The 72,089-nt window shown below is 39.8% G+C and overlaps 1 protein-coding gene across 1 annotated transcript; it reads left to right on the forward strand.

Moving 5' to 3' along the window:
- The first annotated feature begins 30,176 nt into the window (after positions 1–30,176).
- On the forward strand, positions 30,177–58,408 carry CPSF6 (cleavage and polyadenylation specific factor 6). The gene is made up of 10 exons (XM_082498729.1): positions 30,177–30,307; positions 38,687–38,896; positions 40,795–40,898; positions 43,796–43,941; positions 44,651–44,824; positions 45,923–46,427; positions 48,708–48,823; positions 49,137–49,290; positions 50,309–50,500; positions 57,992–58,408. Exons 1-9 carry the CDS (start codon positions 30,248–30,250, stop codon positions 50,493–50,495), a joined length of 1,656 nt encoding a protein of 551 aa, XP_082354855.1. The 5' UTR covers positions 30,177–30,247; the 3' UTR covers positions 50,496–50,500; positions 57,992–58,408.
- The last annotated feature ends 13,681 nt before the right edge of the window (positions 58,409–72,089 follow it).

Genomic DNA, 72,089 nt, shown 5'->3' on the forward strand with positions numbered 1-72,089 from the left:
TTGCCCGTAAGCCACTAACATGGTATTATTTTCTGGTACAGGCTGTTACTGTGTTAAGTCCTCTGTAGTCACAGAAATAAGCTACAGTAGGGCTGTTGTCCTGCCTTTCTGGGATGCACATCACTCTGAGCCAATCTTGTCCTTTCACTGATGGTATCTGGACTGTTCGGAGGTCTGGGACACTGCAGTTTTGTTTCCATTTCTCTGACTATATGCTTTGTAATGCCATTTCCTACCAGCATGCCCTTTCCATTCTGGTACACAGGAATTTGGCCTCAAAATCTTGTTCTTCAGTTGAAGGCAAATTTCTACAAAATTTGTCCTGTTGCGTCACAAACTTATTACTCTGAAAAGCACGGAAGCTCAGAGAAGTGCTCTGTGATTTCAGCAGAAACTACTGCAGGGCCAGCCCATGAAATCTGGTTCGCTGTCACCCGTCCCACTGCAGGTATTATTTCTGATATTACATACACAGTGTTACTATGGGCAAGCGAAACTTCCTCTTCTGATAGTCTGCAAACTGCAGACTACATCACTCACAAGAACAGAAACAACATTGCAAACTCCCTTTGAGCTAAAAGCTCCTGATCGGGACTGAGCAAGGGCTCTTCAAGGAGTCATCTCCTATTTCCTACATGATCCTGCCTCATAATGACTGTTACAGGCCTGTGGATGGCCTGTAATTCACAGCTTTGGTGTATTGCCACTACTCATTTTACTAAGCATTTAATTTTTATAGCCAAAACAATTTGCGCAGTAAACAAAATCATTATAGTAATTAAAATGACAACTGTAAAAGCGAAAGCCCCATTTGAAAGTGCCTGTAACTGAAGGAAGCCACCATTAGGAGGGATTCGCACCACGGCTGCAATATGAGTAATCTTGTTATTCTAACAGGTTGTAATTTCTGGAAAGCAACCTAGCTGATGAATCCAGTAAAGGCAGGGTGGTTTAGCATGCACCACAGTTGTTTAGCAGGTACCTAAAGGCACCAGTGTAAAGATATCAAACAATTGCCTTTATGTGATGGAGTTTGATGGTCATTTCTATGCATGTCATGTAACTGTAACCATGTCCCTTCATGGATATTACACTACAAATACACATATTTTTGTCACTTTATGCACTGAAAAGATTTACATATACATCTGACCCATTTCTAACCAATCTCTAAGGTCACATATGATTAAGTTAAAATATCAGCAATCATCTGATGGCTGTAGGTGCAAGTCGTCACCGATGTTTTCACAGGCTGATTTGCAATTTATTCTAGCAATATCTGGACAGTAAAACCACCCACAAAGTTTTATCTTGCTCTAATCTATCTTGACTGATAAATAGCAAGGTTAAAACAGAACATATTTGGGGTTACCACACTCTGAGTGAGCAGGTGGATTTTCAATTATATGACCCCAGTGAAAACATGTTTTTCTTTTAACGTTGTTGTAAATTTCTAACATGACCTGGTCAGCTCTTTTAGCAAAAAAAAACCAAAACAAACAACCACAAACCATTTCATTAAATTGGAATGCTTGCATATTGTACATATACAGAAAGATTTGATTATCAGTCTCCACAAATGACAAACCTCTGGTTTTGACCATATATTGCCTTTCCATCAGTTTCCTCCCATAAGCATTAAAAAATATCCCCAATATAGCCCTGCACAAGGTGACTTTTTTGCAACCTCAATGCCACAAATCTACACATGATGCTACACAATCTTTCAAAGTACTTTTTACCATAGTAAGCGTTTCTATACTTGACCGATTCACCTTGTCTTTTTTCATAGTGCTCAACATTTTACAGACATGAAGTCACATCTACCTGTATGTACTTTGTTACATGCACAGACATTGTTCGTTTATGTATTGGTGATCTGTTAGTCATGACTCCTATTAATAACAGAAGTACATTTGTCCTCCCCGAGAGAAACAGTTTAATGTGTTTGGAGACAGAGGCATGGTTAAAGTGGGATCTGTTTCCTCAACTTGTTAATGTTTTTCTCTTGTTTTTAAGTTCAGCTATAGCGATCAATCTATAATAATACTATATATTTTCCCTTTCACTGGCACAAATGTGATAATAAAACCAGAAAAAAAAACAGTTAAAACAAAGTTAAGGAACCTCCCCCTCCACTGCTAAGTTTCTGGTGATCTGTTTATCAGTCTTTACTTTGTGTATGTTATCCATTGCTTCTATCTCTTCTCTATAACAAAAGATGAACTTTATGGCTTAACTTAAATCAACATTCCCTCTTTACATAATCAGAAAAATTGGCTTTAACACATCAGCTAGAAAAACACACTTACAGAGCTGACTTCTGACTTTCAAAGCCAACAGTATCCCTCTTCAATAAGAATATAATTAATTCTCTCCATCTCAAATCTTCAAATACACATGCTAAAACCACAATTCTTTCAGCTCTTAACCACTTCAGTACCAACAACAGTTATTCAGGTTCTCATTTTAAACTTCTCCTTTTTCCTTTCTTTCCACTGCTTACTGTGCAGCTGATGTACACACTCCTCCAGGATTTCATTCATGCACATACTCATGTATTTATTTGGGAAAAATTTACTGATTTTCATAAGAGTACTGTAATGAAGCTTGAACTATTAATTTTTATCTTGCTATCTCTGGAACTATTCATTTTTATCTTGATACTTCTTAGATTTGCTTATCTTGAATCCCTCATTTTAGTTGCCTTAAGATTTCTAACAATTGGGAACTTTTTTGTGTGTAGCTCTCTTTTACTTCCAAAACTTTTTGGAAGCCATGTTAGAGAGCACATGACTGTAAAAAACCAGCAGCAAATGAAAAGATTAAAAAACAAACAAACAAACAAAAACCAACAAGAAAAGCAAATGGTTCTCTTTTTTTCTTCTATCTCTTTTTTTTTCCCATTAGAGTAGATATCTTGTATCTAGCCTTCTTCATTATGCTGCTGGATATCATAGAATGCCAATATCTGGCAGCTATTATCAAGCAATATCCCAATATCCAGCAACCTTCAAGGACTCCTTGTTCCCTTTTCACCCCTTAATTGCATCAGAATGTTGAGCCTTTCACAGTGGTCAAATTGTAACTTTGCTATGAAGCCCCAGGAAGACCTTTTGTATAGACTCCAAATCATTCCTTTCTCTGGAGGTTTTCACGGGATCACAGAATCACAGAGTTTCAGAGTTGGAAGGGACCTCTACAGTTCATCTAGTCCAACTCCCCTGCGAAAGCAGGATTGGCTAGAGCACATTACTCAGGACTGCATCCAGGCGGGTCTTGAAAATCTCCAGAGAAGGGGACTCCACAACCCCCCTGGGCAGCCTGTGCCAGTGCTCTGTCACCCTCACCGTAAAGAAGTGTTTCCGTGTATTTGAACGGAACTTCCTATGTTCTAACTTGTGCCCATTGCCCCTCATACTGTCACTGGGAACCATTGAAAAGAGCCTGGCTCCATCCTCCTTCAACCCACCCTTTAGATACTTGTAAGCATTAATAAGGTCTCCCCTCAGCCTTCACTTCTCCAGGCTAAAGAGTCCCAGCTCTCTCAGCCTTTCCTCATAAGGGAGATGCTCCAAGCCCTTAATCATCTTAGTTGCCCTTCGCTGGACTCGCTCCAGCAGTTCCCTGTCCCTCTTGAACTGGGGAGCCCAAAACTGGACACAGTATTCCAGTTGTGGCCTCACCAGTGCAGAGTAGAGGGGGAGAATGACCTCCTTCCACCTACTGGCCACACTCTTCCCTATGCAGCCCAGGATTCCGTTGGCCTTTTTGGCAACAAGGGAACATTGCTTGCTCATGGATAATTTACTGTCTACTAGGACCCCCAGATCCTTCTCCTCAGAGCTACTTCCCAGCAGGTCCGCACCTATACTGGTGCTTTGCATTCTTCCTCCCCAAGTGCACTTGTTTTTGTTGAACCTCATTAGGTTCTTCTCTGCTGAGCTCTGCAGCCTGTCCAGGTCACGCTGGATGGCAGCACGGCCCTCTGGGGTGTCACCAGTTTGGTATCATCAGTGAACTTGCTGAGGATACACTCTGTCCCCTCATCCAGGTCATTAATGAATATATTAAACAAAATTGGACCAAGTATTGACCCCTGGGGGACACCACTGGTTACAGGCCTCCAACTAGACTCTGTGCCGCTGATCACAACCCTCTGAGTTCTGTCCTGCAGCCAACTCTCAATCCACCTCGCTGTCACCTCATCTAGCCCATACTTCCTCAGCTTCCTAATGAGGATGTTACGGGAGACAGTGTCAAAAGCCTTGCTAAAGTCAAGGAATCTATGACTCTCCCCTCCGCCAGCCAACCAGTTATAACATCATAGAAAGCTATCAGATCCATGTTGACCACTTCCAATAACTTCCTGTTCCTCAATGTGTTTGGAGATGACATCCAGAATGAGTCGCTCCATTACCTTCCCAGGGACAGAGGTGAGACTAACTGGTCCGTAGTTCCCTGGGTCCTCCTTCTTGCCTTTTTTGAAGATCGGCGTGATGTCTGCCTTCCTCCAGTCCTCAGGCACCTCTCCTGTTCTCCATGACCTTTCAAAGACGATGGAGAGTGGTCTATCAATAACATCTGCCAGATCTCTCAGCACTCGCGGGTGCATCCCGTCAGGGCCCATGGACTTATGAATGTCCAGCTTGGCCAAGTGGTCTCTGACACAGTCCTCCTCAACTGAGGGAAAACCTTCCTCTCTCCAGACCTTCCCCCTTGCCTCCAGGGTATGGGATTCATGAGGGACAGCTTTAGCAGTGAAGACTGAAGAAAAGAAGGCATTCAGTAACTCTGCCTTCTCTGTGTCTTCCACCACTAGGGCACCCATTTTCTTTTACTTGATCATCTTTCTCCAGACTGGTACAGCTTTTCTTATTCCTGTTGCTAGTTTCTCCCATGGTTTCTTGTGCCTTTTACTCTAGGAATAGGGAGTAGAACATTTATTTCCTTCTCTTGGAAGACCTGTGTGTTTAGTGGGAGACAGAAACCTGGTCAGCACAGGAACAAACCTGGTATTTCATATGAACTACTTTTACCAATCACTAGCTGATTGCTACTTACCTGTTATCTTGGAAGCCAGAGTTTGTAGTTTATTCCATCAGCAGCGGCAAGGAGGACAAACAGGGGAAACAGCTTTCTAAAACTCCTGGTCTCCATAAATTACAAAAGACTCATATTTTTAATAGATAATTGGAATGTTCAAGATTATTTTTTTATCTCTCTATATATGGACATGTGCTTTAATTTGGACATCTGCAAAAAAACCCCTGTGTTGTGGCTCTCAAAGCTAACTCTATCTCCATTCAATTAGGATATTATATTATTCATGGTCTCCATCTCAAACCTTCAAATACACATGCAGCATTTGTTGCAGTGCCAGGACTTTACTGGCTTGGTAAGGAACAAGCACTCAGCCTAGTTCAGAGCTAAAGACCTCCTCTACTCTCTGGACAGCATCTGGCAATCTTCTCCCAATAAATCTTCCTCTGCTATCTTGTTGTCACAAAGCACACAATTCACAAGAATGAGGAACATATGATATCATTTTTGTTGATACATCTCCAGTTTGAAAAGTTCTGACAGCAGGCATAGATTAAACTGTTCCCCGTGTCACATTCAAAATAAAGTATGATTGATCAATTAATTAAGATTTCCAGTCTTACTGGAATGTTGAGCATCCTTTCAAGAAAAAAAAAATTATATGGGATTTGCAACCAGGATTAAAACCCCAAAACAAAGCGAGGGCCTATTTTTGTTTAGCGAACAGTTCCAGGTCTGGATCACAGCAGTTCCACATGTTGATGTTGGAGTTATGGGAAGACCTGCCCATGCAATATTATCTAGTCATGACTATAGGTTAGTTACTCTTTTTAATGAGATACAGATAAAATGCAGCTTCAGACAAACCAACTTGATGAAGAAGACATAAATAATTTAAACTCTCTAACATGATGATTCTTCTGCTTTTATTTGGAAATATGCCACGAACTGCGCGTCTATGATCACACGTCCTTTTGGTTTCCAGAGCTCTTCATTCCAAAGTCATGGAGGTAAATCTAACATGCCAAGACACGAAGGTTGTTTCTGCTGTGTCTTACCAGCAGTACCTGGGTGGGCTTATCTTGTTTTTGTTTGTTCAGGAGCCTTGCCATGCACATTCTGGGTGTGCTGAAAAACAGGGAACCAATATTCCTTGCCTTTATTTACAGATCTTGGCTGCTAGATGACCTCCCTATGGTGTATATACATAGCTCCTTCTAACGTATAGCAGGATATAGTCATGGTGATCTAGTTGATGGGGTTTTGCCTCTCTAATGCCTGACATGACACTGGTGGTTCATCAGCAAAACTGTGGCCAAGAGAACCTCATCTAATTGATAATATATAGGAAATTATACACTCAGATAGTAAAAACTGCCCTTAGGCTGCCACTACACGTGGCAGCAGAAGCAAGATAAAGCCACCTTCTGTCCAATTTGTCATCCACCCTGGGGAGCACAGCTGGAGGGACTCCAGGTGGGCCATGTGGCCCAGAGGGATGTACTCTGCTGGGGCCAGACGTCTCTGGATACCCACTTACCTCCAGACCTTCCATCCAAGACCTCCAGAATAAAACAGTGGGTGCCTCAAAACTTTTAAAAATACCATCAAGAAAGTATCTGGTGGCAGAAGACTCTGCTGAAAGGCGAGAAGAATGGAGAGTCATCCTCTCAAACAAGATGGCTGCCAACACGAGCACTGAGGCCCAGCTGAAAAAAATTACTGTAGTCATTTTGGAAATTAAAATCACAGTGTCCAACAATACTGTTAGATGCTACTTCAATTAGTTCTTCTTGGCAACGCTACGGGGACAGACGAATAAACCTCAAGGGGGATATTTGTGGTGGAAGATGAAGTACAAGACATCCCTGCCCATATCCAGAAAAGTCTTCAAGAGAGATATATCCCCTGTACAACTGAACTAGCCAAATCCTGCAGCCCACAAGGAAAGACAAACCCTAAAAGCTTGTCTTTCTGTTCCTTACAAAAATGCTCAGATGTCTGGTAGATGGTGAGTTTAACTCAGGAAAAGCTCTGCAACTGACTCCAGTTGCAAATATCATGTACTGATATTTACACATCTCAAATCGATTACGAGAGGGGAAAAAAACAATTCAGTGAAAAGGATTCTTTTGGGGATGTTGCATTAAAAATGAATAATTTCCCACAATTTAGCAAAACACATTATTGGACTGTAATCACCCCTTTAAACAGTAGGAAATCTGCCAGGTGGCAAGGACTTAAACTTTTTAATGAAGTTTCCAGTTCAGCTCTATTTTCAGATCTCTGAGGAGCTGCATCTCTTCCAAAAGCTACTGGTTTCTAGTCTTTAACAGTTCACCTTCTGCTCACTGGAAACATGAGAGTTACTTCTATTCTCCATAAGACATCATGAAAAAATGTCAAGTCTCCAGCAGCCAACAGAGTGGAAGAAGAGATCAGCACAGGATGATTCACATCATCTCTATGATCACCCACTAACCCGTTCCCATTCTTCAACTGCCTGTACCCGTCCTATCTCCCCTCCCTTCCTCCCTTCTTTCTTCCCACTCGTTCTCCCCTCCCACGGTTTCCATCACCCTTTGATTTACTCCCTTTTTCTCTATGCCCCTTTGCTCAGCTTCACGCACCGCATGAATCCAGACCTCCCATGCATGAACCTGGAGTGAAAAGCCTGTAATAAAGAACCAGCCACTGGACTTAATTGTCTGTGCTTTTTGCTGCAGGAGTTTACAATTTGTCCCAGCAGTTAGATTTTTCCCCTGATAGCTGAATGTTTGCTTTGCATGGGGGAAGCAAAGAGACTACCCGCTTATGAAGAATGGGGAAGGAGGACTCTGCTGGACCCTCCCACTCCCCCAGCGCATAACATCTCACTGAGAACACAAGGCTGTTGATGAGGGTATGCAGTCTGGCAAGCGATAAATCACGGAGACGGCATAATAGGCAGACACATGCCCCATTAAGGAGCGCGCCTGCAGAGTGTGAATCTGCTTGCACAGCATGCTCACCACCCAAGTGCTTAGCTCCTAATGGTGCACGCGATGTCCAAGGGCAGCAAAAATGCCAGGGAAAGGGTGAATGCAGCCCAGGTGGCAGGTCAGACACCTCAGCTCCAGCGTCTGCTCCCAGAATAGAGGGTTTTGTTTTATTCAGTGCCAGAATAAGTGGCTTTCATTGATTCTGCCTTTGCTGAAATGCAAGTCTGTAATGTCCTTCTGCCCTAGCCAGCACCTCCCCAGCCACACTGCTGTCCATGCCAGGAAGGCTGCAAGGAGCAGGGGGACAGGGAGGAAGGTGGGAACACTCATCCCTCAGATATGCCTTTAGTCTCCTTATAGACAGTTCCTGTTGCTGCTGGTGGGCCCCTCCCCAGTGTCCTCCTTCCCAGCTTCCTCCATCTGTCCTGTTGCTGCCACTGTCTGGAGAATCAGCAGCTGGTGGGAACTGGTCTCTCTCCAGTATCACAGGAGCCGCCTAGGGCAGGTTAAGCATCCTGCCCACCAGTGAGAAGGCTGCAGTCACACGGCCAGGCTCTGTATGGGTACTCCCTCTGGCCTCAGGAGTTTTTAATTCTTTTCTTCATGGGGGCACAGATTCAACTGGAAGGTGGAGTAACTCACAGATTAGTGGTTAGACCAGTCTCTGAAAGAAACCAGAGATGTGAAATAGTTGTTAATGCTCCCTGACAAAGGAGAGAACTGCAACTCTGGGGCAGCCCTGTGAAAAAGGAGCAACGGTGACGCACCAACCACACCATGATTTAAGTGGAATCTGTAGCCTCTGAGAATGTCCCAGCTGGTGCATGAGAGAAAGACACTTTGACACCTCCTGGAGCAGACCATCAAAGACGCTTTGGCAGAGAAACTCTTGTTTCTGAATTCTGGTGAGGTACATGCAGTACATGCATGAGACAGAAAACAATTTGCAGAGACCTGTCAAAACGGAAGTGCTTCTGTGCATGTCCAGAGACTGAATCTTCAGGACCTTTGAAAAGCCAAGGATGTTAGATGCCTCCCAGCTGACGTCATATCTGAGCACCAGTCTGAAGGGTAACAGTTTTGGGTCCCGATGTTCACGGTCAACTATGGGTACCAAAGTCCTTCACATGATCTGGTCTTTCATCCTTAGGAACAGATGTGATCATCAATATATGATGTTTCTGATTTGAGAAATCCAGGCCAAAGTACAATAGCACATTTGAACCCATCTCAATTACCATTGAAAGAATACGTTACTGCCACAGAAATTAGGTACAATTTTGAACATATTTTGGCTTTGCTGATGGTCCTATCTTGCAACTCTGCTTCTGTAAAGAATTCTGGAGTTGCTTAAGACTTTTTGATACTTTTTGGAGCGTATCGCATTTAGCAACCTACATCAGCTGCAAACTTTGTGTTTGCTTTTTAAACTATTATTCAAAAATAAGCAATACTAATAATAGCAATTACAGAATCACAGAATCACAGAATGGTCAGGGTTGGAAGGGACCTCTGGAGATCATCTAGTCCAACCCCCCTGCCTGAGCAGGGTCACCTACAACAGGTTGCACAGGACAGCGTCCAGGCAGGTTTTGAACGTCTCCAGAGTGGGAGACTCCACAACCTCTCTGGGCAGCCTCTTCCAGTGCTCTGCCACCCTCACAGTAAAGAAGTTCCTCCTCATGTTAAGATGGAACTTCCTATGTTCAAGTTTGTGCCCGTTACCTCTTGTCCTATCACTGGGCACCACTGAAAAAAGGACTGTTCCTATCCCCCTGGCACCCTCCCTTTAAGTATTTGAAAGCATTAATAAGATCCCCCATCATTCTTCTTCTCTCTAGACTAAAGAGACCCAAGTTCCCCAGTCTTTCCTCATAAGAGAGATGTTCTAATCCCCTAATCATCACACAGTACTCCAGATGCGGCCTCACCAGGGCAGAGTAGAGGGGAAGGATGACCTCCCTCCACCTGCTGGCCACACTCTTCCTGATGCACCCCAGGATGCCATTGGCCTTCTTGGCCACCAGGGCACATTGCTGGCTCATGGTCATCCTGTTGTCCACCAGGACTCCCAGGTCCCTTTCCACAGAGCTGCTCTCCAGGACCTCAGCCCCCAACCTGTTCTGATGCATGGGGTTATTCGTCCCCAGATGCAGTACCCTACACTTCCCCTTGTTGAAGGTTTCTCTCTGCCCAACTCTCCAGCCTGTCCAGGTCACGCTGTATGGCGGCACAGCCTTCTGGCGTGTCAGCCACCCCTCCCAGTTTTGTGTCATCAGCAAACTTGCTGATGGTACACTCTATCCCTTCATCCAGGTCATTGATGAATATATTGAACAGGACTGGACCCAGTACTGACCCCTGAGGGACACCACTCGTTACTGACCTCCAACTAGACTCTGCACCACTAACCACAACCCTCTGAGCTCTATCTGCCAGCCACTGTTCAATCCACTGCACTGTCCATTCATCTAACCCACACTTCCTAAGGCTAGGTTATATGTAGCATATGCTTATTGGCACCTAGGGGTGTACATGCCAGTGAGAAATTTGGCACAATTATTTAAATACCTACTTATTAATATATGACAATGTAGTTTGTTCCTCACACAAGGCCAAGCCTATACCTAGCTTCAGTTTCACATTTGTAGCTCACCTGGAGAAAGATGAGGTTAGTCCTGACAAAAAGTCCACTCACTCCCCACCGTCATGACATTTTGTGGCTCCTCCTCATTGCAAAATCATAGCTGTACCTTCACTATGTGATCCTCACCAAAGTCCTGAAACTCATTATAGCTTCTGCCTTTTAAAAATCACCTTTTGTAGGGGATAATTGCTAATACATTATTTCAATGACTTCATATCTGTATTCTCTATTGAATGTCAAGAAATTTGTTAAAAGACACATTCAGCATTCCCAGCATTCACTTGGTTTTACAAGGACTGCAAGCAGCAATCCCTAAATTTTCACGTTAGATATAATTCCTATCTATTCTTTGCTTATTTTAAACACTAAGCCACAAGACTGTATTTGTGATTTTTGTGGAATCCTCAAGTGTGATGCTAACAATCTGGGAAGTATGCAAAGATTTGTGTTCTGCTCCATTATGTATACATACTAGTGTTGCAATTCCATCTTTCTTTCATAAAATATGAACTTTGGAGGGAACACAGGAAGAAGACATGGGTCAGGGCAATCCCAAGCACAAATACAGGCTCGGCAGGGAATGGCTGGAGAGCAGCCCCGAGGAGAAGGACCTGGGGGTGCTGATTGACGAGAAGCTCAACATGAGCCAGCAATGTGCGATCGCAGCCCAGAAGGCCAACCATATCCTTGGCTGCATCAGAAGAAGTGTGGCCAACAGGTCAAAAGAGGTGATTCTGCCCCTCTACTCCACTCTCGTGAGACCCCACCTGGAGTACTGCATCCAGCTCTGGAGTCCCCAGCACAAGAAGGACATGGACCTGCTGGACCGAGTCCAGAGGAGACCCATAAGGATGATCCAAGGGCTGGAGCACCTCTCCTATGAAGACAGGCTGAGAGAGTCGGGATTGTTGAGCCTGGAGAAGAGAAGGCTCCAGGGAGACCTTATAGCAGCCTTCCAGTACCTAAAGGGGGCCTACAGGAAAGATGGGAATGGACTTTTTACAAGGGCATGTAGCGATAGGACAAGGGGGAATGGCTACAAACTGCAAGAGGGCAGACTCAGATTGAACATTAGGAAGAAGTTTTTCACTCTGAGGGTGGTGAGGCACTGGAACAGGTTGCCCAGAGAGGTTGTTGAGGCCCCATCCCTGGAGGTGTTCAAGGCCAAGCTGGATGTGGCCTTGGGCAACCTAGTCTAGTGGGAGTGTCCCTGCCTATGGCAGGGGGGGGTGGAACTTGATGATCTTCAAGGTCCTTTCCAATCTAAACCATTCTATGATTCTATGATTCTATAATCCTTAAAAATTGTACTGGATCAGATAACAGACAAAGAGACATGACCACTGAAGACTTACCTACCTGGGCAAGTTCAGTACAAGACAAGCTATGCATTTGAATAAATTTAGTACATGGATATAATAACTTTTCTTCAAAAATTACTGTGTATGTGTTGGAGTCATACTAACGTCAGCTTAAATACATCTCCTTGTCTATTCAGGGGCTATTACACCGGTGTGATCAGTAACATTTTTACACTTTAACACAGCCTAGTATTGTCCAAAGGTTTAACATATTAAGAGGAAGACTTGAACTATAGTTGCCTGGGCTCTATATTTAGGATTAATATATTTACAAGTAAATGGGACTTTCTGATTTCTTGCATATAATCATTACAAACACAATGAACATAGAAGTGTAAGTGAAAAAACCCATGTATTTCTAGTAAAATCAAGTGTTAAAAATTGGAGTGTTTGGGTGTGAGATTCAATTATGATTATTATTTCCCACATCTATACAGCATAGTCACATATATATATATATTTGGAGTTTACAAAAATAATAAAAAAAAAAAAAAAACACAAAAATTTGGAGTTCCATTTTCAGCACAGGCAGCCAAAGTTGCCACAGTTTCCACGGCTTAAATGCAGTATCCATAGTGTTAAGACCTCTCTAAGAGTCTTTCAAAAAGTTGCCAATCACCAAATCACTTCATGTTTTTTGAAAACATGGTCAGAAAATAAAGAGCCACAGGAGTTGGCTATTGCATGGAGGTTTAGTGAGAAACGGCAAGTTAAGGAGTGTGGAAATGAAGGGTGAATACTGCTCTTTTGGGAGTAATGCAGTGCACTTGGAAATCAATGCGATTTTTCCAATTACTTTCCTTCACTCTTAGCTGCCCTTAAGAAGGAGTTTAGAAAGGACTGCACCTTCTGAACTGCTGAGAATGGCACCAGCAGAATCGTGCTTTTAAGCATGAGGTTGTTGACTCTGTTTTACTCCTCTTTCACCGGGATAGTCCTATCAGTAAGAGCAAAATGCAATCTTAATTTTGTTGTCAGTTGCTTTCTTTAAACAAAAGACACTAAGAAATATAGCTGAAAACTGGGCTGAACTTTTGCTCCCTCAGAAAAAATAAGATGCACACATGGATGGATGGATGGATGGATAGACAGATGCACTAAACATTTCACCCTGTACTTGAAAGCTAATGGAAAACACATTTTGTGGGTTTGACAAATTAACAGAGCAGAGCAACCTAGTTTTACATATCACAATCTTATTATTTCCTGTTTTTCTAGTAAGTTTTGGCTTGGAAAGCAAACAGACTTGTGCACAGATGAGTAATGTGTTTAGCTTTAGATTTGGCCAGAAAAGAAAATCCCGGAAGATCTTTTAACTTGGATGGAAATAATGTATGTTCCTCTGATGTTACTCTTCGGGATTCAGTTCTGTTGCTGCTTTTATAGCTGATTGCAATGTGCTAATGGGATACGGCCAAATCTCAAAAGTGAAGTCAGTGGGAGTTTTGACTGAGTAAAATCTAAATGATAACTGAGGAAGGATGTTAGGACTTGGTTTATCCTCAGATTTTTCATTGTCACCCTAAAACCTTTATGCCCAGAAAAAAAAAAAAAAAAAAAAAAGAATTATTTTGGAATTACAGTTACAGTATTCTGTAACTGAGATGGCTTCTGGACTGTGGGCAGGCGCTAAGGAAAACAGCTGTAGGACTGTCTTCAGTAACCCCACCAAGCCACTGTGCAAAAGGCATTGCAAGGACAGAGCAGAGCACGGTATGTCAGAAATACAGTTGTAGCACACAGCACTGAAGTCAGGCGAGCTCTTAGGGCAAGCAGGGTAGCATGCAGACGACAGTCGATATCAGACCCATCCATCTTCTCTTGCTGGCTCCCTCTACATTACTTAGGAAAGAGGGATGATCTATAGAGCAGGATCAGAAGTTCAGCGTTTCAGAAGGAAGCACCAGCTTTCTTCTCTCTTGCGCTGAGATTCCTGTTAATAAAAAGCAAAAACTCATGCCTTAGATTTTGTGGGTTTAATTATCATCCTGCTAGAAGGTATTGATCTGGCTGGACTAAAACTCTTGGGCTTACTTACACTAAAGCTCTTTTGCAGTGTAAAGGCCCTGTTTGTCAGTATAAAGCCAAGCTCGTAGTTTCACACAATGGTCTCAGTTGCTATTTGTTTGCTTTTTAAGGAGTTGCATTTTTCAATAGATTTCAGGCCTGTGTAGCCAGAAAATGTGAATTATATGGATTTAAAACGAGCATACCAACAAAAAGAACAATTTACTATTTTTAACCCCCCCTATTTTTAAACTAATCACATGAATCACTAGGTTCTGTCTCTGGGGTTTTGAAGGGTTGCAATTCACATCACTTCCCAGCTCCAGAGGGTGAGAACTGCTCAGTGTTCTCCTCTCCTTGAAATTTCCATTAAGTATATAGATTAGCGTATGCTGCTATGACAGCTTTGTAATCAGAACTTCCTTTCATGAGAAGCTGGCTGTAGCCACAGATGTTTCTTGTACTACATATCATAAAGTACTCACCTGAATGTACAAATTCTAGCCTATTAGACATTAATCTGGTTTGGGTGTTAGCCAGCCGGGCGTTTTTGAGGCTCTCTGTTTAATCAGCAGTCCTCTGCATTCTCATCAGCATCCCACAAATATATATGCTTACACACATACAGCACGGTTAAAAGACTTAATTCAGGAATCCTGGTATGAATATTTTGGAGTATCGACATGAAGCCCTTGTATGCTTCTGACCTGTACAATATTGGCTCACCGGCATACACCAGTAGATACACAAACATTTTTCACATTGAGGAGAGCCAAACGCTGGAACGGGTTTTCCAGGGATGCTGTGCAGTCTCCATCTTTGGAGGTTTTCAAGACCTGACTGCAAAAAGCCCTGAGTAACCTGTTCTGATCTCATGGCTGGTGCTGCTTGGAGCAGGAGGCAGGGCTGCAGACTTCCTGACATCCCTTCCAGTTTCAGTTATCATGTAATCCTGGGATTTTAGGACTATGCAGTGGATATATAGAGAGATATATAAATAATACTTTTTTTCAGTAGGTTTGGGGACTTTTGCTATCAAATATTAGATAAGCTTCACACTGCCACATTATAAGTCTTGGTTGTGTAAACTAATTAAATCAATACAATATCCCATTTTTCCTTGAAGTTACAGTGTTTGTGACAATTTTAGCTATTCAAACTAACAATGAATAGAGTTGTTTTTTTGTTTTTTTTTTTTTACAATATATTTTTAAAAATACACACTAAGGTTATCTTTCCACTCCCCTGAAATGCATAGGGAAAATATTTCAGTATTTCCAGTTGCCATAACTGCATGTTCACACTATATATGACTAAGGATGCTTTCAGAGTGGAGGTGTACTTGTTCACACGCAGAAGGGTAAAGGTAGAGGGTATAAGCCAGAGACAAATCAGAAAAGGCAAAAGAATGATGAATGCAAGAGAGCAGAAACAACATCTGGTGATGTCTTTCCTCAGTTAAATAGTGTTCATTGCTGTCCTGAGAGTCTCTGTTGCCAGCTTTAGGCACCGATAGCATACAACTTTCACTGATTCCCTTACAGAAGACATTTCATGCCGCTTGTAACATTTTTGCTGTATTCCCCACTGGTCTTGGGTTCACCTTCCTTCCTTCTTTTGTTCCTTTCCACGGCCCTACAAGGACAGGATTCTTCTCCCCTCTCAGTTTACAACTTTTCAGAGTTCACACCCTTTTTATCCTCTCTCTCAAGAGCTCTCACAGTGACCTTTCCAGAAAAAATAAACTTTCAGATTGCACAGTGATTAGAGAGATTATCCACATTAAGCATTCCCCTTGTGAGCATGGACATAACAAAAGCTCATTTAAGATACTCAAGCACTCTGCTCTAACTGGGAGAAGTATTGCCTACCTCTTGAAAAAATGGCCCTTTTATTCTTCTGCTAGTTTTAATCAAGCATTTGTTTCTGTCATCTCAGCAAGAAGCCCTTTTGCTTCCTCAAGTTTTTATGAGTTACAAAAGCTGCTGCTAATCACCAGAACAATTATATTAGTTTCTAGTTTTTCTTTAGAATTCCTATCTGCTTACCCTGTGCTTAGCTTGTTTTGAGATCCAACTAATAATTAAAAGATCACAGCTATTCTTCTAAGGTGGAAAAGCATGAACCAAAATGTCTGAAAGCAAACAGAAGTGTCTGCTGTTTCTTCAGAATATTTCTCCCTGATGTTCTTCCCACCTCCATCACCGCAGGCAGTAAAATAACACAGCATAAGACAGAACCAGAAGAAAAGTTCATTTACTAGGAGATTTGACTCCAGTGCAGAGAACTGTGTAAGTCATAAATCTTTTTAACATAATCACCCCCTTTTTCCAACCAAGTATCCTGTTGTCCCAACAAATTATCTACAGGGCACCATTTGTCCAATAATTTGTTTCTAAGGTAAATATTTTGACATTTTTCCTCCTTTCAGAAAACACAGGCAATGAGGTGTTTTCAATTAAGGCTAAAGAGTTTGCAGAGGATTTGGGAGATGCTTTTGAAGTTGGGAAAAAATCAGATGACAACTCTGTTCACTCTGGCTCGGCACCAAGAATTACAAATGCAAGAAACCATGTGATTGCCTGTTACTGCCGTCTCCAAATGCAAGTGTCACACTGAAGCCTTCCCTCTGTTCCTGTTCAGTTCTTAAGCTTTTCTGCTAAGTGAATGTGTTTCATTTGGCTTATGGTTGTTAAATTCATCATAAGAGGTGCATATCAACATGTCTACAAGAAAACTGTCATCCACTGAGGACTCAAATGTTGAATTTCCCTTGAAAATTAAAGAAAAACAAAAAATGTCAGTAACTCCACATCAGTCATGGTCAATATGGTCATGCATCAGGTAATATGTGGAATCAAAAAATTATTATAAACTTACTGTTTCTGATAAGTGCACTAAAATACAATATAAAACATTTATAATTACTTTTTTAAAGAAAAAAAAAAGTAATTCTAGGTAAAGAAACACCTTTGATTGTATGAGCAAATGTGTTTGCTCTCCATAATAGGAATTATTTTCATTTTGATCTGTGGGCCACATTTCCTGAATCACATAGGTAGAAAATTTCACCTATTGTCAGATTAAAACTGAGAGTGTATAGCAGCTCAGTACACAATTTCAGCTTTTTAGCCAACGTTTTAAATCATAAGGCCTCCATTTAATACCAATTTTGCATAGGTGTTGAATTCTTGAAAAAGAAGTATAAAGTACAAATTTTTCCAGCCCCAGATGTTGAGAAAGCTGAAGACCTGGAAAAGAAGCAAGGGAAGATCAGGGATAGGCACTGTCTACATGACAGTTTCTTTTTTAGGAAACTGCAATGCAAGTTTTGAGGAGTTAGAAAAGATAGACATAAACAATGTGTTTAAAAATTAATATAAGCATTTTAAAATGAACCTTCCCAAAAGTAAAGTTGCTAGTCTGAGTCATCCCAGATTGTTCAGGGGGTCAAAACTAGGGCAGTTCCCCTGCCTACTGGTACAGAGTTAGTAGTGAATAATTTTTTTCAAGTACTTTCATAACCTCACAGTACCTGTGGAAGAGATGAAGAAATTTAGATAATTCTGGCAAAGTAGAATCAAACAGTAGGTTGGGTACATCCATGGTGAGCTTGTTTTCATTTGTAAAGTTGTTATGGGCAGATGAAAAGAATCATTCTGACCATAAAATCAATTGCAACCACTATCATAAAAACAGATTTTCAAGATTATTCTTTCACTTATATATAAAAGTGGCTTATATCAAACCATACACTTTTCAGAGACATATTCCTTAAATCTATTAATCTTAAATTAATCTATTAATCTTAAATTCCTTAAATCCTTAAATCCTAGATCTAAGGATTCTGACCCTTTTATTTCGTATTTGTAGTTTAATGATGTAATTGTAACATCCAATAAGTGAGTTATTAGCATAGCGTGCAATGTTTCAGGGAAATATAGCAAAAAATTATAGTGGCCCGAGAAGGACGCTAACGCTGTTTGAATTAAGGCAGTTAGTTTTGGATCCCCTTGTTAAAGGAGTGAGCGAGGCTCCTCTACAACTTAACTCAGGGAACCTAGCATAGAAGCTTATTTCCAACAATCATACAAAGACCTTAAACACGAGGTATATGAAAACCACCAACAAGTTCATTTTCAAGACAGGTTCCATAGAAAGAAGAGGCCTGTGAAACTAAAGATGAGCTTTCTCTCCTGTATTTCATGGATATAATTTCCTTCAAAATTTGTATTGTAAATTTGTATTTTAAAATAGCCCTTGGTAACTGCTCTTTTTTGAATAAAAAAAGTCCCTGGAGTTTGCACTTACTTATTTAGATTCACTCTTTTATGGTTTCAATTATTTGTCTCACCCAGGCCCAGTTATTTACTGTTTCAAGTTATGTCTTGAATAGTTGCTTTTTTGAGGTTTCCTATATGATTGTTTATGTGTCAAGGTAAGAAAAAAATCAATCTCATGAAAAATGTACACTATGAATAACAGTTCTGAGGATTTTCCTTGTTTGCATAAAAGTGTGCTCTCTGCTTTTATTCTGGCAATCTAGCGTACCCTAGTGCAAAGTTAAATGACAGAAGATTTACCTTTTGGAAAGGCTTTGTGAGCTCTTTACCAAACTAATAATATTCCTAAGGCAGCAATAGCTTGTTCTCCCTGACTTTCAGATTCAGCTCTTGTTTTTAAATCCCCTTTTTATAAACTAGAAAAACATGTCCTTGCATTATAGGAAGTACTACCAGCAGCATAATTGGTCTGATGAACAGAGTCATACACATGCCAATGAAATATAATAAAAAATAACAGAGTTCTTGCTGCAATTCTTCTTGAACACATTCAAAGAAAACCTTACACCTCAAGGTCTGATTTTATTTCAACTGTATATTACTGAAGAAACAAAGGTCCATACATATCCAAAATTATCTTGAAGAAAGCAATGACCCTGATGGAATGCAGTATCTGCCACAGCTGTATTTCAATATACACAGAACAATAAAACGATACATCATGGAAAGGTTTACATCTCTCATACTTTCTTGTGGAATTACTTCTTTCTCTGCTTCTTGGAGAGATTCAACTTGTCTTTTAAAAAAATCCATGCAGAGAATTAATTTATTTACAGCTCTGTGTTTTTTTTCAATACACTGGAAAGAGTTTTACTAACAGGAAAGAGGTTTAGTAACAGCTACAAATGCCTTAGGGTTGTTTAAAGCAAACATCTTTATTTCAGACCTCCAGCATTTAGTATTAGACCTCCAGTATACAGGGTTTAACAGCAAGACCAGACTTGGTCACTTCAGACCAAGCCTTCATTCTGCAAAACACCAGAACAACCTAAATAGCAGTGTAGAGGAATGTAGACTTTTTTGTTCAAATGGGAAACACAGAACAAAAATGTGCTCTATGTATACCTGAGATATAGATATATTCCATAGATAATGCAATGCAGGTCTCTATTCTAACACACTCCCTCTGTGAACAAGGCAAAGCCATTTGGCCTATCTGTTCTTTGATTTTCTATTTGGAAATAAGTTTGTCACCTTACATCCTGGGAGGTTATGAGAGCACAAGTAAATAATTTTGGGGTCTACCCAATATTGTGGGTAAAAGGGTCAGATACACCTTCTAGCTCAGACAGATCAAATTAATGGGCAGATCCAGAGTATGTGCGGTATCATTCCAGGATGCGATCCTCCCAACTTACAGCAAGGCAGAATTGTTTTAGTTAGTAATGATAGCAAGACTAGATCATTATGTTGTATGCTGCTGATAGCAATCCGAAGATTTTCACAGAATTTAATAAAAAAACCAGGATGTCTGTGTTTTCAGGTGAAATATTAAAAGGAACAAAAATGTCTCTGAGTGGAGAGATGCAAGCAGATGGAAAAACTATTATGCAAATGCATGATTCACAGTTTTCCTAAGGAAATAATTTGACCTGTAAAACCTAAAACTGGAATTTGGCCACAACACAGATGCATGCCAAAGGCCTGATCCTCACTTTGTTGGAATGTTCTTTAAAATTGCACAAAGAATCCCATTATTTAGAGGTTTGTAAGATCCCAGTTCAGCTGACTTGCTTACTTGACTTAAGTTAGAGTGCCATCTACTGTGGTAGATAGTCTCGATATATTATAAAATTTCCCTGTCCTGAGCTTTTTTTCTAATTATTTTCCACTGTAGCTGTAATCAAATCAAGCTATGAATTTGGAAGCACTCAAAATAGTATCAGATATGAATATAAATAGAAGGGATATCCAGAGCTGCAACAACATAGTTACAACACACTATTAGGAAACCAGACTGATGTACAAACCACAATGAAGACTTTCTGAGGGTGTATAATTTGCTTTGGAGTTCAGGATGGCCAAAAAAGCCAGTCTTTAAATACTAAAATTAGAAGGAACATTTACTGCTGTTGTTTTTTCCTACACCTGCGAGGTCTGGAGTTTTCATAGGTTGGTTTGAAACTTCTGAGAGTGCAGCTGCTGAAGAGGATAGCCCGAGAGATGAACCTTTCTGCTTCAAGAGGGATTTTTTTATATACTCTGCACTATTTAATGCACTCTCTGCTAACCTTAATCCCCTCCCTCCCCAAAAAGATGCCATAGAGTTGAATTTTGTGCCCGTCTGCTACAGCAGGGATGCAAAGTTGTACATTTCCATACATATACTCCCCCCAACGCTCCAGTGTGATGCGCATGTGTAAAATATCACAGGACATTGACATTGAGATCTCAAAGACAGAACTGGGGCTCAAAACCTTGCCTTTTTGTAGACAACTACAACACGCTGCAGGGACAGATGCTAGTTAGAGATGGTTCCCCTGACTGAAGCCATGTGGGGACAGACATAGAGTAGCCTCCAGAGAGCCTTCTGGCACATTGGTATCATGACAGGGATATTACCAGCTCTTAGGACAGGGACAGTTGACACACCACCCACAGTTTTGCAGCCCATGTGTTTACTGTGCTGCTGTAGTCTGGACAGCCCTGCAGAGTAGTTTCAGAGACCTTCTACATCAATGCAAATGTGTAACTACATCACACAACATTTTGTATCTATCTTCCTCAAAAACTTTGCATCAGCTTCCAGGTAAAGTCAGGAGGATTCACATCTAAAATGCACCTGGTTGCATCACTGAACACCAAATTCAATAAAAGACTATATAGCTTTGCGTCTTAGACTGACAGGGCTCTGTTCTTTTTGCTACCTACTTCTTGAAACCAGTCTGTCCTCTCTGCTTATTCCTCAGACCGTTTTGCAGCTGACGGTTGCACTGCAAAGACAGCGGAGATTTACAGCTGGTTAATTCTCTCTTTCCAGTGAATTGCATTGTATGCCCTTCTCCTTTTTGCTTGCATTGTGAACAATCCCCCTGTTGGAATTTTTATTGAGCAATGGAAAACAAACCTTAAAGGAAGACATGATATTGTAGTTCACTGAGAGGTCATCTCATACAAAGACTGATGCGAGTCGGTTGCGTCCCAGATGGGGCTTCCGAAGGATTTAATTCTGTATCAGCTGGTTGAGTTTGATACTGGGCATTTTAGTAAGCCCGTGTGAAAACACTTTACAGTTTGAAGGCTGTCTTCTCTGAAAGTCCTTTGTTCAGCACATTTATAGCACACATAGCTGAAAAAGGGGGCTATTTTTCATTGAGTATGGTGGCACCAGAATTTCTGAAAAAAAAAACAAACCAAACCAAAATCAAACCCCCCCAACCTTTAATACATGCCTAAAAGGCAGGGTAAGGTGCTAAACAAGGCTGTAGTTTCACAGTTGTTTGGAACTGGCACAAATCAGAATTGCCACCGGAGGAGGTCACCCTGCCCTTCCCTGACCCTTGCGTGCATGGCCCCCGCCACTCCCATCTGCTCACACAAAGGCGCATACAGCCTCATGTCAGCTTTATTCTTTTTACCATGGTAATTTCAAGCCAGACCACTGCTCTGACCCAGTTCGCCGTGGTCTACATGGGTTATGACTGTATTGCTAATTAAGAGAGTGCCAAGCAGTGCAGAGGGACTTGCAGCTCCTCTCTTTACGGTTGGCCACCTCCGGAGAACGGCTCCTTGCTCTCCACAAAACACCTGGCCCTCAGTCTTCTACAGATCACACGTAGTACCGTTGTGGCCCCAAGACATAATTAGTCTTTTGTGTGTGCTTTTTTTTCAGTTCAAAGAGTCTGAAAGAATGGGATGGCCATGTCACAGCTTACCAGGGGTGTTTTTTTATTGCATGAAGCAGTGGGTATGTGTTGCATGCTCTGTGACAACGTGGGCAGAGTGGGGGTTGATGAGGCTGGAGTAAATTTGGGGGACTGTGTAGGACAAAGGTACCCAGAATTATCAAAGTCTCATCCATCCTGCACAGTCAGGGGATCCTGGGGTGAACTATATCATGAACCTGCCCAAGCAGAGAAGGGAGGTGCAAGCAGAAGGAGGGATTGCAGAAGCACAGCTCCCCTTGCTCTAGCGGCAATGTCCACTTCAAGTGCCTGGAGGACTTCAACTCATCTTGGCAGGACATCGCAAGTCTCATAGCAATGACGTGAAATAAGCTGATCTTAATGAAAGAGCATGTAAGTCCAAGGAGTTAAAAACTGCTGAGTTGGCTTTGGCACACATAGAAGATGGGTGAGTACCGGTGGGCTTCCGCTCAGAAAAGAAATAGATCAGGGCTCTGGTTTACTGCTCAGGGCAGAGCAGCTGAGACTCTACCAGGGACCAGTCCCTGTCCTTAAAAGTTGTTGCAGGTCATCTGAGTGATACATACGATGGTGATACTGAATCTTTACATGCTCAAGTTTGGGGCACAGAAGAATATAATTCGGAGTGTGTGCCAGTAGACAGCACCGTTAATGTCCCTGCTGAAAAAACATACCGAGTTTATCTTCAGAGCCATTCATTTTTAGTTGCCATAGAAACAGACATTAGAGCCATTTTATATCTGGCTGACAAATCGCACATTTTCTGATCCTGCTTTTCTGATTTCACTTGCTCTTCTTTCTTTTTTTTTTCTTTCATGTCTGATTTTTATCTCAATGCAAAATGTCCGACAGAAACATAACTTCTACTACCTGAAACCCAGATATGAATTTTTTATTTTTGTCCCCTAAATTCTCCATTGCTGCTCATATGTATGTGCTCAGTTCATAAAAAAATATATATTTCTAGTGAAAAACAACCAAGCAAACAAAAGGAATAAAGACACAAACATAAACCAAAATTACAGTTATGGATACTTTCCTTTTCTGTTGCAATAAAGTAAGTATCAGATTAATATTAGGATTGTATCTTCTTTCTAATGAATCTGATATATATTCTCATCTGTTCTCCTAGTTTGCTCATCTTCAGTCATCCCAGATGGGTTACAAACACAAAACAGGAGTTTGTACTTACTTACTTGCATTTTAAATTAGTCAAATGATATGTTTTCTGTGATTGTTTTTATTGATTGAGGTGTTCTTCCAATATTTCTAAAATTTTCTACTTCTTTTTTTCTGCTTTAGTGATGATATCTTATGACCTTACACCTCCAGGAAGAGAAGATTAATGTTTTTAAAAATGTCCACTAATTCTGAGTGGCTCAAATACATAATGGTGCTAAATTCTATCAGTGTTTACCAACTTCTGCTAATACTGCAGCAGCTGGTGCTCTAGATGTCAGATTCACACAAATTCAATAGGCGCTTTTGGAAATTTGAGCCCAAATGTCTCCTTTTGATTAAAACAAATATGGTGTCATGGTTTCAGCTGGAGGAGGAGGAAGGGAGGGGGACACATTTGGAGTTATGGTGTTTGTCTTCCCAAGTAACCGCCAGGCGTGATGGAGCCCTGCCTTCCTGGGGATGGCTGAACACCTGCCTGCCCATGGGAAGCAGTGAATAGATTTCTTGCTTTGCTTTGCTAGTGTGCACGGCTTTTGGTCTACCTATTAAACTGTCTTTATCTCAACCCACAAGTTTTTTGTCACCTTTATTCTTCTGATTCTCTCCCCCATCCCAACTGGGGAGAGTGAGCGAGCGGCTGTGCGGTTCTAGCTGCTGGTTGGGGTTAAACCACAACACATGGTATACTTACCTAACTTACAGAGAGACAGTTAATGAAGTTATTATAACATTTGTGAACTATATAATAAACTCAGATTTAAAGTGTTGGGAAAATGCAAAATAATTACAAGTACTTTGTGTATTTTCTGTGACACAAAATGAAGTTGGGCTAAAAGTAATTCAGAATGAGACTTTACACACCAGAAGTTATTAAGTATGAAAATTATTTATTCCTAAAATACCCTTAAAATTCCTAAAGAAATAACCTTGTTGAGAATAAAGAAATCTTTTCTGCCACTAAGCTGTTAACAGCAAAAAGCCTGTTCTATTTAGACACATGAAAGCAGTTGAAGCAGTCCTTAAGAATGGCCTTGAAACCCACAGCTTTGCTGTATTGTAAGTATTCTGATAGAATGACGGTGTCAGCTTGCCAGTGCGCATAGCTTTTATCAATTCATATTCTGCTTATTTGCTTCCCTTTGTCATCTTTAAATCTAAACCTTTGTCCTGTAACAACTGTAATCAGTGCACACATAATTGTGATTTACGGTATGGGCAGTGGTTGACAGCTCCTTCTCTGGGGCGAGTCCCTTCCACCCTGAATTGTAGGGCAGCAAAAAGCTGCCATGGGACTTACAGCAGTGATTTATTCTGCAGTATCCGCAAGACCAACCCCCCTGGCTATCTGCACTGCTTTGTTCCCTGGGTACTAGGAGGGGATGCTGAAAGGACAACCTCTGAACTGCTGTCCCTCTCCACTGTCTCTGCAGGCAGGACGGCCCCTGGGAGAGCCACTGATGAGAGTGATCCCTGTTCCTTGCTGCACTTCTGCAAAGGTTCCTGGTGCAACGCATCCTGCTGCACCTGCCTGCTGTATCCCAGCACTCCTTAAAATCTTGGTGGTACAAGTGGGACACCCAGCCCTTCTGCTGCAAACCCAGCAGTGGGGAAGGGGTTGGGACTTGCCACACCACAGAAAACACCACGCCGGCAGCAGGAGCGGTGAGCTCCCAGAGGCCACCAGTATGGGCATGTCCCCTCTGACCATCGCTAACCGCTCATGTGGACATCGCTCAGCGGAGCTGCATACACATGGACGAGTGTGAGACAGGATGCCATGCTGTGTGAATAAGATAGATTGCCTTCCAGTTCCAGACTAATTCTGCTTATTTATAACAAAATAATCATGGATATTGCCCCTCCTGGAAGTGCACAAGTTTCAAAAAAACAAACCTGAATGTTATGGAGGCGGCTTCTCTTGTCTGAAACCATACCTCTAACTAGCTGAGCTTGAAAGAGATGGAGCCTGGAGAACCGTGTTGTACTAGCATGGGCTCAAAGTGCTAAGGCAGGTGCAATACATGACTGAGCACCGAAGAGTTTTTTTCAAATTCAGAGTGACTCCTGATATCAGAAATAAACAGAAATTAAAAAGGAAAAAGAAAAGGAACATAAACCTATGCAACTGAGTTACCCCAGAGCTTAAATTCTCTGAAAATTCAAAACCACCTGAAAGTGATCTTGATAGTGCTGTTCCTATGTTTGTATATGCATATAGCCCACCGAGAGTAAGAAATATATGTTTAATGCACTTAACACATTTAGGAGGTTTCAGTTAATTTTGAAGAAGAGATTAACTGCAGAAAGGTATTGCAAAAAAACAGATTAGTGCCGATCTTAAGGGTAAAACTGAAATTTTGGAGACAAGTTTTTAAACAAAGGAAAAGTGAAGCTATCAAAAAATAGTATGTAATTTAAAGCTGAAAATTCAATTTCATACTTCTTCTGGAGGTAACTGAGTCTTTTGATAAGCAGCTTATATGGAAGTGGATTCAAAAGGGTCAACTGAATTTATCATCACCTCTTGCACTGTACTTACCTTCTCTAATACACCTTCCTGCCTTGAGGGTTGGAATAACCATGCCATTTGCAAATCATCTCCTGATTACCCATAATTTTCAACCTGGCTCTGAACCAGAGAGTGAAGAGCTGAACCAAGAGAATGAGCACACTGATGGGCAGTTACAGGAGGGAAAAAAAAAGATGGAACACTATGCTCACATTCATGAGCCCGGAACAATTGAATACCTACAAAAAGACAACTCTGGGCAAGAGATGAATAATATCAGCTATTTTCCTACAATAGCTGTGTCAGTAGGAGTTCTTGTAGATGCCCTTTGGATGCAGTTTCATGTTACACTTAACTTAATTGAACCGTGAGCTACAACCAAAAGAGGAGGTAATATTCCCCCTTACCCAGCACAGGCTGTTGCTACCTTTGGGAATGGGTACATGACTGTCCCCTTCCTTGTCAGCCTGCAGTTACATTAGAGTTAATAAAACTCGAAATTACATCCATTGAAAGTAAATATGCAGTCAAAGATTAGTGCCTATCTGCCACCTCATTTGGAACACAACGTATTTTTCTCAGTCGTTGTCTGTGCAGTTTCATAAACTGAGGCATTTCAGTGGAAAAGACAACTTCTTACAGTTTAGAGTGTACAGACTTTTACCATTTGGATTATTTTACTGGGAGTAAATAATAAATGAACATGCACAGTGGCTTCGTGCAGCTTTGGAAAGATCAAAAGTTTCAGGACTACAACTAAAAAACCGAAACATATTCAATGCAATTGGACTAACACAACTAGGACGTAAGTTTATACAACAAAACATACATTGTAGATCTCAACTATGCTGAGGCCTCTTCTAATTTTGATTTATACAGCATTGATATGTTTTAGATGACTTATATGATTTACACAGCTGATTAATACAGCATTTTATTATTTCTTATCTTTTCACTTTGCTGTCTGTAACATTACTGCATGAACAGTTCATTCCGATACAAACATAAAAAATCCTTTTGAAAATTCCTATACTGTTCTCAGTCTCAATACCTCACAGAAATTTCTAACATAAATTAATAGATTACTTTTTAAATTGTTATTATATTGAAACCGGTTCTGCCACTCCTACCTAAAGTAATACATTTAAATGTATTCTGAAGTAATCACACACAATACAAATGGATGGGAAAAGTGTTCTCCTCCCCTTTGTCTTGCGGCAGTAACACCCCAGTAGAAAAGGCTCGGAAAGGCCTTGGAGAGGAAAGCATGGAGAGGTCTTGTGGGCTAACAGAACATGCATCATAAGGTTCTCAGAGCAACAGCTGCTGCTTTTATGTTCAAAATGAGGATTATACTTGAATTTGCATCGTTACAGCACAAGAGACCACAGGAACAATATACAAATAAATAGGCTCTTGTGGATCCATGAGAAACAGGGACTTAACGTATAGCCCACTTTCTTATGTAAAGCTGCCAGTGTCCCGTTTTCCTGCTGCGTTTGGTATCAAGGGAGCTCCAGCTGTTGCTGTCAGATGAAAGAATATCCCAGTGTGAAAGAGGAACTGATGGAAGACACCAGTTCATCTGCCACCACTCGTTCTTATGTTGGGCTATGGGTTTGGAAGGTGTGCAACCACTTCACAACTTGTGGATTTTGCCAGGACTCTTCTCCCAGACCAGGCTGTACCACCAATAGATAACTCTTTCTCTCATGACCACATTTCTATTTCAGCTCATGCTCTACCTCAGCCTTCTGAATTTTGCCGGGTGAAGGCAACATATGGTCTAAATAATTTTGATGTGTACAAAACACAAAGCATTAATGTTTTCACTAGAGCAGATAAATTCTTAAGATGCTCCATAGACAATAATTCACAAAGAAGCTATTTCTGACCACAAGAAAGATGAAGACAATCTTTAGTAAGTCTACCCATGAAAAGAATGAAAACACAGCAGAAAGGAAACAGAACAGCTTGCATAATATTTAGTCTCCTACACTGTTTACAGAATTTGCTTAATGATATGTATACAAGAATAAAAATGATCATAGCCTATTCTGTAAATGCCTGTGGGCAATAAATCTAGCAAGTCAAACTCTTTAGAAAGGCTCCAAAGTGGAAAAGCCCCCTGAGCACAGAAACACATTGCAGGAGGGTCTGAGGGCTTCATTGATCCCTATTCATTATCTTACAGTGCAAAGAAGAGGCAATGTCTTTTCCTGCATCTTTAAAGACCCCTGGCAGGGTCCTTCAAATGCTAGTGGCAATCCCTGAGGTGGATTCTGAGGTGACGATAATGACTTTCTCATTCATATTTAATTTCCTTGCCCTTTTAAACATCACTACAATCTATGCTTAACTTTCTTAAGATATTCAGACGCATATAAAACTTTGAACTGCACAAAACCTATCACCTCCTGTGAATTTTTGTCAGGTAATTAGGATAGCAAGGGTTAAGTTTTTTTGACTTCAGTAACTTTGTTCAGCGTGGCCAGAAGTATTAAGTGTCACAGTGCTTCATTTTGTTCTTTAGAAGACTAATCACTAAATTAGTTCATCATTAAGGAAATATGTGAACCCAATTAGATCTCAACACTGTAACAGTACCTTGCAAAACCAATTAATTATTTCATTCACATACAACTTGCACATTCATAGATAGGAAGTTTTAACCTGTGATTAAACATAGTATTATCAATCATAATTGCAACCAAAAGTTCAATTAAAGCATTTTGTTCGTTTGCTCCTAACTAGGGGATAGTCTGAACTTTTCCAAAGGGTATAGGACCTGCTAGTTCCCCTAACCAGAGAACTCTAATAGAGTTTAAAACAAACTCAATTACAGGGTTTCTGCCTTCCAGAATTATCAACGCTGGGAATAACACAAGATCTGCAGCTGATAAATTTTAATGTGCCACAAGGTGGATAAGAACTCCAGGAATAACACCTAAGCAATTCCGTGCCTGAGGTATATCTGGACAGTCAGCAGGTGCATTTCACAGCACATCCCTTGGTGTGGTTCTCCAATTTTTCACCCCTTTTCTGGTCTGTTCATTTTTCCTTTCAGTGATTACAATGTTGGGGCAGCAAATCAGACAGAGATGGTCTTTACCCAATCCTGGACCCAATGTGAAGTCAGGACTGTTTGGGACACGGATGCTGATTTGGGAAGCACTCCCGGTCATTGAAAAAGGAATTTTGACTCAAGCTAAAACTAACACTTGGCATTTTTATTCCTTGCAGTGATGTTTTTACTTTATTTTAATTTAGTCTGAGAAACGCAAGCTTCTTACTGTCAGCTCACGATGAGGTAAAAAAAGGAGGTTTTGGATGTGCAACATCATGTATAACATAGAACATAATCTGCGACGCAGAACATTATGTACATTGTGCGTTACACTCCAGGAGATGCTCACTGGTTTTGAAATCACCTGGAGCTTAAACACGGATCTGGGTAATAGGCACAGTCATTCAAAAGTAATCTGAAGCTGTCTTTGCAGCCCTAACAGTTCTGAATGCGTGAAAACCAAAACCTCTTAATTTGACACTAATTTTCTTCACTTTGCAGCATTAAAACCGAGCTCTGTAACAGCCAAGTATCTCAGTGTCTGGCTAAACGCAGAACAGCCTCTGCTTGTTCACATCCTTTCTGCACATTATACCGTGCTCCTGAGCCCAGCATGTGCATCCCTGGTCTGAAGATGCAGCACTCTGCTTCATTTTACAGAATTAAAATCCTCAGCTATTAAAAAATCAACGCGCTTCTCTGCTGGGCAGCACTTTCCTCGCAGCTGAGGCAGGGAGGCTGAGGGAGACACACGAGTAAACACCCCGCAGAGCTTGCATGAGCCCCACCCCCCGAGACAGAGGACCCCCGACAGCCGCCTCGCAGTACAACCCGCACGGGTAAGGCCCAGCGCCGCCAGCACCGGGCCCCCACGGCCTCCTCACACCCTCAGGCGCCACCAACCCGCGGCCTAACATGGCGTCGCAGGGAAGGGCGGCCCCGCGGCGAGGCCCGGGGGGGACAGGCGGCCCTGGCAGGCGGGGAGCGGCGGACGGCCCAGGGCGGGCCGCTCTGGCCCCACCACCCCTGGGGCGGGACGGGACGGGACGGAGCCGCCCCTCCTCAAGCAGCCGCCACTTCTGCAGCTACCGGAAGTTCCCCCGTCCTCGCACGGAAGTGACACCCCCTGCCCCGCCCTCTAGTTCCCTCCCTTCCTCCCCCCTCCCGGCAGCGGCGGTGGCGGCGGCTCCGGAGCCGGGCGCGGCTGGCGGCGGCGGCCCGAGGCGCGGCCGGGCGGGATAATGGCGGACGGCGTGGACCACATCGACATCTACGCCGATGTGGGCGAGGAATTCAACCAGGTACGCGCGGCCGGCGGGCACGGCGCGGCCCCTCCTCTCCTTTCCCTTCCCTCGCCCGCCTTCGCCGCCTGCAGGGCCCTCAGCGCGGCGGCCGGGCCGGGCCGCGCCGCGCCGCCATTGTTCGGCTGGCTCCGCCGCCGGGCTTTCCCGCCGCCGCCGAGTGCGCTCCTCTGCCTTCTCCTTCCCTCCGCGGGATGCGGACGGGGCGGGGAGAGGCCGAGCCTCAGGCCCGACCTGCGGGGCTGCCGGGGCCCGGCTTGGCCGGGGAGCGCCGCGCCGCCCGGCCGCGGTCTCTGAGGGGAGGCTGCTGGCGGGCAGGGAGAGAGGCCGCTGTGCGCCGGCAGCCAGCGCCTTCCCTTCTCCCTTCCCTCTCTTCGAAAGTGCCAGTGCAGGAGCGGCCGCAGATGCCTCTCCCGCTGCGGGTCGGAGGAGGTTGTGGAGGACGGGACCCTCCCGGATGCGGTGGGGAGAGCGGCTCCTTCCCGGCGGCGGCGGAGGGGAAATGCTGCCATTGTTCGTAGAGGAATAAAAAAAAAAAAAAAAAAAAAAAGCCGCCGAGCGGTAGTAGTTTCTCGGCCGCTCGTTGCGGGGGAGGCAGAACTAGTGCAGCTTTATTCTGCAGCGCTGGAGAAACTTATCTTCCTTGTTTGCTTATTTATTTAAAATTCGTTGTTCTTTTCTAGTCGTTAAAAGAAGTCACGCAGCTCATCTTTGGAGGAGGAGCTCGTGTTTTGGTGAGGAAGAGGGGATAAAATAAACATAACTTCCCTGGATTACAAGTAGTCCACTTGTCTAGTTCTTTTTATACCCCTCATCCTTCCCCAAAAGCCGCGTGTCTACTTTCCTCCCCAAACCCGGTGTTCATATCAGTTTTGTGTGCCATCTGTCCTGTTTGTGACTCCTGCACTTTTCCAGGCTGTGTCGCCCCAGATTGCATTGTTCTTGCCCTAGAACATAAATAACCGAGAACAACTGCACTTTTGCACATCTACTGGGCTTACTGAGTGGTGCCCAATTGTATGCCTGCCTGCACTACAGAGAGCTGGGAAATAGGTAATAGGTTATGGAAGCCACAGTTAATTTGGATGGCAACTCATAACTATCTCAGGAGACTTTAATTCTTTAGATATTTATTGAGAAAGTAATTCAGAATATTAGTAATTTCATAAAGGTATACTATAAAAGAATGCCATACTAGAGATCTAGATGATGGAGAGGACTGATTTTCTGTTAGTTTGCCTACATGTGAAGGTTTCTCCCTTTCAACTGAAGACCCGTTATATGAATTTAAATGGGGGTGAACCCTAGCACAAATAGCATTTAGCATAAGAGTACATCTTTTCAGTTTCTTTAATAATTTGGGTTTGTTTTAATCGGTTCCAGATAAAAAACTGATAGCAAATCAAGTTTTTCAGAAAAAAAAATAATTTGAATCCAGTAGCGTTTGTGTAAATTCATGTGTGCAGAAACCCTCAGAGTAGACTAGTTTTGTGCTATGAGTATAGTGCAGACAGATGCTGCTAGAACAAAAGTGACAGGGGTTTCACTCACGTGCTCCTGGTCTGCTCAGGTTATGGTTAATACTGATATCCCCTATAGCCATGGTGCAAGGAAGGGTAATGATACCGATGAGCCTTGTGATAATTTGATTTAGCGTTTCCTAGCAGTCAGGAAACCTTTTGCTGTTTTCACTGTATTCACTCCAGTTGCTCTTCTGTTGGGGCTGCGTTTCTGCAGTCTGCTTCCTCAGTTTGTGAACCCTGCAAAATATGGGGCAGAAGAGTGAGAAGGAGGCTAGTGTCCCTTTTCCCTGAGCTTGGTTTTGGGTTGGTTTGTTTTGGTGGTGGTTCAGGGTTCGCCCCCCCCCCCCCCCCAAAAAATCTGTTTGTTCTTTTCCAAGTTTCATTTTTGTGACTTTCATTTTGTCTCAGGGTCTGCTCAGTTGAACTATATTACTTTAAAATAGAAAGTTTTACTGGGAGAGATTGACACCTCTGCACTTTCCCATTTCATTCTGTCAAGTACAAAAGAAAGCTAGTTGTTACTGTCTACAGTATTACTTACTAGCTCTAATTCTGACATCATTGTGATAGGTCCTCTAGAAGCTTCTATTCATGAATTACTGTTTCTGATTTGAAGCTGACAACTTAAATTGATAAGATGGGACATGGTTCTGCATATCTGTGGATGGTTGAGGATGAAAGTCAAGAAAATGTGGTAGGGAGAAAGTGATTTGTGTTATTAATTTGTGTACATAGCCGACATTTTATGGAACACCATATTTGTAAAGAAAAATTGCTTTATGTGTAAAGCTATAAGCTATCATTTTTGGATTGTTTTGTGCTGCGTTAATTTGACTTACCAATATTTGTTTAAGTTGTACTATAGGAACCCTTTCCTCTAGTTTTGCCAGTAGCAGGGACTGAAAAGTATACTGTGTAGCTTTGTTTTTCTTCTGGGTTCAGTATAGCTGCGTTTATACCCAAGCTGGGACAAAACTTCTGTTTGCATCTGTAGCAAATGGGTCATTTAGGACTTGTGGCTGGATGAGCTTCCCTTCATTGTTTTGTCTTGTTCTGGCCCTCAAGGTATTAGTCCTCGAGGATCTTCTGGGATTTTTTTTAATGCCTTTTTCCAGGAGAAGGGAGGGGGAGGGATGTTCCGCTTGATTAGTGCTAAGTGAACCACAGGTTATAAGGGTGAAATAAAGACCGCAGAACCATGGGTCTACAAGCTGGCTAAGATGGATGACAACTGAGAAGTGTCTTGGGTTGTTTAATGTTGGTTGCAATGAGCTGACAAACTTGACTTGAAGTCAGATCATCTTAGTGAAAATATATCTTTCCTATTCCATCTGGAGCTCATCAAAACTATGTCTGCCTGTGTTGCCCTTTCATTAACTTATTGTTCATCATAATCGTATTCTTTTTGTCCTTGGGCTTACAGCTTTACTCAATTTGGCTCCCACCAGTTGTATTTATTTAAGTTTTTTCTTTTTTAGGGGGGGAACTTGGTTGAGTCATTTTCCATTTGGTTCTTCTAAGCTGGCTTCCCCATCCAGCGATCTCTTGTATAAAGTTTCGTTTTTGAGATGAGAGTCTCATAAATGTAATAATTCCTGCATACATTGCTTGTGACTTGTAAGAAATAGCTATTGTGTGGCGTATTTTACTTTGGCGATCTCCCTTGCTCTTAAAGTAAGAGAGATCTGTGCTGCACATGAGAACTGCATTATCTGCATACAAATGGCTGAGTCTGGCATTCTCTTGATGGCAGAAGACCACAGTAAGATTAGGGTCTCTTTAGCAAATATTAGGGTGTATTTTTGTACACAAAAACCTAGACGATCAGTGTGTGATACTGAGATAATGAGGAACCTGTGCATGAGGCCGCTTGGGTCTGAGTCAAGGTTGCCTGCAACTTTGGCCAGCAAACTGGGTTACTTTCCTGCAGTCATGAAATATGACCGTGCATTGTCAAGTTCTCCAATGCTCTGATCAGCTTTGCATTTCCCAAGGTTTTGTTTGTTGTTTTTTTTACATGCACATAATTAAACAGTAAAATACTGTTTTTATGATACATTATTATTTACTGTTATCTTACACAGTAAAATAAATTTTTATATGTATACATATGGGGAGTTTAAAATTGTTTTGTATCCTCTGCTTGGTTAGAAGGATCTCTTGCTTTAATGCTGTGGAAAAAAAGCACTTGCTTTGTTTACGCTCTAATGAGTATACTTGTGTAGTTGTGTTGTGGATACGTCTAAACATGCCTGTAGTGTTCTAGTTTAATATTTAAATGCTAACAAATTAGAAATGAAAGAGTTTTGACTTTGTATTTTGTAACTGGGTAATAAAAGTGATTTAGATGGAGTAAGCAGCTAAGGGGCTAATTATCTGGAAACCTCTGTGGCTACAGATTCTTAGGAACATGTTAGTTACTCTCTTGACTTCTTGTCTATAACATAGGAAAATAATTTTTTGTGTAATAAATAATAAAAGCTAGTGTTTAATGGCAACATAAAACAGGTTATTAACAACGGCCTTTATATCAGGAAGACGGCCCTCTCATTATGAGAGGGGATGGACACATTGTGGTGTAGTAATTTCTACTCCGAAGGGCAGAGCTATCCTGGTCATAAAAGAACATGAGCTGCCAGACTTGCATTTATTATAAAATATATGCACAATACCTTATTGCATACGTATTTTGGGCCTGGGAAAGAGATAACCTTTGTATATTTGCAAATATCAAACTCCAAAGAAAACTTAAGACCATCTCATCTGGCATCTCTTAGCAAACAGCATTGTTACCTATGTTTAATTTATACTTTTGACTACTTGTAAATTTTTAGTTACGTTATTTGACAAGGGATCAGATTGCTTAAATTTTAGTGGTGTGCCAGTTGTAGAGCTGAGAGCGTTTTGGCCTGTAGAGTAAACATGACTCTTGCGGTCTAACAAACTTGTCCACTGTGGTGGATGTTTCTGCCACAGGCAGTGTGCTATTTCAGAAACACCAAAGGCCTACTGTTTTGCTACGGTTCCTGTCTGTGTTCAGGCAGGTAATCAAAACCAGAAAGAGTTTTCCTTATCTCTTTAACTTGTTATTCCTCATGACCTACAAACTGTTTTAAAAGTGAGGATGCTAATGTGTATTTAGTTTTTGACCACATACATTATAACTTGAATGAAAAAAAGGGAGAAGATGGATAATTTGCTTTTTCTTAACTGAATGTTTTGGGGTGAGTTGGTTGTTGTTGTTTTTTTTTTCAGAAACAATAGCAAATCTTTTTCATGACATTTTATTTACATCACTGATTTTTTTTTTTTTAATGTATTTTGGAAGTGTAATTTAGTGTTTAACTCATAAATTGAACAGAGCTGTGCAAAAAAGGCAAGTTTCGGAGATTCATGTACAGTCTAAAGAAATCTAATTAAAAAAAAAAAATCCAAGCTAGCATTTGTAAAGGGAGTGACCAGCTCTCTCCAACTCAGAGGAGTATGGATCCTAAGTTCTAAAAATAAATCACATTTTTAATTTGTCCTTTCTGCATGTGACCATGATATTCCTTGTTTATGGCTTTCATATTGGCATGTTGCAAAACACTGCAAACAGTAATAAAATACAAAATATTGAGGAAGGGCTGAGTAACTGAAAGTGTAACAGCTTGTCTGGCATGAATCTTTGGTAGCATATCTTTTCAGTACCCTTTTTATTCACCTGGTTCCACAGAATGTGGAATTTCAATCCTGATTTTCCAGAGCAAATGATCTAGTATTTCAGACTGTGGTCTACTTAAAATGTGGGCTTTGGAAAGTTATTGCTACTCTGAGTTGGTTGTAGAGGGGGCCAGAATAACGATGCTGACTTCGTTTCTTATCTGTAAGATTATGAATAACTGTAATTGAGCAGAAATCATTTCTCTTCATGCTCAATGGTCTTCTCTTAACTAAGAAAGTTGGAAGAGCTCAAAACCAATTCCTGGTATGATCAGAGCATGTGTTGAAGTAGCTAAGACTAGAGAAGTAACACTTCCTGTATTCTTTTTTCTTGCTCTTCTGGATCTAGCAAAGAAGGCTGTGTTTAAGTAAGTTTCCATGGAACACATATGAAGGAGGAAGGGTTGTTGGATCTTGTGCAACTGCCATCAAGACACCTTTCTTCCATCTACACTTGCAGTTGCTGATTCAGATCATTCTTAGTCATCTAACCACACACCTCGTTGACAGACTGGTAACTGAATGAATTCCATGCTGGCTGCAAAACCAGCATAGTGTAAAAAGAGATTATGGCGAACAACATCAGGTTTTCTGTTCTGTCTTTATTGATTTAATAATGACGCTCTCGGCCACTTTGGGCCTACATATAGACTGTGCTGCCCTGAAAATTCTCTCCCTCCTTTAATGGTGACCTGAAAGCCTATGTGACAGAAACTTAGGCTGTTTCAGAGGAGTTTCTTGCCGCTAGAGAAGTGCAGCAGAGCTGTGGACTGCTGCCTACTCCTGGCATTTTGGCAGTGCTGACCTCAGCTTTCTCAGAGAGATAGGTTTCTGTACATCTGCTGCAAGACTGGTGGCTGCCTGTTTGGATCTGTCTACCAAGACTAAATTCTGCTTCCCTGAAGTCATCATCCATACACACAGATGACTAGAATTACTGCATGTTTAGGAGAGGTTTTCCTTAATTGTCTTGTGACATCATCCTTAATCTTGCTGTAAGATGTCATGTTTAGACCTGTCCCAGGCAGTTCTTTGAACCTACTTTCATTAGCTGTGGTGACAGGAGGAATCAAACTGAGACAGAGAGCTGGACAGACTAGGTGAAAATATGAAACCTTTACTTAATTTAATGATGATAAACTTACCTTGAGAGATAAATTTTCTGTTGAAGTTCAGGGTGTATTGGGACAGTGCAGTTTACTGAGGATCAAATCTACAATGTTTTGACAATGCCAAAACTTAGGTTATCTGTTGTTTGTTTTGGGGGGGGGTGTGTTATTTGTCTCTTTTTATTATTATTTTAGTGATACTCTCTCTGTATGAGTAGCAGTTGATAATATTTTCAAGACAACTGATCATCTAATGATGGTTGTGGGTACAGTGGGTTTTCAACCAAGGCTTTGCAGCCTGTTTTCTGTGTAATCCAGCTTGATTCTCTTTAGTTGCCATCTCTGTTACCTTGAACTACTCTATCTAGGATGCTCATGTGGCTTTCTAGATACAAATTCACCAGATAATGGATGCTGAAATATCTCTGATATCAAAACCTGATGAGGTGGTTTCTGTTCTGGATTAGGGTGGAAGAGTCCAGGAACCCTCTGCAGGCTTTTGAAGTCCAACTTTTGCATGTGGCAAAGCAACCTGTGAAAGTCAATATAAAAGCTGAAAGTTAACAGTAAACGCTGCTAGACTCTCCTAAGCTTTGACAGACCACTGTTGTTCACTGAGAAGTTACTGCCTTCCTGTCAGTAGACATTTAGATGGTGCCCTTCTCTTGCACAGTTTGGGCTGTTTGATCATAAGTGATTGCTAGGACAGTAAAAATGGCTAGCGGAATCCCATTGTGGAATTGATCACCATTGAATATGATGAGTGACAGTATGTAAGATGAAAAATGGCAAGTATCAAAAGAAGTCTGTTTTAAAACGAGTTCCGTATTGCAAATATACAACACCCAGCTTCATTCGTATTTGGAATTAAGCGATCCTACTGATTAAGGTTATACTGTATTTTAAAAAAAAGTTTTTGTATGTTTTTGTGAAGGAGACTTCTATTACTTGCAGTCATCATGTTTTACCTTTCTCTTAAATGTCTGCCTTCAGTGATGACATACAGCTGTCTTTCTACTAAGCCATATTACTTTTTATTATAAGCACATCAGCAGATTGAGGCAGTTGGTGCTCAGGCCCCTCTCTCTACCTAACATGCTGTTTGCGTAGTCTACTTCAGACTAAGTTTAGTCTGGCCTTTTGGACGAAATATTTCTGCTACGCATATGAGTCAAAGCTGTCTGAAGGACCACTGATTGATCTTGACCCATTGGTTCCCATTTCGCAGGTAGGATGCAGTTGTGGAGCACATGAAGCAGAGCTGCTGGACAGAAACTCTCATTACCATTCCCCCTGAAAGGAATCTAGTTCACTTGGCCAGAACTGCACTGTAACCTGTACCAACCCAAGGGAGAAGGGAGTGATTCACTCCAAAGCTGCACGATGCTTTTCTGAACCAAAATGTTCCAGAGGCAGACGTGATACTGTAGAATAGTCCCTCTGTAGCCCATGAATAAATGAATGTTTAATAAACACAAACCCTTGGGTTAATTTAATGAAACAAAACAGAATTCTGTTTCTGTCTAGCCCCTCTGTGAATGAGGAGATAGAAATCAAGTTAGGAATGCAATAGAAATCTGAAAGAATGTTGTGATTGTTAGTAGGACTCCTCTAGCAGGTTGGTCTGTTCACTGTACCACGTATTTTGATGGAAAAAATACTTGCTTGAGAGTGGATGTTAACATCTTGTTTTGCACGTTGCTCGTGCTTGCTAATGGCTATAATTCTGGGAGTGAGGCTTGTGAGTTTTTGGATTTCTGTTTATATTACAAGGGCAAAAGTATTGCAATGCAAAGCAGTGGCCGTAAGGTTTTTTTCTTTTTTTTTTTCAACTGTCAGTTGAGAATATAATGGAAATCATAAGAATTTTATATACTTCAATGTGGATGAAACTGGGCCTTAGCTTTTCAGCAGGGATGTTGTGTAGATTTTGGATCAGACTTATTATTGCTGTGGAACGGGGCAGTTATCTCAGTGTTTTGTTTCAAGTAAGTTTTAAGAGTGTTTAATGTTAAATATAATCAAAGTATCTTTTTTTATTCTAGGAAGCTGAATATGGTGGACATGATCAGATTGATTTATATGATGATGTAATTTCTCCATCTGCAAATAATGGAGATGCCCCAGAAGATCGTGATTACATGGATTCTCTCCCACCGTCTGTTGGGGATGATGTAGGTAAAGGAGCCGCACCAAATGTTGTCTATACATATACTGGAAAGAGAATTGCCTTGTACATTGGAAATCTTACTTGGGTAAGTATCTTGTTACTATTTAGGTGTAGCCAGGAATTTAAAAATTATTAATTCTTTGAAAATATTTTGGTTTAAAAATTATTTTATATCAAATATTAAGAGTATAGAAAAGCAGGTCTTTTTTTTTTTTTAACTTGAAATTTAGTGAGCCTGTCTGGAGCTGTTCTGGTGTCTAAAACATTGAGAAAATTTTCAGTAAATAAAAACTTTAAAGTTTCCATTCATGTTTTAAGTGTTATGAAGGGATATTTGTGCTACTGTCTTAAGGTTTTCAGAGAACTGAATGAAAGAGAAGAACAAGCTTAAACTATGAAATACTTTATGCCTGCAGATACTTTAAGGCTACTGAATGAACCCACTTTTTAGTAAACTTTTAAACGTTTAAAAAGGAGCTGAAAGGTTCTCTGGGTTTTTCTTGAAATTACGTTTCAGGTTTTTCCAGGGCCGTTTTCCATTTTGCTTTTTGCAGGGCAGTGACTCTTACAACAAAACTGTTTTCAGGTATTTGCCTTGAGGCTTATTTCTGTGATCCAGTAACAGGTTTGGGATAACTCACTGAATTGCAGTTGCCCTTAAGACAATTACTTTTGTTCACATTAAAGCATTTTAAAATCAATTGCAGTTAAGCAAACGAAATGCAAGATCTGGTCAGTAGCTGAGTTAACTGGAGTTTTTATCTGTCTATCTGCAATCCAATTCTTCCACGTCCACACATGCAAAAGTCTCATTCAAGGGTTTGTTTTTTTTTTTCTGATTAATTTCTTACTAGTACTAAACTTGAAAAAGAATTCTTTATGGGTGCTTAGGGTTTTTTCCGTTAATTGTTACAGTATCCTCATTTCAGGAGCTAACAGGTAAGTAAAGGAGCTGTTGACTTAAGTTGTACCATTCTAAAATATATGAATGGAATCAGTAAAATGCACATGAATTAGCTGAACTCGTCCGAGTCAAATATTACAATTTATAAAGCAGGTAGGCCAATGTTCAGCAATTTGTACCTGTTACTCATTATTTGGCTTGACAGATGAAATTATCCTCAAAAAGTGCATTTATCTACTTTATCATTGCTATTGTGCTTGTTTTCTTTGCTTTTAGCTCTCAGCAAAGTAATTTGTTGATTTTTTTTTTTTTTAAAGAAGCCTTGATTTGAGGGAGGTCAGATAAGTAGCTCAGAATCTTGAAAGCCTGCTTTGCACTTCCCATATGAAATTTAAAGAAGCGATGAAGTTAAAGAAGTAGGAAGAAAACCATAAGTATTAGTGTATTTGTGTATCTTAGGATACAAGTGAAATTGTTAAACGTTACATAGTAATTAATAGGAAGTTACAGCAAGTAGGTTTGGTGAAGTGGAAGCAGTTGTTTCTAACCATAGTTTCTGTACTAGTTTCCCTTCTTTTATCTGTAAATCATGCTATTTTCATGCAAATCATGTTTAGTTCACTGAGCTCTCACTAGTCAAAGATCTCATAAAGAGCACTTGATTAATATGATGTTTAAAATTGACTTTAGTGTGGAATAGAATCAGTGGGAGAAAAAAAATTGATTGGGTATGGAAAAATTAACAATTATTGAAATATCCAGTTTAAGCCTAGTACTCTCAGAAGGCAAATCTTACACAAACCCAATTTTTTTTTGGCATACTGTAGCTGGTGTACTGTGTGGAGGAATTGATGCAATGTAGCATATGGGGAAGTGTGTATATTTTTAAAAAAATAATTTTCTGAGAATTGTAAAAATAACTGCTCTCCAAAAGTCAGAAGGTATTGCCAGCCTGAATAAATTATTCCTCTTGACCAATTTCACACACACAAAAAAAAAAGGTCCATGGAAAACTTAGTTGCCCTTTTCCTGGTGTTACAGATAAGCTTTCATAGTTGAATATTAAAAATATTTTTCAGTGGACAACAGATGAAGACTTAACTGAAGCAGTTCATTCACTGGGGGTAAATGATATTTTGGAGATAAAATTTTTTGAAAATCGTGCTAATGGCCAGTCTAAAGGGTAAGAACTTGTCATTTGTTTTTTTTGTGTAAATGAACTGAAGTTTGGGGGGGTGGAAACGGGGAACGAGTTCTCAATTTTCATAGCTGTTGGTATGTGAACTGATAATCCTTGTTAATTGATATCCCACAATGACTGGGTATATCATTTCATGCTAATGACTTAGATTTCAGGCATAAATTTTTATGACGGTATTGTGTGTCTCATTATTTTGTGAGTTAAATCTTGTTGGCCATCTTCATTAAGACTATTCTTAGATTTCAGTTAGTGTGGTAGCGTGTTGGTGATACTTGTTCCTCATGGTGTAAATACAGTTCTCCCAACATTCCTAACTTTGATCACTTCAAGGAATTGCTTGGACAGATCCCATGGGAAAGGGCTCTAGAGGGTGAGGGAGCTCAAGAAAGCTGGCTGCTATTTAAGCATCATTTCCTCCGAGCTCAAGATGGGTGCATCCCAAAGAGCAAGATATCAGGCAAGGGACGAAGGAGACCTGCATGGCTGAGTAGGGACCTTCTGAAAAATCTCAGGTGGAAGAAGGGAGTTTACAATAGGTGGAAGAAGGGGCTGACTGCTTGGGAAGAGTATAAGAATGCTGTCAGGGTATGCAGGGAGAAAACAAGGAAAGCCAAGGCAGCCTTGGAATTGAACCTGGTGAGGGATGTAAAGGCCAATAGGAAGGGTTTCTTTAAGGATATAGGAGACAAAAGGAAAACTAGGGAAAATGTGGGCCCTCTGAATGAGACAGGTGCCGTGGTGACAGATGATGAAGAGAAGGCGGAGTTGCTGAATGCCTTTGCTTCTGTCTTCACTGCTTGGGCCAGTCCTTGGGAGACCCAGACTTTGCGGGTAACAGAGAAAGTCTGGAAGAAGCAAGACTTTCCCTTGGTTGATGAGGAACAAGTTAGAGATCAGTTAGATAAACTGGATATCCACAAGTCCGTGGGGCCTGATGGGATGCACCCTCGAGTGCTGAGGGAGCTGGGGGAAGTCATTGCTGGGCCACTCTCCATCTTTGAAAGGTCCTGGAGAACTGGCGAGATGCCTGAGGACTGGAGGAAAGCCAGTGTCACTCCAGTCCTCAAAAAAGGCAAGAAGGATGACCCGGGAAACTACAGGCCAGTCAGCCTCACCTTCATCCCTGGAAAGATGATGGAACAGCTTGTTCTGAGTGTCATCTCAAAGCACCTGGAAGAAAAGAAGGTTATCAGAAGTAGTCAGCACAGATTCACCAAAGGGAATTCATGTCTGACTAATCTGATAGCCTTCTATGATGGTGTGACTGGATGGGTGGATGAGGGGAGGGCAGTGGATGTTGTCTACCTTCACTGCGGCAAGGCTTTTGATACTGTCTCCCACATCATCTTCATAGGCATACTTAGGAAGTGTGGGTTAGATGAATGGACAGTGCAGTGGATTGAACAGTGGCTGGCAGATAGAGCTCAGAGGGTTGTGGTTAGTGGTGCAGAGTCTAGTTGGAGGTCAGTAATGAGTGGTGTCCCTCAGGGGTCAGTACTGGGTCCAGTCCTGTTCAATATATTTGTCAATGACCTAGATGAAGGGATAGAGTGTACCATCAGCAAGTTTGCTGATGACACAAAACTGGGAGGGGTGGCTGACACGCCAGAAGGCTGTGCCGCCATACAGCGTGACCTGGACAGGCTGGAGAGTTGGGCAGGGAGATACCTAATGAAATTCAACAGGGGTAAATGTAGGGTACTGCATCTGGGGACGAATAACCCCATGCATCAGTACAGGTTGGGGTCTGACGTCCTGGAGAGCAGCTCTGTGGAAAGGAACCTGGGAGTCCTGGTGGACAACAGTATGACCATGAGCCAGCAATGTGCCCTGGTGGCCAAGAAGGCCAATGGCATCCTGGGGTGCATCAGGAAGAGTGTGGCCAGCAGGTGGAGGGAGGTCATCCTTCCCTTCTACTCTGCCCTGGTGAGGCCGCATCTGGAGTACTGTGTCCAGTTCTGGGCTCCCCAGTTCAAGAGGGACAGGGATCTGCTGGAGAGAGTCCAGCAAAGGGCTACAAAGATGATTAGGGGATTAGAACATCTCTCTTATGAGGAAAGACTGGGGGACTTGGGTCTTTTTAGTCTAGAGAAAAGAAGACTGAGGGGGGATCTTATTAATGCCTATAAATACTTAAAGGGAGGGTGCCAGGGGGTGGGAACAGTCTTTTTTCAGTGGTGCCCAGTGATAGGACAAGAGGTAACGGGCACAAACTTGAACATAGGAAGTTCCATCTTAACATGAGGAGGAACTTCTTTACTGTGAGGGTGGCAGAGCACTGGAAGAGGCTGCCCAGAGAGGTTGTGGAGTCTCCCACTCTGGAGACATTCAAAACCCGCCTGGATGTGTTCCTGTGCAACCTGCTGTAGGTGAACCTGCTCAGGCAGGGGGGTTGGACTAGATGATCTCCAGAGGTCCCTTCCAACCCTGACCATTCTGTGATTCTATGATTATTAAATCTTTATTTACATCTCTATTTTCCATTAGCTGTTGAAAGTGCGCGCTTGAGCCCATTTTTCACTGGCAACGTAATCTTCCTTGCATGAATGTGCCCTTCTCTGTATGTAGTAGTAGTGAGAACACAGTGAATGCTTAATAATAACATATCTAATGTATTGATACTCTGCCAAAAAACTGCCTCTGTTGTGATATATTTTGATGCATCTTGTACTTGCACTTTTTGTTCTTCTTGTATGTCCTAGAATGAGTTAGTTTATCTGTTCTGAAAACTGGACTAAGACCTGTGAGTCAGTTTCGGTATCTAATTTTCAAGTATCCTTTTGCTTACTGTATGTAGCCTTTTTAGTGAGGCATCAGGATATTCAGGAAAGGGAAAAACTGTGGTGTAACTTTTTTTTTTTTTTCCTTCTTCCTTTCAGGTTTGCCCTTGTGGGTGTGGGATCGGAAGCATCCTCCAAAAAGTTGATGGATTTGTTGCCTAAAAGGGAATTGCATGGGCAGAATCCTGTTGTAACTCCATGTAATAAACAATTTCTGAGTCAGTTTGAAATGCAGTCAAGGAAAAGTAAGCCTTTCTTATGCGCTGTCTTGGAAAAACAAAATTTTATTTCAAAAGTAGTATGGCAGTTTTTCTCTCGGCATCTGATAACTTCTGCACAGTTTAAAATAGCTGTAAAATACTTACAGTCTAGGTAAATGAAGTTGCATCGTTAAGCAAAGATCTTCCTTTTAAATAAAAACACTTAATATACTGAAGAACTGCTGTTTTGGCAAGAGATAGCGCTCAGTGAAAGAAGGTTACGCCTTGATGAAACTCTTGTCTTACAGTTGGAGAAGCTTTCTCAATTTCAAGTGGATGTAATTCTAAAAAAAGCGTAAGAGCATGTAGAAATTTAACATTTGTAGACAAAATGCACTAAATTCTTGTGTCTGAATAGGCTGCACTTATGACAGAATGAAGAAGAGAGATTCTGTGTTTTACTTTCCTCCAGCACCTTGTCTTGTGGTTCCCAGTCCTAGTAGTTTTGTGGCCTTGGGCTGCATTAAAGGAAGGACTGACAGTCTCCCCAGATGCTATGCCATTAGTATGAGCATACTGGAACACTACCGTATTTTAACAAAGCACTCTTTCCTCCTCAGATGGTTTGGGTACCAAGGAACAAGCTGGTGCTCATGAGGTCATGCTTTAGCACTGCATAAAACTTTACATCAAGTGTTGAAAAGCTTTAACCTATTTTGATTTATGTAATTACACTTTTGCTTTTCCATTGCAGCCACACAGTCTGGCCAGATGTCTGGGGAAGGTAAAGCTGGTCCCCCAGGAGGAAGCTCACGAGCAGCATTTCCACCTAGCAATAGAGGGCGAGGCCGTTTTCCAGGTGCCATTCCAGGTGGAGACAGATTCCCTGGACCGGCAGGGCCAGGAGGGCCACCACCACCTTTTCCAGGTAAAATAATTCAAAAGTGGAGTTTCAATTTCATTTGTGTTTTCTTGTATTAATGCAACATACTTATTTGGGAAATTATAAAGACCAAGGCAGTTCAGTAATGTGCTGTAATTGGTGTTCACAGCTGGATTGTAGGATTCAATGTCATATCTTTGTTGCTATTCAAACACAGAGTTGTACTTCCTAAATTTGATAGCAATATAATAACATTTTTAGACATTCTTTATAATGTGTCAATGTACATAATTTTTTTATACTTTAAAAATTAGATAGATCATGTTAGCAAGTAGACTTGTCTTTAGTGCAGTGTAGTTAAGATTTTCTGGTTTGTTATATGGGCTGAGAATGCCTGTGTTGCAGAGTGTAAAGTAACTCTTTTCCTTACTGCATTACAAGTTTGCACATCAACAGAAAATCAGCTTTGATTCATACCCACTGATAGGTCAGTTAGTTGGAACTTAGAATACCACAGATTTGAAGAGGCGGTGTTTGTGTTTAGTCAGGTGTCCCTGGTGGGAGAAATCACTTTAACAAACAATCAGGCTTGCATTGCAGCAAAGTTCTTATTTCAGCCTCAGTGTTTTTAATAAATGTCACTCAGTAGTAAATTGTGTACTGGCAGTCAAAGGGACATGGTCAAATTGAAAAAAACACTAATGAGGACCTGAAGGTAGGATTGGATTACCTTCTCCAATATAGTTTTTCCCATATTTTTAATTTATAATATAACTTATGCCCCATATGAAAGACTAGCTGCAGGTGGAAGTAGGATGCAATGTTTTCTCGTTTTTATAAGCTTCTGGGGGTTTTAGTAACAATAGCAGGTGATTAAGTGATTGGGGAGGGGGAGTTGTCAGTTTTCAAGTTAATGTTATTCTCTTTAGATATTGATAGTCAAGCAACTGTTAAAAATTTTCTAAGCTACTGGACCCGAAGTGGGACCATGCATATCTTGTGTAAGTTGAAATTTTTTCAGTGAGGGTTGTTTTCAATTTTTTTGTTGTTTTTAAGAATTAAAAAAGGCAAGAATTTTAATTATTTCGCTGTCTTTTATTTCTTTATATTTATTATGTCTTTTTTTTTTTTTTTAATTTTTAGCTGGACAAACTCCCCCACGTCCACCTTTAGGTCCTCCTGGCCCACCAGGTCCACCAGGCCCTCCACCTCCTGGTCAGGTCCTCCCACCTCCATTAGCTGGACCTCCTAATCGTGGTGACCGTCCACCACCACCAGTTCTGTTTCCAGGACAGCCTTTTGGTCAGCCTCCACTTGGGCCACTTCCTCCAGGCCCTCCACCACCAGTTCCAGGCTATGGGCCACCACCAGGTCCTCCACCACCTCAGCAGGGTCCACCTCCACCTCCGGGTCCATTTCCCCCTCGTCCGCCTGGCCCTCTTGGGCCACCCCTGACTCTTGCTCCTCCTCCACATCTCCCTGGGCCACCTCCAGGTGCTCCACCACCTGCACCACATGTGAACCCAGCTTTCTTCCCCCCACCTGCCAATAGTGGCATACCTACTTCAGACAGCCGTGGCCCACCTCCGACAGATCCATATGGCCGACCTCCACCATATGACAGAGGTGACTATGGGCCACCTGGAAGGTGAGTGCTTTTGGTGTAATGTGCTTGGTAACAGATTTTACTCCTTTTGTAGGAAGCATTTGATTTTCCTTTTTAATGCAAATTTAGAAATAATGAAAAATAGACTTAGAAGGGAACCCAGCAGTCTTCAGGTTTGCCCCTTTTCACTTCTTTCAGTGAAATATCTCTCAGAAACATATTTGTAGCAGCAGGAAAACCCTGAAATGCAACACCAGTAATCTTACTTTCCCTTTTCAGCTCTGAACTGCTTGTCTTCGCTGTTTGTATTTGGCAGTGTCATCATTCCATGTGTTCTACATGTAAACTTATATATCACTTCTTATGCAGCTTCTGGTTGTGCTTCTGTCTTAACTTGAAATTCTGACATGTACCTTTATCATCATGCTTTGCAAACTGTCTTTTTAGAGTGCTCTGGAGTTCTCCTTTTTGAGTATGTGTGTATGTTGAGTGGAGTGCCATGCCAAGCTCATATCATTGTCATCTTTCAGCAGCTCTGCTTGTCCCCTTTTTCTTCAGGATTCAATTCAAAGTTAGTCTTTGTCACAAAAGCCAGGTGTGAATTAACTGCAAGACTTTTATCTTCCTTTCCCATCAAGATGCTTCTGCTTATTTGGGGCAATCTTGCTGTGTTTGTAGCAGTGGCTTTCCTATGATTAATCCTATCTGGGACAGAGTTCTTGAGTCTCTCTAACTTGAATTGTCAAGTTTTTCACATCCTGTTTAAAATGTCTTTTTCATCTGTGCTTTCAAGCATCTCTGTCTTGCTGCTGTTTCTTGATTTTTCACCATATTCGTATTTGTCACAGAAAATTTGGGGATAAATCGTAAGAAAGACACTCTTTACATAGTTACATTTGGATTTTTCAGTTGTGATTTTACTGCTAGCATCTTCTTTTATCACAGAGTTTAAAAATACTCCACGCATCTGTACATACTTTGTTCATACAGAAAATATAGAAATTCAAGCATTTGGCTTAGTTGCTTGAAATACTATAAAATTATAAGCTGTTGGTTGTTTTTTGATGGACAGAATCAAGGTTGCCTGCAGTTTATAGAATGTCTGGGGAGGGAAGGAGTGGGAATAGGACAGTATTAACTTACTGTCCAGTATTTTCATTAATAATGTTAAAATTATCATCCATAACTATTTAAATTGTCATTAATTATATATCATAGGCGTTTCACTGGAAATAACATGTCCATAAGAGAAAAATTACATATTCCATTCTATGGGAGGCACACGAAAAATAATACTCAAAACTCAGGGAGGTATGAATTTTTAGACATTTCCTCTTATGCTAAACTGGCTATAGGATCTTGTTCCACTTCTTGCAATTAAGAGGATAGCATTGCTTATTATTCTGCATTTTCTTTCTACCAGAAGAACTAACACTGTTCTAGAAATATCAAGCAGTGGGCCAGTTTAACAGTCTCGGCATTTTTCTAACACATTTCTCCAAATTTTCTATGTGATACAGAGACTGGCTAATAGGACACTGCAAAACTTTTGGGAAAATTTTTATATAGGTTAACTTCCATTACTTTGGAAACCCTATATAGGTAGCTAATAATTGAAGTAAAAAAGTGCAATGAGTATGAGTATTCTGCTTTATTGCTTCCTCCTTACTGTGACTGGTTTGGAGATCAAATTGGAGCACCTTTAACTTGACCAGAAATAAAAAAAAAAAAAAAAAACCAAACCAAAACAAAAACAAAATTAGCTGTAAAATGTTGAAGTATCATTTAGAAAATTGCGTGTTTTAAAGATGATAGACTATGTTTGCTTTTCATAAGTTACAGCATTCTGGTCTTAGTTAAAATCTGGGAAACAGGATCATATAGTTCTAATTTCAGTACTGTTATAAAAATTATCTCTAATTTTGCTCAAAGTCGCATTGCCTATGTACATGTATTTCCACATCCATTCAATTGGGATAATATCTACTTACATACCTTCAAGGATTTTATGGAAATTATAAATATTTGTAAAGCACAATATTAAGTGCTGCTGAATCTTCAAAATAGATGGGATGAACAAGAATAAGTATTTATACAGCAATGTGTTAATTGTTTTTATCTTTTTTTTTTTTTTTTAGCTTTCAGGATTGTATACTGTAACATGGTCCTTAACAAAACAAAAAAATACAAAACCAAACCCAGATCCTGCTTTCTTTTCTGTTTGTCACTTTGCTATAAGTTGCAAACTTGGATTGTTAAAACTGCAATGATATCTTCTTAAGTTTTCCTTAACCTTTTAAATACCAGTTTTATTGCTTGCAGAGAAATGGATGCTGCGAGGACACCTTTAAGTGAAGCAGAATTTGAAGAAATCATGAATAGAAATAGGGCGATCTCAAGCAGTGCCATTTCGAGAGCTGTATCAGATGCCAGTGCTGGTTAGTAAAACTCGATCAATGTGTTTGCTATTCTACCCAACTGAAAAGAGTTTCTAGAAGTTTGCAGCCCCGAAGCTACATTTTCCTAATTGGAGGCTGAATTTAGGTACAACCTATGACTGATTTTATACTGTGCTCTAATTAGTTTCTGAGAATGTATTCTGAGTACTGGTCTGGACAGTATTTTAATATTTGGTTCTACAGTAAATGATCTGTGGATGGCTGTTGAAGAGAGGATACCTGAAATGGTAATACTATAAAAGTCTGCTTTAATTTGCATAATTTTCTGATCATGATCTTATATCATTTTCAGGCGACTATGGAAGTGCTATAGAGACCTTGGTAACTGCAATTTCCTTAATTAAACAGTCCAAAGTATCTGCAGATGATCGCTGTAAAGTACTTATTAGCTCTCTTCAGGACTGCCTTCATGGAATTGAGTCCAAGTCTTATGGTTCTGGATCCAGGTAAAACTTTCCTTTTCCATTTGCCCTTATAAAGGGGAAGGTGTAGTGCAGGACTAGTTCACAGAGAAGCAGCTTAACTATTTGCTGAGTTGCACAAGAAACAAGAAATGTGTAAAAGAACCAAATAGGGGTTTCTAGAACTTAGCTACCTTTTAATTAACTGTGTTTTCAAAGTTGATCAGACTAGCCTAAGTTTAATTCTTAGTTTTATTTTGTATCCTTTCCTACATGGTACTCTTGCAATGTGTCAACTTCAAAAATAGAATTGTCCTTTATCAATTAATATATCCAGTGTATAATTTTTATTAGAATTTGCTAATAAAATTTAAGGTTGAGGATGTTTGATGCCAGTTTTCAATTTGCTTAAAAGTAATTTTCTCCAAATTTGTCACAGTAGAAATACGCTTGAGTCGGAGGGGGGGAAGGTCGGGCAGAATGCTTTTGTTTGTTGTCCTTTGTCATACAAACTAAAAATTCAGAGTAGGTGGATTGGAAATTCATGGACTCTTCTACCTAGTACAAATAAAAAATTTTATTTCTTTCAAAATTTAAATAATGCCCATTTCGGAGTTAGGCCAAACACTGAGGCTCTAGTTCATTTGGATACTGTAGTAGTGTAGTTAGCCTTGAATATTAAAAACATGAAGACAGCTGGTTGTGGCACATACTTTCAGTGTGCAGATTAGTAGCCATGTTGCAGTGATTGTTTGAGGTATGATGCATTCCCCTAGCTGATTTCAGCCATCTTGTCCTCCATTTTGAGTATGTACTTTCTGACTTTTCCTTGATAGATTAGGAAGTGGATGTACCTTACTATCTGTAACTGAGTTCTTAGCCATCACCTTTTATACCAGCTACCTTTCATGTTATATACAAAAACATACCTGCATCACAGTGGACAGATATTTCTGTCGTATCCTTTTTTGATGACGTTCGTGCTCGTCAACGGAATACAAAATTAGCATGCAGGTGACTTGTATTTTGAAGAAAAATGTAATGAAGTAATTTCTTTTAGAAGACGTGAGCGATCCAGAGAGAGGGACCACAGTAGGTCACGAGAAAAAAGTAGGCGCCACAAATCACGCAGTAGAGATCGTCACGATGACTATTATCGGGAAAGAAGCCGTGAAAGAGAGAGGCATCGTGATCGTGACAGAGATCGTGACAGAGAACGAGACAGAGAGAGAGAGTATCGTCATCGTTAAAGAAGGTGAGCATTTGTTTCCTTTTCTTGAACTTTACTGTTACTGGCTTACTAAAAGTAACTACTCTAGGTTTGGGATTATTTACACCATTAATATCTGCGTTTAAGTGGTCCTGCAGTATGTACTGAATCACTTTCTTCTTGCAGCATCTGACATGAACATAGGTAAGTAACAACAGGTAACTGGTCTTGGGAGGGAGGGAGTATTGGTGTGATTATCTTCTGCAGATTGCATGCTGGCCTTTTAATTTTAGGTGGTATTAATGTTTGCAGTTTTTATGAAATGCCATTAAACCAATTCTTAAAAAAAGCAGTAAGGCAGACTGATAAGTCTGCTCTCTTTGTAACCATAAATTTAATATAATCTTCTATGATTATATTTCTTATTTGTATTTTACAATGCTAATTTTTTATTTTAAAATCTACTTGTGTAAGAACTGCAGCATTTAGCCCTTCATATGTCCTGTGTAGATTATTTCAATTTAGGGAACACGTGTAATATACAGTTGCTGTCCTTGCACAAGTATGGTGGTGTTTTGGGTTTGTTTTGGTGTTTTGTTTTGTTGTTTTTACTGGTGAGTTTTACTCTAATTCAGGAAATATAGCCAGACTTTGCTCTTTATTATATGAAATGTGACCTGTCAGTATCTTCTGCCTTCTAGCTAAATTCAGATGTTATCTTCCATAAGACTTATCAGTTGTTCCCCACCACCCTGATTTTTCATTCCCTCCTCTGATAGGAAAGTAATTTTCTGAAGACTAGTAAGCAAATGTACAACACAAGGATTGTTTCTTTTCTGGTTGTTCACAAACTAATGTGTTCCTTTATTTCATATATCTGCAGTCTTGCATGCATCGAATGTCTAGATAGCTACAGAGTAGCATGCTAAATAATACTTTTTTCAGTGTACTGTTGAGCGCTTTAAAATACACAGAAATGTTCATCATATTATATAGAGTACCATTTTGAGGATTGCAAATTCAAGCTACCCATGATTCCCTATATTTGACAATTGGAAAAAACTCCGCCTATTAGTTTCTCTGTGATAGTCTTCCCTTTTTTTTGAAGAATTTCCCACTACATCCACACTAAAATTGAAGCTTGCAGACTTGCCTGTCTGCCCAACTTCCGTTTCTTCAATTTGCCCTCAGAGTTAGTTAAACATCAGTTTTTCAGTCAGGCTTTTGTGTCACTGACTCTTTTGGGAGAGAACTATTTCTGATACTAAATGCTGTAGTCTATTGAGTATTAAGTGGAATGTTGTCTTGGGTTCATATGCTAATAGGAATGTGCAAAGTAGTAGTCGACCTAGAGAAGGGGGGGTCAATGGCTTAAATAGGAAGGTGAGATGTGGCAGGTGACATAAAGTTGGCATTATATATATGTTTAAGCCACTTTTGGTCATAAAAAATTGATTGGTAGACATATTTCTGGAATTGCATAAAAATAGCAACTTTGGTTCTTAACTGTAAAATATCAGAAAAAAAATAACAGATTTAACAAAAGTGTAGTTTCTCATGTTGAACGGGATTTTTACCTTTTATGATAAATGAGTGTTTGTGATATTTGCAAATAGTTGTTATTAATAGGAGGTAACCATTGAGCTGAGTGATGAATGCATTTCCAGAGTGTTTTCCTTCTGGTGGAGATGAGCAAGCCATACTTGCTTGTTAATGACCTGGAGTTTAAGATAATCTTTTTTCACTCTTGGCATACTTCATTAATCTAGCTTTAATTTTTGTGTATTTAGTGTCATACATGTAGATATGGAGCTTCTGTGCCAAGTACAGATTCCCTACCCTGTCATCATAAGAAAACATATCAAGTAGCATTAGGTTGCATTTTATAATTTCCAAAGCACAATTTCAAAATGAGACTGTGATTTCAGTCTCAGTTCAGGTGGGATTTATATATGCAACTTCCTTCAACTTTGTTGTGTGCTGGGACCCCTCTCTTCTTTCAGAGGGGTTGCATAGGTAAGATTCCCTTGTGCAAAGAAGAAAATAGGTCTTAACTACTTGATTTAAAGGACAAATTTAGTATTCTGCATGTAAATGAAAGCATTTGGTATTTTTTTAAAGTGAAGTTGTAAACATTTTGTCTTGTTATCTTAACGAGAAAGGCTTTATTGTAGTTTTGGTTTTACATACATATATATACACACACACAAAAAAGAAATACAGTTATCTCCTGGTTTGTATGTTTCATTTTCACGAAGATGTATGTTACCATACATTTTTTTGTTTTGTTCTTTACATTGATTAATATTCATAAACGGATTTAACAGTCTCAGTCACTTAATAAATATCAGCAGTGCTGAAAAGAGTTACTCCCCATATTACTGTGTTTTGCCAGATAACATCAAGTTGCCTCTGTGCCTGCACCCTATGAATGGCACCTATATTTCTTATTGTGTACCTATAGTCATAACTGTGATACTGTACTGGCATTTTTTTTAAAAGTGTTACACATCTAGTTTAGAAGCATTTTAAAGGTCCATTGTGAACATTTTTGTATACAGTGAAATTCAGTTTGTACTGTATTACATTCATAGAGATGGATTAAATTGGAATAACTTACTAAATGTGTTTATAACAATAAAAGTCTATTAAAAAGTTTAGATGTACCATAGCAGGTATTTACACTTCTGTTTGTACAGTTCATGATTTATAATTAAATTCTTGCAAGATTCTGTGCCTTCACTTGAGTAAGGCTTCATGTCCATTGATAATCCATTCTACAGAATTACTATAAATTGAATGTTTCCTTGAAACATCTTGCCTTTGCTTGTAGAAAGCCTATAGGTATAAACGAGAACAATGGATTTAAGACAAATGTCTAACCTGTGTTTGTCAAGAAAACTAAGAATCCAATAGAATATTTACAACGATTAACAGCAAAATTAATGTGTACAAACAGAATAGTAATGTAACTTCATCAGCATGAGTCCTGACCTCTTTTTAGACAGAATTATATTAATATTTTTTTTTTAGTTTAACTGATACTCTATGATGTATTTCTAGCTGATACATTGTCCCAATCTTAATCTGTCTGAATTTCTATAATTGCTGAATGTTAAGTTTTTCATTTTATGTTTTTGTTATTGGGTTGATTGATTATTTCCTATTTAAACTGGATTTGGACTGAATTGCAAAGACAAAACCACACTAACATTGTAACAGTTGATATGTATGTAGACTTTGTATTCCATATTTCATGTTTTTTCTCTGATTTTTTTTTTTTTTTTTTTTTGCTCTCAAACCACTGTAAGCAAAATAATTTAAAGTCTAATTTATTTCTGAGGCTCACATGCTTCTTCAAAAACTGCTCTTGGCTCTGAAATAGTTTCAGCTTTGGAGTGATCTAAGAACTAACATTGTTGGAATTTTTTTGGTGTCAGTAGGAGGGGAAATGGTACTGATAGTTTTAAGTAATACTCATATTTTTGCTTGTATAAGTAGGAACTGTCCTGTAACTGTGTTAGCAACCACTTAAACATCAAGTGAAGTATGAAATTAGCCTTTTAAGAAACCTTGTACATTAATAAGAAAATGCCTATTTTTGTAAGTTATTTTAATCATAAGCTTCTAGTTAATAACAGAATTTTAAGTGATTCGTGGTAGCGTTGTTCAAGACCTGGGTATATATAGCCGTCTAGGAATATTTCAGATCTTATTAGTATTAGGCTATTATGAACATTATTTACATACTGTCTCTTTTTTTAAAATGTGTATTTTTGAGGAAGAACGTGTGGAGCTGGCACTATTCTATTGCATCTAGCATTCATCAGAGAAATCATACTTTGTGCGTCTGATTCAGTATTCGAAATCTACCATAGAGCAAAAGAGGCAAGCAGTGCCACTGTTTTATGTGCTTCTTGGAGTCTATTTTAAGGCTTCTCTGGTGCTTTACAGAAATATATAGTTTGTTTCTTAATGTTCAGTGATTTCTCTCATTTTCTTGAGGGTGATAAGATGATTCGAAAAATGAACTGAAAGTACTATGTTATTGTTTATTTTCAAATGCATAACTCTTACTAGTTTTTTCCACAAACACGTTGCTGTAATTTTGTTGTCTTCTGAGGTGTCCTTAGACACGCTTATATTTGTGTTCCCCACATCCTGTGCTTCTGTTTGTCAAATCAGTAGTTTTGACAAATTTGAGCTCTGTGAAAGTTCCCCAAGAAACTTTAAGGCTTTATATAATTTGAAACAAAGTAGTTACTTGCAAGTGGAAATGTTGGTTTGGTACAGTGGTCTCCAAAGAATGAACAAATTACATTTTTTCCTTTTGCTCATTGTGGTTTGAGAACTAAGACTTCTTTTTTAAAAAACAAACAAACAAAAAAACCCAAATGAGAGCAAGCAAGAGAAATGAGAGATATATCTTAATTTTTATGTTTTCCTGTGGCAGCCTGATCTACCTTTTTGTGTCTTCCTCGTATATTAATGTGAAAGATCCTTGCCAATAATTGACTTTTTAATTTGTAAACTAAAGGTTGAGTTTTCTGAACACACCTCTCTGTTCATCAGTTATTTTTAGTGAATAGACAGGCTGGGATAGTAGGAGAAAGACATATGATGAAGGAAAGTAGTTTGGGAGTGTTCTTTTTCATCCCGTGTAAAATCATTTATAAAATCAGGAAATTGTTCTTGTGTTGATCTTAAATTATACACTTAGATTGAACAAAGATACCAGGTAAGTACAGTAATAATAGGAGAGGGGGGAAATGCAACAAATGGAAGAAGGTGCTAGTGGTGGTAAAATAGCCTGTTTGTACACGTATGATGGACAGAATCACTTATGTACCTCAGCTTATGTGGAGAAAAACAAATATAGAGTCGAACTTGAAATTCCTTCTTTCTCACTGTGTTATAGCTAAAACATCACAGTATTTGGAGGTTTTTGATGTTCTGGAATGTAGGTTAAATTAAAACATTTTGGCTTTCAAGCTGATATTTTATGTGGGATTTTTGCTTTGTGTATTTTTTTTCTTTATGTATAGAATAAAATAAAGGAGAATTACATGAATTAATTCTTAGGTGCTATTAGGATATAATGACAAATGTATATCATGCATTTTACTGAAATGTGAACAAGTTGGGAGATTAAAATTCATTCTCTGAAAATATACTACAGTACTATAACTAAACTTGATGGGTGTATGCACATACAGCTTTAAACTAATGTATAATTTTGACCCTTCTTAAAGCTGTTTAAAGCTTTTATATGCTTATTTGGATAATTGGAATTAAAAAATAAAATCAGTTGCTAATGCAAGATGCTTTATATATATAAGAAATCTACTGGTTTTTGTTGTAAGAGTGTCTTTGTGAAAAACAATACTCAAGTTGCATCTTGCATAAATACAAAAATGTTTGATCACTTAAGTTCTGGGATTTCATTTGTGAAATGCTCTGGCATAAAACCCTAACTTTAAAACCACAAAATAACTATTTAACAGATAAGTCTGAAATTTGGGTTTTATTAGTAGAAATGCTGAGAAACTGATTGCTCTATGGTGTTAAATTGTACAAACCTAACACATGCTTGGGATGGATAGCTTGAGGCAGATGGAAAACAGCATTGCCAAGAAGTACTGACTAGTGATTTATTTATTTTTTTTTTTTAAAGTTGTTTCTTACTTCAATATTCTACTTGCTTGTAGAATACTGAACAGGGCCGAGTATGAAGGTATAATCCATACAGATTTATTTCTTCCTTTTGGAACCACAAAGGTTTCCCTTTTGCCAAGATATAGTGGCAGAATACTTGGATTTTAGTTGGCCATGTTTTTTAAAATGAAGGTTCAGTGTGGCGCTGACCATCTTAAGAGCCCTATAGTGAAAAGGATTAATCCTAAGTCCAGTTTATCGCACATTCTTTGAAGTTCCTGTAGTTCCATAAGTACCCTTACAAATCTAGCAAATTATTCCCAGGAACTGCAGCTTTCTTATGCTAGTATTATAAATAATATACACGGTGCTTTGGATCTGTTAACTGTCGCCATAGAAGTGATAAAGATCCATAATTATTGCCACAGCAATTGTATGATAAGAGCAGCAAATTCTGACATGCAGTCTCACAGCTGTCATATACTTAACTTTCTCCAGTAAAAACTGAGATTTTCGCCTGTCTGTCTGTGCTCACTTAGCTCGCAACTCTGAACACATCTTGTGGAGGCAGCACTTTGTCACTTTGCTACTAATTAATTTTAAAAGCACATAACACCTATCAAAATTTGGGGCTCTGGGGAGGAAACTTCCCCAAAAGTAGTTACTGGTTGATACATTCATGACTTGGGAACAAAGTCTGTGAATAAGAAAAGAAATTCCAGTCACTGCTTTGGATTTGTATTATGTGCATACTGTAGTATATAGAGCCTACTGGGTTATATAGAGCCTACTGGGTTATTATTAACAGTCAATTTGAGGAAAGGAAGAAATGTGTCAATTGTTCATACAAAAATTGAGTACTTTGTTTTCCCAGCTGCTTTGAAATTATTATACTGGTAGAAGAATATTTGACAGCTGTGTACTGGTGCACGTTCATGAAATTGCTCCTCTAAATGTCTTGTTTTTCAAATGAACAATTTAATGTATTGGTTTTTTGAGCAATTTGATTTAAACTATTTTGAAATTATTGAATGTTGAAATTGTGAATTATTAATGAAATGAAGATAGCTAATTGTTTTGTAATGGAATTCAACTGAAATCCAGTGTATGGAATTATACCATCCCAGGTATTTTGTGAACTCTGACAGTAATTAACTCTCAATGGTGTGGTTCCTTATTTGCCGTAGTAGATGAGAGTAGGAAGTAGGGCTTGGTTGGTTTGTTTTTTTTTTTTTTTCCCTAGGGCAAGTAAGTGAGGAAATGTGCAAATCAATATTGTATTGTTTGAAAAGTGGGTTCTTGTGATTAAACTGCAAGCGTGTATTTTTAGATGTGAAGCCCATCCTTCCTTGCCACTAGTCTGAAAATTTTGAAGTACTGGTATCAGATTCTGTGCACTTCTAAATGTTACTGAGCTGTGAGCCATCCACTTCGTTATACAATCAGTGCATTAACTTAAATGTCAAACCAGCTTAAAACTTCTGTAAGTGGGCAGGTAAAAATGTAAAAATCTAGTCATGGCAAAATTACCTTCCGTGCTTGTTTGTTTGCTCTTGCAGAATGCGTACCGTAGGAAGTGTTCTATATAAATGTTTCCATCAGTCACAGGAACAGTAGCTATTTCTTCCTTTATCATTCGACACTTCAACTGTGAAATTTATATTCTTTCAACTTTGTACAACAACATTAATTTTATTTTTAACTATTGTATTAGAAAACAACTTCGTGCACAAACAAGTAGCTACTGCTTCTGGGTATTTTGTGTTAGTTTACATTATGGTGAAGTAGATGCACGACTTGTGTATGTATAGATAAGCCAACAATTTTCTGTGTATTATGGGGACTAGCAAAATCTACATCATAAATTTTGACACATTACAGCTGAAGGAAGAGGAACAGCGTGCAAGACAAGATACATTCTTCAAGGAAAGACGCTTGTCCAGCAGTTTGCTTCATGTGATTGAACTGAGCCTGTAAGGATTCATGGATAAAATGAACAGGAATAGATCTGAATAAAGCAAATCTGCATACATGGTAACCAGTAGCTCTTTTACTTTTTTATGTTGCTTAACTGTTTTATTTGAGGGAAACCTGTGTGATTTAAACCTTATAGCTTTTGCAACTTTATTACTGGTTATATACATTTGGCAATTATAATGTGCAAGCAATTGGAAAAAGTCAAGTAAATGCTTGTTTTTATAGTAGTTTGTTCATGTTAAACTGTTCATATGATAATGTCTGTACACAGCACCACTTTGATTACAGTAGATGTAGTGTTGTAATAAACTGTTTACTGGGGCTGATGTGTAAAGCTGTTCAAGTTATTTGATGTTTACACCTCAGGGAAAGTCTTGTGTTCAGCAATATTTAAAGATAATGTTACAATGAAAACATTGATGCTGTCTTTAAAAACATCGCAATAGTTCTTGCATATGCCTCAACCTAATCTTGCATTCAGTGAGTTAAACATACTAATGTTGCTCTCACACATTCAATTTTGATATGAAAATAGGTGGTTACAGAAAACCTTTAATGCTATTTTGCTTTCTAGCAGTGTTTACCTAGGTGGCTTGTGAATTTGCTAATTGACATATAAAACTGTAAAAACTGCAGTTCTTTGTGGTCTGTTGTTTTGAGAGAGGTGGTCACAGGTCTGTGATTTTTAGCATGCTGAAAATTCTCTCATACAGCATTGGTCCTGCTTGACGCTACAGTTAATATAAACTTAAACTGTGCATATGAACTTAAACTGTCCATAATAAGGGGTAGAAAGGTTAGCTTTAAAACAAACAAACAAAACTCTGCAGTTGTTTACAGTTTTATAGTAATAGTGCTTGTGTGTGTTCCCCCTCCACCCCCAAGGGATAACCGTCTGTACATAGTTGTATAGTAGCAATGTGCCAGAAGAAGGCGGATGTTCCCATTTTTCAGACTTTATGCGTTTGGTATTTTCTTAATACTTCAGAGTTTATTCACACATGCATATAAAAGAGAAGGTACACGTGTATGTCCTTGTTCAGTGATGGGCAATATTTAAATGTCTTAGCAAAAAGTGGCACTAATTAAATCTGTCAGATGAGGTTTTGTAAATTTACCTAAAAACAAATAATTGGAGCTCACAGTGGAAGTTGATTTCAAATTATAAGTATTTCTTTTAAATTTCATTAAATGTGAAATGCAGGTGAATAGAAAGTTCATATAAGTTGCAAAAACTTAGTTTCTGGCAGCCTTGCACAAAGGCTCACTTTTAGTCTATTGAAATCGTTATGTAAGAGATTTATTCTTGGAGTTTTCACTTATTCAAATAGCTGCATTTAATGTTTTAAGTTAAGTTTCAAGACCTCAGATGGCTTTAAGAGGCAACTCTTAGACAACTCTTGATTCCTTTTTTTACCAATTTTGAAGATTTTACAGCCAACCTAAAATGTTACCTTGTTCAGGAAAGCACCTAAATCCATTTGGGTTTCCAGAGCTTTTAAAGCATGTGCTTACATTCCATAGGTTTCAAGGAATGTAAACAGATGCTTTAAGTACCTTATTTGCATACGTGAGTGATTTTTATGCTTTACTGAGTTGGGACCAGTGGCCTGTGCAACTACAAAAGTTTTTTTATAAGTCTGAAATGCTCTAATATTTTTGTCACCTACCATTCAGCCAGGTTTCCCGCAGCCAGGTTGATGGACTTGGCTACAGCTTCAGGCTCTCCCCCCGTTATTTTTTTCTCCCCTTAAATGGTGTACCTCAGTTCCCCATGCATGGGATCGCTGGTGTTTATTGAACTATTTGCTACTGAGAAGATATTTGACATGTTTGTTTAATCCTGTTTGCAATTGAAAACTGCCTTTTAAAATTTTGTAACACTGAAAGTTGTATCGGACAAGTCATGACTCATTTCCTGCTTTTTGTGAATAGGTGTTGGTTACAAACAGAACAGCACTGTTGTAATTTTTATTTTTCTTAAAAACATTGTTTACTGCTGTGTGTAATAAGTTTAAGGAAGAAATAACCTGCCTGTAGCTGTTACATGGGGAATAGCTAACACTGGAGAGGCAGCAGGTAAGTAACGTTCCATTGCGTAGATATATTAAATCTTAAAATAAAAAAGTAAATTTACAAGCATTTTATGCAGGAACTGATATTTTACTCCACAATGAAATAGATTTAAGGAGACACTTGTTCTTTTTACACAGAGTGTAATTTCTCACTCACATACAAATTTCCATTGCTGGCAATGGAAATAGCCGAGAGGGAATATCAGGGGGAAGATAGCTTAAGTTAAACCGAGCGATCATTGTGATATGAGAGATGAAGTCCCCATATGAAGCCCTTTGTTTCTGCCTATTCTTCGAATACTTAGTTTTAACTGATAGATGTACTGTGTTGCAATTTAGATAATACTCTCTTGTTATTGTGAGTTAGATTTGTTAGATTTTTTTTTTAAAATGAAACAAAAAAATGTACAGAAAAAATCCAAAGACCCTGATAAACACCAAAAAGGAATATGTCTAATGCACATCGTATAACTGGATCTGTAGTAGAACTTTGACCAGGTCTTGGTTTATTAAACATTACTGGCAATTTCCTGTGCACATTTGGGAAATGGCAGTTTGGTAACTTGCTGACTGGTGATGATGCCATGATGGCTACTGCTGTGCTCTTTGATATTCATCCAATTGTATTTCATCTCCTTTTGCTGATGAAAGGACAAAATAGTCTGTGAGGAAATACTTTATTTCTTTCAAATATTGATTTTATAAGTAACAATAAAAAATAACATCTTAAGGCTGCATCCTTTATCTTGAAAGACAAAACCAACAAGGAGTGGCTTAGGGGTGGCAGTGCTGTAGCAACAGAAGTTGTTTTAGTGGAGGTTTGTTTTTTAGAAGTAGAGGGGTTTTTTAAAGTAAAATTTCTACTGGACTATATGTTTTGACAGGTCAAAAATACTTCTTAGAAGAAGAACATAGCATTTTGGAAACTGTACAGTCTGTTTTCCTCATTCCTTTTTTGCTTTCTGTGCCAATAATTTTAGTTCTGATTGCATTTTGAAAGACGTTTGTCAGAACTTCTGCAAATTTTTATTTACAGTGTGGCTTATAAGCTTGGATAGCGGTTGGTTTTGTGTTAAACAAGGTATCATTAAATGTAGGTATTAGTTTGATTTTTTTTTTTTTTTTTTTTTTTTTTGTTAAGGAGTGACTGTTTTCTGGTTTTGTTCCTTTGAAATTGGTGAGGCTTAGTTTTTCTGTGGCTTTTTTTTTTTTTTTTTACCTGATTGTTTAGTTGCATACCCAAACCCTTGTAAATGTTTTCCTAGTTGTATGTGGATAATTGGAGATTTAAATGTTGTATATACTTGTCACCTGTGTTTCTAGTAAAAATACATGGCATTCTTTATAGAAATACTTAATTCCTGATTTCCTTTTCTTATCCTCTTGCTCTCTGTGTACAGGTTAAACAGACTTTGCTCCTATTTTTATTTATAGAATTTTATACATAGCCTGTTAAAATTATCATTGGTTCTTGTGTAAACTGAGATACAGCCTTAAATTTCCTAACATAATGCTCATTAAGATACTGTTAGTCATGTAGATTCAAATGTAAAACACGCATGTTTAAGGACTGGTACTCTTCAGAGATCCAAGACACTAAATTGCTTCTGCATTGAAGTATTAAACCCTTCAAGATCTTAGAGAAGGAAAGTGCAGGTTAGTGCGCGTATACTTAAAGAAGATTGATTTTATTTTTTTTCCCAAATAAGTATTTTGATGTAGGAAAGAAGCAACACGGATTTGTTTAGGATTTACATTATTTTGGTAATTGACTGCATAAGTCTTAAACATAACGGTTGCAGCATGCTAATTAGTCATGATGTTTATGCAAAACTATTGTCCCTTGCAACTCTTTACTCTGATGCCTTGCAATTAATATTGCAGACAGCCTTGGGGTGGGTTGGGGTGTTGAGATGGTTTTGATTTTGTTGGTATTTCCCACCCACCCCTCCCACCCAAATTAAGACCTGATATGCTATGTACTTTTAGATTTATTTTAGCTTTAGAGGATGAATTAGTAAGCAGCAATTTGGAACATACAAATTCAATTTCATGTTCTCGTGGGATTTTTTTTTTCCCGTGTTGAACAAAATATGATAAAGCATCTCATTCTATTTGTATGTTATGCACTTGTTTGTTCTTGAATCCTTTCTGTAGCCTCAGTTATTGCAGAAGGCTTTAGGTTCTGATATGACCTATGTCTGTGCTTAAATCTTTTAAAGCTTCTTTGGAAATACACTAGTTTTATGGGAGTCTCTTGAAAATAGTAAACAGTATACCTTTGATCCCAATGAAATGGGGCATTTAATTTGTAAAAATTCCCATCTATTCATACCATGTAATGTGATTTTACATGATTCAGTGCTAACACTTTGGAGTATATTCAAGTGATAGACTTTGGCCTCACCCTCTTGTATACTGTATTTTGTAATAGAAAATATTTTAATCTGTGCATATTATTACTACATTATGGAACATACATTCCCTTGATCTTTAAATGTAAGAAAATGAGGAATGTGTGTGCTTTTATAAATCCAAGTGATTGCAAATTCAGTTTCCTTACTACTGCAGATACCCTTTTTTAAAATAAAAAAAAAAAGAAAGGAAAAAAAAATCAACCCCAAGTGTTTTAAAGGTGAAATACATTCCTATTTGGTAAACCTCAACGTTTTTATGACTATTACCAGCACTGCTGACTTTCTAAACAAAAGGCTGTATTGTCTTCCTGTACCATTCCATTTCCTGATTCCCATTTTGCACAAGGATGTACGAGTAAACTATTCAAGAAATGGTTTTGAAATACAGGAGGGGGGCTTGTCTAAGATGGAATGCAGAATTGCAATGCAAAATGTAAAGAAATGGATGTCTCTCAGAATGCCTGACTCCAAAGGATTTTATATATATATAGTAAACAGTTTCCTGATACCGGCAGGCCAAAGAGTCTGTTGAATACTTGAGTTTCTGGAGACCTATATTTCTCAACAAGGTAAGATGGTATCCTAGCAAATGCAGATTTTAATACAATTTCAGCAGAGGTACTTAGTTAAGTTTAGGGATCATTTCATCATTTTTAGATGTTATACTTGAAATAATGCATAACTTTTAGCTTTCATGGGTTTCTTTTTTTCAGCCTTTAGGAGACTGTTAAGCAATTTGCTGTCCAACTTTTGTGTTGGTCTTAAACTGCAATAGTAGTTTACCTTGTATTGAAGAAATAAAGACCATTTTTATATTAAAAAAAAATTACTTTTGTCTGTCTTCATTTCAGCTTGTCTTATATTTTTGCAGTGCTCATTATGTCAGTCGTTTCAAATATTCAGACATTAAAATTAAAGCGTGGACATTCTAATGTAGTTATAGCTGGTTTCTGTGCTACAATTATTTCTGAATCTAGAAATAGTTCTGTTCATATTATCTCTCGTCCTTCTCATCTGGTCTTTGCAGAGTTTAAAATCAGTGAGATTTGCAGACTTTTTTTTTTAAGCCAGACTTTTTTTTTGTCAGTCACTTTTGGTCCCTTAAAGTACTTTTGGTCTCTTAAAATTACATTTTCAGAATCAAACGTACTAACGTTTGGAGCTGTGGGTTGGCTTTGCAGAAGGCACTAAACCAGCGGTGATGACCCTTTTTATTTTAATCTGGTTTCTTGAGTTGACTAAATCTGGCAAATGTTAATCATTACAAAGAACGTGTGTGTTAAACACAGCAGTGGTATAACAGCTGTATGTCAGGCTGAACTGTTGTCAGGTCACCTCATGCAGACAGTTGGTCTGGTTCCAATGACAGTATCCATCCTGTAATGATTGAAAACTACTTTTGGCACTGGGGTTTCATGGCCAAATGTTTTACTCTGCTGCTAAATCAGAACATTGTATATGTAAAACACACATCTGTATGTTACATACAAAAAGTCATACTGTGCTACACTAATGGTGAACTATTCATAATTCTTGTTGAAGTTCATTTACTATAGCACAAAATGAGCTATATCTGTTGTACCATCTTAGATTACTGGTACCATTTGGCAGTGTTGTTGGCTGCAACTTTTGTCTGTGAGGAGCCTCCAGCATTTGGGAGTGGTGAGGTTATGTGAGAATGCCGATTTTCATTTGGGGATTATTTTTTTTTCTAATCTTTATAGATGCAAAAAAGTCTGAAATGCAATCTGATTGGCTTGGAAAATCACAACATTTGTGATTTTATTTAAGCATGGTTTTTGAATGAAAGAAGGTGGGCGATCGTATAGGTCTGTGTAGAAGAAACAGAATGCTCATTAGAATATTAACCTGAATTTCTTTGGCTAGTGCTCTAAACCTGTAATAACAAAAGTATCATTTGCTTACTCTAAAGGACTCAAATTTTAATTGTTCAAAATAGCAAGCAACAGGATAGGAAAGCAAACTTGGCCACTGATTGTACTATGTCTGAATTTCATAGTTAAGCTGGGTTTTTAACTAGGTGAGCGTGGGTTGTAGCTCAGCTTTGTTGACCGGGTGACGGTTTGCAGGGAGGTGGAAGGAATGTTGGGCTGCAGCTGGTGGGGTTGAAGGGACACCAGGCTTCCTTCTGGGTGGAGAGCAGGGGAAAATAATTGCTAACTCTTTATTTTGAAATACCTTGTTGCAATTTTTGTCTAGGCTAGGGTGGTTCAGCAGTTCCTGTTGCTGAATGGGAGAGAACTGTAAAGCATCCTGTCCCCAGAAACACAGGATATATACTCTAAGATAAACACAGTGAGGATCCAGGAGTACACGGAAGCGTTCAAGCATAGGTTAACTAACCAGGATGCCAGATCATCATGGTCTGATTTGAAATGGTATCAGAAGAGTGAGGATGGTAAGCACTCTGAATATGGTTTGTTTTTTCTTCCATGTGAGCTCTCTGGGGAAAATACCACCCTTTGGAGACAAGAAAATTGATGATGCTTTTTAGGAAAACTGTTTTGTGTTAATCCTACTTAAAAGAACCTTGCATCTGGCTTTTTCAGTGCCCTCTCCATAGCTGCTGCAGATTGAAAAGCCCAGAGCCTGAGGTGAGCTGGAGGGAGAGATCCTGCTGGAATCCAGGCTTCAGCAGAAGAATCACTGTCCTGGCTTGTTCCCCCCTCCATTGCCCAGCAATGTGGCAACTGGTGCAGAAGCCTCCTCTCTGCCACCTCTTCATGCGGGCGGACTGGCCTTGGAAAAGAGAGCTCACCTTTCCCATCTACCCTGTTCTCTGAGGGCTAGAGTTGGTGGGTTTTTTAAAATAACAAAACAAACAATCAATCAAACAAAAAGTACACACAAAAAAAGAAAAACAACAAAACATGAAAGCACCCCCTCACCAGGGTAAACCTGTTAACTGAGCACAGCTGTATTGGCTGAGTAACATCACTATGTGCCCCTTAATGCTGACTGGCAGGTTTTGGGGAGGAGAGGGAGGTGGAAGGCATTTGTGAGATTTAGTGGGGTGCCTGAAACAGGTGAGCCACCTCTGTGGGTTCTTACACAGGCTGCAATTGAAGGGAGACTTCTGGACTGCAGGAGCTGTTTCTTTGAGGTAGCCCTGGAGTTCTTGTGCAGATGTTCTGCGGGTTTTGCAGCAGTGGGACAGCGAAGTCCCCAAGATGTCTTTATGCCAAGAGAAAGTTGTCCCTTCTGCTGCTGTGCTTGTTGTGACCCAGCCTCACTTGAAGGCACTCCTGAGCTTTCTTTTCTTGCAAAGCCAGCATCTTGCTTCACATCCTCTCAGCAGAGGAGTGTTGGAGCACCTCCTCCCAGAGGAGCACCTGCTGGGAAGCAGACATTGAGTAAGTTCAGTGTCTTTTTTGACATCTGTTACATTTGGGAGGGGAGAGATGCTCAGGTTCAGAGTATTAGTGCTGTTCTTTAACTTTTTACAAACCCCTGGTTCGTCCTTCAAACCTCTTGATAATAATGCAGCTGGTCCAGGGGGAGATGGCAAGTTGTGAAAGAGAAGACCAGCAGAAAGCAAATCAAATTCCACAATCAGAAAAGCAAAGTCTGTGCGAAGCTTTGAAATGTAAGTTTGTTTGTGCAGGCTCAGCAGCTTACGACCGTAAGGATATCTTTTTTACGAACAGTATTACATGAAAGTCAGATGCAGGCACCTGAGTGTCTTTGTTCCCAACTTACACTGAAATGCTGGACTGTAACAAACCATGACGTGCCAGGCAAGGAAACACCGATCGAATCATTTTGGAGCCAGAACCTCTGTTTTGCATTGGGAATTACCCGAGTCCTCTTGAAGGCCTGTAGCATCACGCTCTCAGATAACTGAGAAAGATGTTTGCCAAATAAATGGCCGTTTTTCCGAAGAGAACCAGCTGGTAGCATAGCATACTTGTTAAAGGAATGTAGTCTGCACACTCAACACCTTCACCTCTGGCAGCCAGTGGGGTTTGGCATATCCTGAAGTACTGAAAGCATGACACATCTGCCTGATTTTCTGAGTGCATCTTGGCTAACACCGCGGATTACTCCAAACACAGAGAAGAATTTAATTTTAAAGAGTTGATGCTCATTTATGCTCTAGGAGAGGGGGTGAGGCCACTGCTGCTCAGGAGAGTTTGCCGTGTAAGAGATGGGCAGTTAACTGGGTGTGCAAGAGGAGGAAAGTTATCAGTTGCATTGAATTTTTATCCATTTTACCTCTTAGAAGATACAAAAGCAAGTGATTACTTCTGAAAAGTGTGAGTAAATGGCTGGAAATAAGGAGATGATAAGCCTGTTCTACATCCAAGAAAAGTAACTTGCTGGGAGCTGTACATGAGAGCCTTTAGAGAGGCAACAGAAAGAGGCCAGAGTGAGGTGGGAATGTGTGGCCTTTTTTAGACTGGAGAAGGAAGGAGGGATTTGTGAAAGGTGGGGAAGCAGTCTGGTGCAGCAGCAGCAGCATGTTTAATTTCAAGGATGGTGCAAACTGAGAGGTGTGTTGCTACCCTGTGGGCTGAGGGAGAGAGAAGGGCTGCTGCTAACCAGACAGGTGAAATTTTCATTGATTAAGTTTGAGCTGGAAGTGAGTCGGAGAAGACCGTGCCTTTTCTTTTGGTCGTGTAACATAATGTATAATATAGGAAACAGCGAGGTGCCGGTCAGTTCATGCTTTTAATGCTGAGACACAAAGTATACGGTGTTCAAAAGTGATCAAAAAAGTTCTGCCTTTTGTACTCTGCTCTTTTACTGCTCCTGGAGAGACAGGGTGAAAAATGATTGCAGACCATTTTCATTTGTCAAAATATAGGTCGTCTTACTGCAGGCATGATATTGGTATCCCTTTTAATTATCTGAATCTGTTCATCCATCTTTTCTGAACAGTTTGCAGAAAATTATATTAGCACTCTGCTTCCCATCAGACTACAGTAGCTCTAAGTCTTGTAAACCTTGTGCCCTACGTATGAGTGGGAAATGGAAACAGAATTAATTTAGCCTCAAACAAGGTTTCCTATTTTTACAGAAATGACCCAGTGTAAACAGGTGTTTTTTTTTATATATATATATATATATATATATGAACGCTTTTTCCAAAAGGCTTGAATCAACTTAGCACTGGTACTCATTGAGTAGATTTTTTTCTTTTTATCCTGTATATTAATGGTGAAGTTAGGCCCCAAGTGTTTTGTCACACAAAGAAAGATACCTTCAAAATGGTGCGGATGTGCACAAGTGGTGTAAAAGCGTCTCCTCCTGCCATCTAGTGGCATGAAAAAACCCTCTCCACTCCGCTTCATTTACAATGTCATGAACTGTTCTGTCTGCCACCCTTGTTTGTCTAATTACAGTGATGTCCACGCATTGGTCATTTATCCCACATATCCACCTCCTTATGAGTTGTGAGCTTCTTCAGCAGAACTAGAGTTGATAATCCTCAACTCCTAAATTTAAGAAGATGCAGCCTCTTCTTCCACAAAATAAACAAGCTGTGGGGTTTTTTTTTCCTTGTTTCTTGCCTTATTTTCCGCATATTATTTTGAATGCATTTGGAGTGTGCTGCTGTTAAACTCCTGTGCATGTTTTCCTATGTAATACACTCGGAGTGAAAGAAATACTTTAATGCTCAGCAGCCTTTCTTTGATGCTGAGAACACTGGAAGATACTGTCCACAGAGGCAGAGAAAACGTTGGCTGTAGTTGAACACATCTCCAAAACCCAGCAGAAGGTGGGTGGGTTCCCATGTGGAACAGGCAGCGTTCGCCTCTGAAGGAGCAGGGAGCTCTACGGAGTTACTGTATTTCAGAATGGCGAAACGGATGCTTAAAACTGATTTCTAAAGCTCCCTGGTATCCCCTTGCCCTGTTTCGCCATTTATTTCTTTTTGACAGACAGGCAGCCACCCTCACCACCTTTTACAGTCTGCAGACTGTACTTCACTTAAAAAATACGTGGCTCTGCCTGGATGTGTTACAGCTCCACACTGGTGGGAGCGGATGAAAACAGAGACCATTCATCCCAAACAGAATCCTCATTCATGGGTCAAGCTGTAAGGCGCTTGGGCTCCCACCTCAAAAAGTTAATTGGAGCCTATACATAATTAAAACTGCAGTTCTCACTTTCCTAAATCATTTAGCCTGAAACCTTTGCAAGATGTAGGTCCGCAGCCCCCGTTTTCTCAAAGACCCGTAGCATAAGGGTAATGAAAATGGTGAATGGTGTAGAATGGCCAACAGAGCCCTGCAGAAGAAATTGTTGGAAATAATGTCTAAATTGTGTGGTGGTTTGGTTTTGTTTTTTTTTTTTAATACATAAAGTACTTTGAATGAAAAGGGTCAGAGAAGGCTAATGTTTTATTAGCAGCTATAAAAACAGATGAGAGTGATTAGCCTTTTTCTCTACAAGAAAAGCTGCATTTTGAGCTTCTCTGTATAAGTATAAATTCTCCACAATGATTAAAGCTATCTGCTGGCTGACTTCCATCTCAGCTGGAGTCCAGGAAAATTTTCTTGGTGTTTCTTTCACAGTAGTAATGGTATGATACTTCAGAAAAATAACTTCTTTTTTCTGTCACGTGGGATCCCTACTATGCCCTCCTAATTTTAAGTTATCCCCTGACCATTCCATTCAGTTATTTATAATATAAAAAAAAGGTAATTTTATGCCTTTTACTCAAAATGAGTTTAGAAACTTTTAACCTCTACATTATCACCACCTCCAGCTTTTTTTTTTTGTTTTTGTTATAATTACAGCAATAACTAGCTTGGATTTTTAACTCTGAGGGGCTTGGGTGCATTACTGAAGAAGAAAGGAAGGTTTCTAAAAATTTGAGTCTTTTAGAAAATTGGCAAGTTGCCAAAACCCCAAAAAGCATTACCACCAAATTAAATTAGGAGTCTGTTAAAACCATTGGGGCTAGCAAGAGGGACAGCAGTATAGTGCTCATTGCTGGAGCCAGATTTGTGCTACCTCCAGCTGTGCCTGATCCGTGGAGCAGATGGCCTCTTCTCTTGCTCAGGTTTGTCCTTTCCAGCACTGGAAGAAATTTGAGGAAAGTCTTATATGACACATAATCTCACAGGAGCACATATGTAATGCCCTTGCAAAGAATAAAAATGTTCCTACCTATTTTCAACTTGGAAAAATTTGGCACATTTAAAACCACAGTTCTGGAATTAGATCTTGGATTGACCTAACCTGGGGAAGGATACTGAGGCATGGGGTAATTTCACTGAGAGTCTGGAGTTGGAAATTTTTCTTTATTTATCAAATGTGCCAGTATCTGTGTGCTGTCTGAGGGAGCTGTGAAGCGTAAAGGCGGCTGGCAGGTGAAGGGCTCTGCTCTGAGGGGCTACGTACGTGGCTCATTTCTTTCACAACGGCGGCATATGATAAATCTTCACCTAAACTGCACCCTTGGGCAGAGGCTGGGCTCAACAGTTACCTCTTGGTGGCAGATCATGTGCAGCAGCCCCCAAAATAGGTTGGTAGAGGTAGGTTGAGCACCTGTTTTCTTCACCGCACTCCCAGCCCTTTGCTATAGACAGGAATCCCATCCATTTCCAGTCCTTCCCATGTCATCGTCATGCAGGTTTTTTCATTCCACTTGTCCCTACAAAGGTTTTTCCCCCACGTAGCTGACCCTATGCCACAACCAACTTGTGACTCTGGAAGTGACTGCTTTGAGGACTGCCCTATTTGAGGTGATTTTCTTTATTTCAGTAGGCATAGAGCACTTATCCAGCACCAGTTTATCCAGTTCTGCCACTTTTTTTTCTTTCTTTTTTTAAATCTACTTCCATGCTGGTAACAACGTTCAAGCCTGTGAACATTCAGACTACGAATCCCTTTAAGTATTTTCTTGGTGATCAAATCTTTGTAGGAGGTTTAAAAAAAGTGGAAGTTATTTCTTCTTCATTCTCCCATACCAGCCTTCTCTATGACAAGTCCCATTTTTGATTTGCCCCACACGGCAAATCAAAGGTAAAAAGGGTTGGGAGTGGGGTGGGTGTCTTAGCCTTGCATACTTCATTGCAAGGCCACAGAAGAAAGGAAAGTAGGAATACAGACTGGAAAACATCACCTGGGATATGAAGTTCAGTCCCATCCTGGGGCAGCTAACCGTGTCTTATAACCCCTTCTGAGATTTATCTTACAACCCAAAGGGGTCTGTATGGGGTGTTTCCTTCTGCTCTTCCTACGGGAAGGCTGTCCCACTCCTCCCATGCTCCAGGGGTTGCAAACCTTCGAAGCTGCTGCCTGAATTTCTTCTTGGCTAGATTATATTCACTTGATCTTGTGCTGATATTGTTCTCTATCTAGTTATTTCCCTTCCCATTGTATTTAACCCCTTAAGGCATTCACAACAACTAGTTAATACTTCCTCTACCTTTGTTTCGGTAAACTTGTTTAAGGAGGCTCTTGCCATCTTTAGGACAGGCTGTGTTACACCCACTTGCCCCATGCTTCCATATTTGCCTTTCAGTTCGTTTTTCCTATAACAGGAGAGAATATATACTCCGTTAACAGAAACATGCATGCTTTTCCAGATGGGGTCTTAACAGGGTTTGTAGGGTGGCATTAGCATTTAGTCCATTGACTGAAATTACCTTCCCTGCTGCAGCCTCCTGTAGATCCTGTCATCAGCTGGAGTACGGAGTATCATCAGATATTCCCAGTAGAGAAGTTTTTGATCTTGAATCCTGTTCTGTTCCTACTATGCTATTTTCTAGATCATTCAGTTGTTCCTGTATGAAACCCTTGTTGTCCTCTATTAATTCTAAGTTTGTAACTTTGACAAATACTAGCATGTTTTTACGTTGTCTTTAGCAGCCGTTTAATGCTTCAGTGTCTCTTCTTCCCATTCTGTTGATGCCACTGGAACTGGAGTTGCCACCGTTTTGCAACAAAAGATGTCTGGCTGAAAGCCTCATGCCACTCGCTATTTCTGTTAGTTAGTCTTACTGTTTGGAGTCATTCCTAAAATGCTGTGGAGGAACATTCTTGTCACTGAGTTTGTGCGTTTTTATTGCTCCTGCTATGTAGTTACTTTGAAATAACCCATAGACACTCTTAAGAAACTTTGCTGGGGTTTCCAGCATATCTTTGTCCTTCACAAAGCTTGTTTAAAGCTTCATACTTTTTTTATAATCTTGGCAAACTGTTCAGCTGTCCATCACAAACCAGACAGGAATGTTTGGGGCAGGCTGACATCAAGTGAGAGACAGATGAAGTGGTTATCTAGCTCAACAGAACTAAGAAATAATAAAGCTGCAGTGAACAGTGTTGCAGGATTTACACAGGCACACCCTAAGCTGTTTGCCAAAGCCACTCCACAGCGCTTCACTTGTAAAATAAGTCATAATTAACCTTCCCTGTGAATTGCGTGCAGAATTGTCACCGCGTTTCCTGCTGCTTTACTACAGTGTCCTGGTTTCAGCTGGGATAGAGTTAATTTTCCTCCTAGTAGCTGCTGTGTTTTGGATTTAGTATGAG

This window comes from Vanellus vanellus (genome assembly GCF_965231255.1).
Source record: "Vanellus vanellus genome assembly, chromosome: 1".
In the NCBI taxonomy this organism is placed as follows: domain Eukaryota; kingdom Metazoa; phylum Chordata; class Aves; order Charadriiformes; family Charadriidae; genus Vanellus; species Vanellus vanellus.

Coding starts and splice junctions, on each gene's coding strand:
- CPSF6 (XM_082498729.1), top strand. CDS start 30,248: ATGGCGGACGGCGTGGACCACATCGACATCTACGCCGATGTGGGCGAG. Junction 38,897..40,794: donor ACATTGGAAATCTTACTTGG/GTAAGTATCTTG, acceptor AATATTTTTCAG/TGGACAACAGATGAAGACTT. Junction 44,825..45,922: donor GCCACCACCACCTTTTCCAG/GTAAAATAATTC, acceptor TTTAATTTTTAG/CTGGACAAACTCCCCCACGT.